Raw genomic sequence first — 72,089 nt, 5'->3', positions numbered from 1 at the left:
GTAGCTAAATCAAAAATAAATCATGACTAAATTACATAAAATAAAATAACAGTTGCTAAAATGCAAGAAAATAAAAAGTTAGTAGTTAAATAGGAAATAAATAATGACCAAAATGCAAAAATTAAAAACCATAGCATCAGATTCATAAATAGAATAAAGAGAGAACTAATTAGTAACTAAAATGAAACAAAACAAAAATCAGTGACTAATTTTAAATAAATAACAACAAAATAGGTGACTAAATTAAAATAAAATAAAAACTAATGATAAAATTGCAATAAATTAGAAACAAAAGGTTCAGTGACCTAAATATAAAAACACGACAAATATAGGGGGTCTGGAATGAGATTTTACCAAAAAATACAAAACATACATGTAAATGGGAAAATTATGAAAATGGTCCCTAACAGTGACTATTTTGCAAAAACATGGCAAAGTTTGGGGACCTAAAAAGTAAATATACTAAAGGTTACAAAGCACACACAAAAATGGGAAAATTATGAAAAGTGTCCCTACAAATGACCATTTTGTAAAAATACGAGATAGTTTGGGAACCTAAAATGCGATTTTCCCTAAAATTTGTTTATAAATACAAACTTTTTTTGTTTTTTATAATTTCATTTTATTCTTTTTTTAAAAAAAAGTGGAGAGAGAAGCTCTCCTCTCTCTAAAAGCCAATCGTCGTCGGTCATCTCTGGTGGCCGTTGGCAACCAAAATTTATGGGGAGGCTCATCTCGGGCTCCTCGTCGCAGATCTGGGCTCGTTTCGCAAGAAACAACCTCCATTGCAATGAAAATGGCCAATACCATTTGGCTTTCCCGGGCTCTAGCGACTCATCCGACATACCCATGTAAGTTTCGATCTAATACTCTTTTATTTTTTTTTGTATTTTTACTGTAAAATGGGTTGATTGGTTGATTATGTTTGAAATAAAAGAACTATTTATGTTATTCGATATATTTTAATATTATTCGAAATAAAAAACAGTTTGCTCTACTAAGATTTTATCCGAAAACAAAAACACGAGAAAAGAAAAAAAACACAGAGAAAAAAAGGCTATTCGAATATTTAGAAAAAAAAAGAAAAAACCTTGTTTATTGCTTCTGGGTCTATCAAGAATCGAGAGTCCTTATATTATTTTTTCATTCGGGTTTTATACCCATTTTTACAGAAAATGAAATGATGTTGTTTTGTTGCTTCCTTGTTGTTTGTTGCTGGAGTATAGAGTGTAGCTTGGCGTGGAGTGGGGCTGTCGAGATTGGGGCAAGGAGCGGTGGCCTTTGGCTGGGCAGAAAATGGTGGTATTCAGTTGGGGGAGAGGGGTGGCTAGTTAGACCCGGGTCGGGTCTTAGTTGGGCCCCGGGTCGGGTTTTGTTTAGGTTTTATGTTGTTAAAGAGTCTGGGTCTTATTTTGTAAGGGTTTGGGATTAGTCGGTTGCAAAATAAATAAGAAAAATGGTGATTACAGGATGAAATTAAAATGTTCAAAAATTTGAGGACTAATTTAGAATGATAATCATAGTTTAGGGATGAAATTAGAATATTTAAAATTTTAGGGGCTAATTTAAAATAAAGGTCATACTTTGAAGACAAGTGATTGAATTAACTCTAATAAATAATATAAAATTATATAATATATATAGCTAAATCATAAAAAAAAATTAAATGTGCGAAGTATACATGGATCACCATTTCAACAACTAAAAAAAATTAATGTTTTAATATGTATTCTTATTTTAAAAAATAGTTGTTGACACTCGTTTTTCATCCCATTCGATATTGTCGCTATTAGTATATTATTATTATTATTATTTTACTTTTCAGATCCAAGTACAACAACCCAAGTTGGGCCCAATTACAAAGGGTCATCTGACCCAAACTCGAAGCCCAACAAGTCTCCCAATCAGACTTGGCCCAAATGGGGTCCAAACCCGCTAGGTTTTCTTCATCTCATCTCCGGCAGCGTTGCTTAGTATCTAGTCGTTAGATCAGATAGAGATCCAATGGTCTATAAGCGTCCCTATTTAGGGTTTCCATAACCCTCATCAACCACCTCCGTTTCGACTAGTCCCCGACCACCGCCGCTACTGCCAATCTGAAGCCATGCAAGTGTCAGAAATCCCAGAATAGTCAACAAGCAACCACAAAATAGATCAACACAGAGAAACACCAAACTCACATGCCACTCAAAAATCATTTTTTGTAATGATTTTATATTAGAAAAAAAAAAGAAGCACCTGTAAAATCGAGCTTATATAACCCAAAACAAAAATGTAACAAGGGTCCTTCCCTCTGAGTTTTTCAGTGTCGAATAAAAGCAAAAAAAAAAAGAGAACTTTCGAAAGGTATTTTTTGCTGTGTTTTTTTGGGTGTTCGAATGAAAAAAATTAGCAAAACAAAACAAAGCTTTGCATGTAAAGAAAAAAACAGAAGGTAAAATAGTTTATCTGGGGGAGTTAGAATAGGAGGTGACGATTTTATCTTCGCGGCGGCCAGATCTCGCGAGGAGGTTGGAAGCCGAACGGTTGGGGTTGTTTTAGGTTCGACTAGGGTCATTTTTAGGGAGTTTTAGCTCTAGATATAGGCTTAGAGGGAGATATAGGCTTAGAGATAGATCGGGAGGTTTTGAGTGATTTGGGTCATTTTTGGGAAATCTGGCCACCGTGTACAGCGGTCAGAATGGTGGTCGAACTGCAGCTGAGGGCGGAGTAGGGCGACAGGAAAAAAGGATTTTTTTTAAAACTCGATTTCAAAATGAAATCAAAAAGGTTTTAATGCTATTTATAGGCAAATTTTAGGGAAATTATGTTTAGGTCCCTGAACTTTACCGTGTTTTTGCAAAGATGTCACTGAAGGGACCTGGTTTATTATTTTCCCATTTATATTCATGCTTTACAATTTTTGGTTTAATCACAATTTAGTCCCCTAGTTTAGTCCTATTTCTACATGTTAGTCCCTGTAGGGATTTTTTTTGTAATTTACCCTCTTTTATGCATGATTTATATTTTAGGGTTATTTTCAGTTTAGTCCTTGCATGTTTAGCATTTTTGCATTTCAATCTGTATAGTGACTGTTTAATTTTTTAAAAATATTTAGGGACTGATATTGTAATTTTACCTTTTTTATTCAAATGTTTATTTTAGGCAAAATAAATGGAATATTTATGAAATAGCCCCTGTATTTTTACATGTTGGTATTTCAAACCTGAATGTTTTTTTATTTATTTTAATTCATCCAAGTAGTTTTAATTTATTTTAATTTAGCCCCATGTTTTATTTATTTTTCATTCCTTGTAATTTTAGTATTTAATATTGTAAATGTTCATTTTAGTCCCTTGTATACTTTATTTTATCATAATTTTGGCATGATGGTTGATTATCTATGATTTAGTCCTATTTTAATTTTTATTTTTTTGTTGCATGTTGTTTGCATGTTAATTCATTTTAGTCCTAATTAATTTCGCATGATACCCTCATAAGCATCCCTTGTCTCTAATCAAAATAAATTGACTATGGGTAATACTCGATCATTTTAATATTGTCGTAAAGTGATTGTCTTAACGTATAAGAAATTTACTTTCGATAATTTTAAAATGAAAGTCTATCTCATTTAGTGACACGAATTAAATCGATTTCATTTTAAAATTCAGGGATCAGGAAAAAGATCATGTTCTTTTAATTAAATTCATCGAGAAAAATACTATTAGATCAAATCTAAGATTTCGTCTCGAGAGATTTAAATAATTTAACATCCTTATTCTCATTAAATATAGGTAAAGCAAATAATTAATTCCTTGTTTGTTACGCTTTTAATTCTCTTTATTTTGCATGTGATAAATTTTCAAAACAATAACATTCGAATCGACATTGAGAATAGTAATGTCTTTTCTTTTTGGTGTGAGTGATAAATGACTGCTTTAAGGTATTAGAGGTAATTTATTCTCGATCGGAAATCATTAGATATTATTTTTTTTCATTCGAATCACTGTGTAATTTTAAGGAGAAATAGTAATATCCATTCATTTCAATTAGGGTAATAAATTATTGTTTTAATGCACAAAAGGTCATTTATTCTTGATTGGAAATAATTAGATATTATCATTTTCACTCTTAAAATTATTTTGAAATTGATAGTGAAATTTAGAATGGAATTATAATATTTCTTTATTTATATTGGAGTAAGAATCGATTACTACAAGGTATGCGAGATCGATTCTTCTCGGTAGGAAGTAATTAAATATTATTATGTTTCATCCAAAAATTCAAAGAATGTTATGTGGAAAACATTTTCATGTTTCGATATAACAAATTAAGTATAAATGAATTTTAAGATTTTACAAATGATTTTCTAAGTATATTCGATTTAATTACTCGAATATCAAATTATTACTCCAAGTCTTCAAGATCAATTTCAAACCTTACTAAATGTGTAAAATTGTGTTTTATACTTAATATATTTTTGAAACAATTTTCACAAAGTATTTTGAACCAAAATCAAGCCTAAAATCAAATTTTCAAAGTGATGCACCGATGCACCAATCCATGCATCGATGCACCATGGAATAAATTGAACATCGAATGCATTTCATGCATCGATGCACATACTATGCATCGATGCACTCAGAGTTTTATGAAAACATCGAATGCATTTGATGCATCGATGCACCAGCCATGCATCGATGCACTCTGGCTATTTTGAAACATCGAATGCATTTCATGCATCGGTGCACTCTTAGTGCACCGATGCACTAAGGGTCCAATGGTCAAAATATTTGAATTTTACACTTGATGCATCGATGCACCTTGGGTATGCACTGACGCTCCCAATTGATTGTATTAATTGTTTTCACACTTAAACGGCTCTATTGACTCCACTAATCATCCCCAACGTTCAGAATCATTTGAAGGTGTATTTAAACAAGCTTAGAATCCATTGATCAACAACAAGAAAACACACGAAACAATAATCAAGAGAGAATAAAAAAGAAAGCATCAAACCTCAAGTTTGAGCATTTCAAGCCTATTTTTCATTCAGTATTCATTTTTCTTTCAAGAACACTACTTGCACTCAATTATATTCATTTTTGAGTGTTCTTTTCTCTGTTCTAGAATTGTGCAAACAATCTACCTTGTGAGGATTTCCTTGTAAGTTTGCAAATTTGTAATCTTCTCTTTAAGAAAGAGTGTTCTCAAGAATTGAGGTATATTCTTGAGGGTGTTGTAAGGTTATCTCTTTGGCCTCAAAAGAAAGAACAAATTAGTAAATTTGTTGGAAAATCCTTAGTGTGGATAGCTAAGGTAGTGGACGTAGACTTTGGTTGAGAAAGTCGAACCACTCTAAATCACTGTGCAAATCTTTTCAATTTTCTGCAAAAGCTTCCACCAAAATTTTAATTCCCAATTCACCCCCTCTTGGCCAATTCCATCGATCGATTAACTCAACAATTGGTATCAGAGCCTCACTCATTTGAAGGTTTAATTGCCTCTTGAGTCGATTCGGGAAGAGTTACATCGATTATCAAGTCATCAATGGCCTCTACTTCAAATGTCGACTCCGGTCTCGATTCGATGCCCGTCAACAAGCCTCATTTCTTCAATAGAGCTAACTATGCCTATTGGAAGAATATGATGATGTATTTCATTCAAGAAATTGACATGGGAGCATGGAATGTTGCAGAAGATAGATATATCAAGCCTCTCACCCATCCAAGATTGTGGAGTGAAGGAGAGACAAGAATGTTCCAGCTCAACTCCAAAGCCATCCATATCATATTTTGTGCTCTTGGACCAGCTGAATATGGAAGAGTTTTATCTTGTACAACTGCCAAAGAAATATGGGATAAACTACAAGTCACTCATGAAGGCATCGACGAGGTAAAAGAATCTAAAATTAGTCTTCTAACAGATAGCTATGAAAATTTCAGTATGAAACCAAATGAATATATCAAAGCTATGACGGATAGATTCTCAACGATTGTCAATGGTCTCAAATCATATGGAAAAATCATTCCAAATGAAAAGTTTGTGAGAAAGTTAGTTTACTCACTTCCAAAATCGTAGCAATCCAAGAAGACATCAATCATCGAGGCTAAGAGCCTAAAATCCTTAACTCTTGAAGAGCTAATTGGTTCCCTCCTCACTCATGAAATGATGCTTGAAGATGAGGTGGACCTTGATAAGATTGATGAGATACCAAAGGAGATGGAGAAGAAGAAAAACACTGGAGTTGCTCTTAAATCCACAAAAGATGAGAGTGATTCGGATGAAGATGACGATGATAAGGAAATAGAATTGTTTGCCAAACGGTTCAGAAAAATGATGAGACCTTACCGAGGAACAAAATTCAAATGAAATGGAGGTCTAAAAAATGAACCAAAAGAGAATGACCCTATCATTTTCTATGAATTCAAAAAGTCGAGGCATGCCAAGTATGATTGCCCACAATTGAAGAGAAAGGAATAAGCACAACGCTCATGTGGCTACATGGAGCGATGAAGAAGGTTCCGATGAAGAGGAACAAGAAGTAGCAAACTTGTGCTTGATGGCATTCGGGGAAGATTCTAAGGTAACCTCTAACTCATCCGAATTAGATGATTTATCTTATGATGAGTTATTAGAGAATATAATGGGTTGGCTTCGGATTATGAGAAATTGTTTTTAAAATATAAAAATGATGTGTCAAAATTGAAAAATGAAAATAAGCTCATATCCAAGACCAACAATGATTTTGAAAGTAAAATCAAAGATTTGCAAATCAAACTAGAAGAGTTTGAAAAGAAAATTTTGGATTTGCAAAATTTACTTTCAAAGGTCAATGATGATCATCAAAAGAAAATTGATGATCTTAAAACTTCTTTTGATAAAGTTAGAACAAAACGTTTTGAAAATGGAGAAAATTCAAAATCCAACTTTGTTAGAAAAAGTTTTAAAAACTAAAATCATAGAGGTCCCCAAAGAACCTCTAATGGAAAAATCGTCAGAAGTATATGGGTTCCTAAAGGACTCATTACTACTAAAGATAAGGATATCCTACAAAAATAGATACCTAAGGGGACTAGGATTTTGGAAACTAATAAATATGGACCCAAAAGAATTTGGGTACCAAAAATTAGAAATTAATCTATATTTGTAGGAAAAGGAGCATTGCTACAAGGCATGTGAAACAAATTCAAACTCATGATACCTTGATAGTGGATGCTCAAGACACATGACCGGGGACAAAAGCCGGTTCATAGAGCTTAACGCCAAAAATAGAGGAGAAGTGACTTTTGGTTATAATTCAAAAGGTCACATTAAAGGTATAGGTACAATAGGTAATACCTCTTCCATACAAATTAAAAATGTTTTATATGTGAATGGGTTAAAGCATAATCTTTTGAGTATTAGTCAATTATGTGATAAGGGATTCAATGTCATATTTGAAACTAATAGTTGTAAAGTCATTGACATTGCATCTAATCGGATTATGCTTGTTGGTCATAGAATAGGAAACATTTACATGGTGCATTTAGACTCTATTGATATGACTAATTTATGCCTAGTTGCTAAGGATGAGCATGATAGTTAGTTATGGCACAGGAGACTAAGACATGCCAGGATGAGCGTTTTGCAACGGCTAATTCAAGGTGATTTAGTTCGAGGTTGCCTAAACTAAAATTTGATAATGATAAAATTTGTGATGCTTATGCAAAAGGAAAACAGAAGCGAGTTTCTTTTAAATCCATTAATGATGTATCAACTAGTAGAGTATTACAATTGATCCACTTAGATCTTTTTGGGCCATCTAGAACTACTAGCTTGGGTGGAAAACAATATGCATTTGTCTTGGTAGATGACTATTCTAGATATACTTGGGTTCTATTCTTAAGTACTAAAGATGAAGCGTTAGAAAAATTTATCACGTTTTCAAAAGTAATCCAAAACGAAAAAGGTTACTCTATAATTAGTGTTAGGAGTGATCATGGAACTGATTGAAAATCTTGGATTTACTAAATTTTGTAATTCAAATGGCATTAGCCATAATTTTTCAGCACCTAGAACCCCTTAACAAAATGGAGTTGTTGAGAGGAAAAATCGAACTTTAGAAGAAATGGCTAGAACCATGCTTTGTGAAAATAATTTGCCAAAATATTTTTGGGCGAAGGCAACAAATACCGCTTGTTATGTTATTAATCGAGTAATGATTAGGCCTATTTTAAAGAAAACTCCATATGAACTTTTTAAGAAAAAAAGCCTAACATTAGCTATTTTCATCATTTTGGACGTAAATGTTTTGTTTTAAACAACGGTAAAGACAATCTAGGCAAATTTAATGCTAAAAGTGATTAAGGAATTTTTCTGGGATATTTCTTAAATTCTAAAGCTTATCGAGTATTTAATAAAAGAACTTTGGTTGTAGAAGAGTCTATACATGTTGTTTTCGATGATAATCTCCTTCCAAGGAAGGATTCTTATTTGAATGATGGTGTAGGTGTTATAAATACAAATGACATTGGACATGACGTTGCAGAACCATCATCAAAGGAAAAAATGAAAGATGAGGAAACTCAAGATCCTCTCGAGAATCCAACCATTGAAGAAAGGGAAGTATCTTTCCCAAGGGAATATAACTATGTCAAGGATGGTGAGATTATAGGTGATCCATCCAAAGGGGTAACAACTCGATCTTCTCTTAGAAATATTTGTAATTATGTTGCATTTATCTCATGCATAGAGCCTAAGAATATTAAAGAAGCATTAAATGATGAACATTGGATTATGGCTATGCAAGAAGAGTTAAATCAATTTGAGAGAAGTAAAGTATGGACATTAGTTGAAAGGCCTAGTAATAAATCTACTTTAGGTACTAGATGGGTATTTAGGAATAAGCTTGATGAAAGTGGTAATATAGTGAGAAACAATGCTAGACTTGTTGCTCAAGGGTATACTCAAGAAGAGGGCATAGACTATGATGAAACATACGCTCCCGTAGCTAGGATGGAAGCAATTAGAATGTTATTAGCATTTGCATGTAATCATGAATTTAAATTATACCAAATGGATGTTAAAAGTGCATTTTTAAATGGTTTTATAAAGGAAGAAGTGTATGTGGAACAACCTCCAGGTTTTGAAGATTTAAAATTTCCAAATCATGTTCTTAAATTGAAAAAGCGCTTTATAACAAGCTCCTAGAGCTTGGTATGAAAGATTATCAAACTTTTTAATTGACAAAGGTTTTTCAAAAGGGAAGGTTGACACTACATTGTTTTTAAAGAATAAAGGTAAAGATTTATTAGTAGTTCAAATTTATGTTGATGATATAATATTTGGTTCTACTAATGATGTTCTTTGCCAAGAATTTTCAATGCTAATGCAAAGTGAATTCGAGATGAGCATGATGGGGGAGCTCTCATTTTTCTTGGGACTCCAAATCAAGCAAAGAAAAGATGGCATCTTCATCAATCAAGCTAAGTACGTCAAAGACATGATCAAGAAGTTTGGACTGGAAAATGGGAAACCGCATGACACTCCAATGAGCTCATCAACAAAGCTTGACATAGATGAAGGAGGTAATGTGTGGATGTTAAATTATACAGGTCAATGATTGGTTCTTTGCTTTATCTAACTGTAAGTAGACCGGACATTATGTTTAGTGTTTGCTTATGTGCTAGATTTTAATCATGCCCTAAGGAATCACATTTACTAGCTGTTAAAAGGATCTTTAGATACCTTAAGGACACTCCTAGTTTAGAACTTTGGTATCCTAGAGACTTTAGCTTTAGCTTGTATGCCTTCTCTGATGGGGATTATGGAGGATGCAAATTAGATAGGAAAATCACCTCCGATACTTGCCAATTCCTTGGAAATATGTTGATTTCTTGGTTTTCAAAGAAACAAAATTGTGTGGCATTATCTACCACTGAAGCAGAATACATTTCAGCTAGTAGTTGTTGTGCACAAGTTTTATGGATGAAACAACAACTTTTTGATTATGGAATTGAAGTAGGTACCATTCCTATCAAGTGTGACAATACTAGTGCTATTTGTCTCACTAAAAATCCCATCCAACACTCTAGAACTAAGCATATTGAAATTAGACATCACTTCATTAGAGACCATGTCGCTAAGGAAGATATAGTTCTAGAATTCGTTGATACTTTGCACCAATTAGCGGATATCTTTACAAAGCCTTTAGACAAGGAAAATTTTTGGACACTTAGGAGAGAATTAGGTTTAACTGGCCTATCTTCACTTAGTGTTTAAAAATAATTTTAGTACTTTTAAAGAATAAATGAAAAATGCTTATAATAATAATTTTTTATTGCATTCTTTGCTATTAGTTAGGGGGAGTTTATGTTGCTTGATGAAAATTAATTTTATGTTCAAATGTAGTTTAAGGATTAATTTGATTGATTGAACATGATTAATTTTCAATATATGAGTTACTAATACCACTAGAGCCAATTAATTTAGCATTTTGAGTGTTTAAAACGGATTTTTAACATGCATCGATTCACCATGAAGGTGCACCGATGCACGCCTTGAATGTGCATCGATGCATAAGGCCATGCATCGATGCATCCATCGGGTTTTTGGATAAAAACCCTATTTCTTCCTCATTTTCTCAAAACTCTCTTAAAACCCTCTCTTGGACGCCGCTCCTCTCTCTCTCCTAACTATCAAAATTGCTCCAAATCCTTGGTTTTTGATCGGAATGTTTGAGATTTTCAACTCTTAATCCTACTCTTATCATCAAATCGTGCAAAACAACATCTCATTCTCATCAATCCGAAATTTTCAAGGTAATATTTCAAAAACCTCTATTTTATTGATTTTTGATCTTAGGACTAGTTTTAATTAGTTCCAGATGAACATTATATCGGACATTGATTGTTTTATGATTAGAAACTAGATTTTACAACTAATTTCATCAAAAACTCACAAATTTTCAATGAATTTTTGAATTTTGAAATAAAAAAAATGAAAATCTGAATTTAATTTTTAAATTTGATGTTTCTGATTTAATTATGTTGTTTTCATGAAAACTATACATATTATGATTTTACAAACATTATTTTCAAATAGTTTTCAAAAACCATGTCCATTAGGATTCGGTTTAGAGAACCTTGAATTATTGAGGACTCAATTGAGTTTTGGGATTGATTATATTGCATACATGTGTTTCAATTTGCAGGTTATATTCCTTTTTTCGATTCCTACACCATGTCTAATCCCAAACACCCTAGAACTTCATCGAGTCGTTCTCGTTCAAACCAACCTCCTAATCCCATTTCTCCTCCACCTAATAGCCTATTAGGATCTTGTTTTAATATTCTGAATGTCGTAGAGACGAATTGTACTCTAGGTACAGAAATTCTTTCCAATCATATAGAATCCGGGAAGAGCGTATTCCTTCTCTTCAAGCCATGATTGATATTTACTTCGAATACCTTTCGATTCTTAAAACTTGGAAGTTTGATAAATTTTTTCACCTCAAACCTATCTTCTATCAATAGTTAGTCTGCATCTTCTACTCCAATGCAGTATGCATTCAAAACCAAACTCAATATGGGACTATAGCCATTAGATCCTATCTTTTAGGCCAATATATTAATATAGACCCCGAGACTATAACTTTCCATTTTGGGTTAGATGATGATGGGTTATATAATGAGAATGAAAATATGGAATATCACTATGTTCCAAACTCTAGTGTTAGTACTCTGCGATCTCATCACGATCGTTTTCTTAATTTGATGACCTCTTGGTGGTTTAGACCATCCGGAGGTAGGTACTCCACTCTTCGTACTAGGGATTTTTGGTGGATGCATTGTATTAAGAATAAGATCAAAATAAATCTGCCCCACATTATAGTCAACTAGTGGACATCATAAACATTGTTCCTTCAAAACATGTCGAAACATTGATTTATGGATGTCTTCTTAGTAACCTTTTTATCAAACTTGGTCTAAACGTCTCTCTCGACAATCCTATCCCTCTCCAAAATCAAATCAGTCTCACCTCATTGAAGAAAGCGGATTGGAAACAAGACGAGGAAACCGGTCTTTGGGTTTTTCGACCTGGTAAGCAAACCCGGGAGCTAGTTCTTCACGAGCTGCTCCTAGTGTTGTATAAAAATATAATTTAAAATTTAATTGTTTAGATTTGCTGTTAAAAAATGAATTTGAAAAGATAAAATGTGAATTATAGATTATGTTGTAAATTAAAAATTTAAATTTAAATTATATTTACACTTATATATAAATCATATTAATTTAAACTATAAAAATCAAAAAATATTATTATATATGAATTATATCCATTACTAGAGTAAAAATATAAAAGATACAAGTAAATATATTTTATATAACTCATTATTAATATTTTAATATATAAATCATGAATTTTATTTATTTTTAAATAATTAAAATAATTTATTAAAAGTAATAAATTATTTTTAGGGGTGTTAGTATTGAATTATTAAAATAAAATATAATTACATAATTGAGTGTAGTTCATGCATTAGCAAGGTTAAAATTATAATTTGATTTCAAACGCAAAGTTGAAAATAAAAAAAATTAGAAATCCTAACTTTGTGGTTGGTTTGAAACCACTTTTCCATCGTAGTTTTTCCATTTTTTCCCGTTTGACATTGATTTTACAATCAAACGGACTTTTTAGCTATAAGTGTTTTTTGAAAGTATTACCAAACAAATCCTAAGTTTCTAACGTCACCACCAAAATATTGTGTTGAGACACTTTTTATTTATAGAACTTTCCTAAAATTTCAACCTTTCTCTTTCTGGTGATAGGAGTTATTTTCTATTATCGTTCGACTCTTATCAACCATCAATAAAAATAATATTTTTCTCTCATTTTTTTAGTTTTATTTTTCTTAAAACTGAGAAAAAATTAATTTTTTTTTATCTTTTTCTATTCTATAATCTTTATCATCTTATTATTTGAAAATTTGAGATAAATTATCTACTTTTTTCTTGGCCTCTCTACTATTTGAATTCGAAAAGAAATACTCTTAAATCCAATGAATCAAATAGAATTTCTTTGTATAAATAAATTGAAATGACATTAGACATGTAATAATTACATGATTAAAGTAAAAATAATTCATATTAGAGACCATTGTTTACAAAATTGTTTCGACTCGAATTATAATATCGATTACAACAATAACTAAAATACTTATAAAATCAATTCAATTTGATTTTTTACTAGTAATAGATAAATACAATATTAACATAGTTTAGCTTACTGAAATTATTTTTTATCCAGAGCAATATTCTGTTTATATCACAAGATTAAAATAATTATATTTTTCATGTATATCACTCTTGGGATAGGATTATTTTTATATTATAATCTACATTATCACATGAGTAAAAAATATAAGAAAAAAACTATATTTTTCTATAAGTTACGTGATTAATTGCGTCGAATCAATTCTAATAATTTTTTCTTATCAAATATTTATTGATATTATATTTTTAAATATTCGAACAATCCCATACTAATTAATCCAATTTGCAGTGGTAACTTTTGGGATTCGATCATCTGTAAAATGCTTGCATGTTTATGATCTATTTTCACAGAAAAGCTCTTGCTTGACGGTTCGGCTATTATCAAATTACTATATTTTCCCGTAAAATACAAATTTCGTGATTAAAAAAAGAAACGGAATAAGTTAAAAACGGAGCGTTCCGAGGATAGATATTGGGACCTCTCACTCAAAGCAAAGCAAGAATCATACTAGACCAAGTGCCCTAACACATCATTCTCATTTAAATAAATTTTTAACATTTATGAACTTCACACCATATATTGTTTTTATCACAATCCTTTTTAAAAAAAATAATTACTGACTTTAAATTTATTGTCGAGTAATTTAAATTAAGTTATGTAGAAAGTAATCTTTTTAATTTAATTAATTTTATTTACAATCGTCACAATTTGAACTCCAAATCCTACTTAAAAAAATTAAGTCTTTATCCCATTAATTTTTTTAATAAAACACTATTCCTTTCTTCTTTTTGGTAATTTGTCTTTCACCACCCGCGGTTTCAACTTCACGACGAAAGGAATCGTGCACACAAGCAGCATCCATCTCTAGATTGGATTTCAACTTCACGACGAAAGATATCAAACTCAAAGAAGGAGTGCCTGTCAACAAACTTCCCAGTTTCAGAGTCAATTTCAACTTCACAGCGAAGGATATTGGCCTCGAAACAACGCAACTTCACGACGGAGGGGCCATACACGATTTTAACTTCACAAAAAGATTGACCCAACTTGAAACAAAATTTTGTCTCTCTTGAGACAGTTTCCCTTGAAACAAAATCTTTGAATTTGTTTTCCTTGAAACAAATTTCATCTCCCTTGAGACAGTTTCTTTTAAAACAAATTTCGTTTCCCTTGAGACAGTTTCTTTTAAAACAAATTTTGTATCTCTTGAGACATTTTCTCTTAAAATTTTTCTCTCTTGAGACAGTTTCCCATGAAACAAAATCTTTGAATCTATTTCCCTTGAAACAAATTTTGCCTCTATTAAGAAAGTTTCCCTTGAAACAAAATCTTTTAATCTGTTTTCCTTTAAACAAATTTCGTCTCTCTCGAGACAGTTTCTCTTGAAACACAAAATCTTTGAATTTATTTCCCTTAAAATAAAATTTTGTTAACCTTGAGACCGTTTCTCATGAAACAACAAAATCTTTGAGATCGTTTCCCTTGAAACGAATTTTGTCTCTTTTGAGATAACTTCTCTTGAAGCATCATCTGAATCATGTCATTTAAATCAGAGGCAAATCAAATTTACAGCATAGCTCAAGGCAAGAAGGGTTATCTATCAAAACTGATGAGTTCGATTCTATTCAGCTCGATGCCGCATCAACCACGTGGTGGAGTCCAGGAACTACTTCCTAATACTCTGAGTTCGATTTCAACTTCGCGACGAAGGATTTCGTGCTTAGAATTTTCCAGTTTCAACTCAATCTCACAACGAGGGAGTCATTTTGGGATTCAATCCAAATTTACAAATCAGTCTTCATATCATATTTCAACTCTACGACAGAGGACATTCGATATGGACGAAATTTGTGTCTTATAATCTTTGCTCTATTTTCGTTACATGATAATAAGCAAAGAGGGGCAGCTGACGACACTTAATTTCGCCCACACAAATTATAACATATATATATATATATATATATATATATATATATATATATAATATATTATATATATATATATATATATATATATATATATATGTGTTTATTTACATTTTATTTCTTTTGTACAGGCCCAAGTACAATCTGTTGAAGCCCAAGATCTGCTGGAGTGCAGCCCACCACGCGGACCCAATACCTAGACCCAACACAATCAGCTAGGGTTCCCAAACCCTAGCAGCTTCTCACCAGCGATGCATGCTCCCTGCTCTTCTCTACGCCGCATGGAGTCAACCCCACGCCACCGGTTTTCACGGCATCAACAACAGCCCGAGTTCTCAGGCGCAAGGATCTCGCATGACTCATCCATCACCAACAAACAAGGGTATTAGAGTTCTATTAGGACTCAAAATAAGTCTAAAAATAGCATAGATTTATACTATAAATGTTGATGTAATCAAACCCATTAGGCATGAATTTTACGCACAAATATACTTGAAAATAACACATGAAACATACCAGAGGAAGACCGAACCACTCGGTGCATTTGTAACGTTTTTGAAGGAAATAAAAAGGTGGAAATTTTTACCTTATTGGCTTCATCATTCATGCATGCTTGCTTTTTCCGATTTGAGTACCTAAAACGCCAATGAAATAAGGGGGTCTTTCGAAACTTTTCGTTTTAGATCTAGCCCCGAGGCTCGGTTTGAACAAACTTGTTTTGGTTTTTTTAAGAAAGGAAGAAAAAAGGTTTCTAAAAATCAAAAATTAAATTTGCCACCGATGGCAGGCGAGGCGGCGCGATGGTCGATTTCTGGGTTCACATGAACCCCACGGCAGCGTTCATCCCAGATGATGAACATGTGAGAGGAAAACATGAACAAGGGGGGGCTCTCTCGGTTTTGGAAGAGGAAATGACAAATTAAGCCAAATCAATGGCTTTTATAGCGACCCGCTTTCCCGGAATAGGATCAGCGTGTCGACCCGCCCCGATCGCCTGACCAGCGTGTTTTCAAAACAAAATGGGGTAATTATTATTTGGCCCCCCGACTGTTTTTAAGCCTCCATTTTAGCCCTAAATCAGTTTTAATTCCCTATTTGTTTTGAAATTGGCCCCCTGATTCGTTTTTCTTTCGATTTGGCCCCATACGATTATTTTACTATTTTTATTTATTTATTCCTATTTATTTATTTATTACTTTAACCATTATTATTTTTTAAATGTTAATATTATTATTATTCCTTATATTTTTTTATTATTTTTTTATTTTTCTTATATATTACGTTTTATTACTATATATATTTTATCATCTATATTATATATATATATATATACGTATTTAATTATATTTTCTATTTTAATTTTCTATATCTCTTTATTTTTTAGTTTTCTATTTATTTATATTATATTACTATTTTTTATTATTGTTATTTTTATTTTTATTATTTTTTAATATTGTTTTTCGTATTTTTTCATTATTTTTTTCGTTTTTACTTCCTTTATTATTTATTTTCGTTTCTTCCCTATCTAATACATATTTTGACTTTTAAAGGGTACATTTTCAATCAATCAAAGGTAAGCAACTTGGATCGTATTTTTACCTTTAAATTTAAACTTACAATTTTCTTACTTAATGACAACTGGAAATTACGTAGTACCGAAAGGACAGTTCAAGTGTGCTAACCCTTCTTGACTGTAACCGATTCCCGAATCCAACATATCACTGGTAAGACGCAGATCAGGTAAGAAATAAGGTATCCGATCTATCCATTTGTTTTAAAATAAAAGATCGGTGGCGACTCTTAATTCATTTTCCTAAGTCGAAGCCCGATTCCGGCCCACCCGAAAGACGGTTCCAACACTAATGATTTGTTCATGGAATTTGTTACTTTTGACTGAGTTTTGGATTCTGAAATCATCGTTTTTACCAGGATGCTGCTAAGCCCCAGATGTGTAATTATAGATACCAGCTTGAGGAAGAAGTAAGATGATCCTATTTGTCTCTCTAAATATTCCCTTTCGATTTCGGAATCAGTTTATGCAGATTGCATGTTATGTTTTGGATTCATGTCTGTTTTTTAGTTATTTGAACTTAAATGATGTATTCTACATTGTTCTTTGATACATAAAAACTCCAGTCATTGTTGTGAAGTTCATTTTCCTTTTGACATTTCCGATTTCTTCGATTTGTGCTTGTCAGAGACGTGTATTAGGAAACATGGGATATGCAATGATTGGTGTATTCTCGAGCATTTTCCTTGGCTCTTTTTACTAACACCCGAGGCAAGATAATTTGATTTATTCCACGAGGAAGCCAAGAAGTATTAGCATCAAATTAGACTTGGTTGAGGAGAAGAAATACGATATATAGAGAATAACAGTAGTTCTAATCAATGGTTAAATGTGCCATGATCATGGCGTACATGTTTTGAAAATTTTATATCTCTTTTTCATGCAACATGCTGCCGCTTGGTACTACAGGTTAAAAAGTTGCAGCAGCAGTTGCAGGAAGAGACCCATTTGCACTTAGCTCTAGCAAGTGCCGTCGAACACTGTGGTTCGTCTTCTCTGGGAAAGCTTCCGGATAAGGTCAGTTTCCCTGTGTGGGATTTCTCTTCTATTTTTATGTTCTTCTCTTAATCTCCTAAATTCGGCTTTCAGGCACAGGAGCTTTTAGATAGCATGGCTGTTCTCGAGATTACTGTATCAAAGCTCGAGCAGGAATTTGTTTATTTACAATATCAACTTAGTCAGGAGAGGAACGAGCGACATCTTTCTGAGTACCATTTGAAGCATTTGCCGTGTCACTCAACATCACTTTTTGATACCTTTCTGGGTTACTTAACCGAACCAGTACTGTCACCTATATCCTATTATTTCTTTTATTCGACAGAGGTAAAGCAAGAGCCGACTAACAATCTATTTGTCTCAGATTGCCAGGATTTGCAATGAAGAGGAAGCAGAAGAAAACACGGATGATATGCTTTTGCCAGAGGCTTTAGTAGATAACAACTATATCGTGGAGAACCTTTGGAATCACCCCAATCAGCTATCGGAAGAAATGGTCCTGCGTTTGAGAGATATTTTCATTTTCTTAGCAGATTCATCCAAGCTCTCTTCTTCGTCAGCGTCTTCTGCTTCACCTCACTGCCCCCTTGCCCATTTTTTGGCATCTTCCTTGGACTATGTGAGCACCATTTTCCAATGGGTCTCAAGCCCAAACCCGACCCGGACAAAGACCCGACCCACCGACCGTTTCACCCAACCGAGGGCCACCCCTATCTGTACCAACCAAAAGAATAGTTACCCACGCGCTACCCTGCATTAGAAACAAAGAGAAATAAACAAAAGAGTAATCATTTCATTTCCGGTGTAATGGGTTTTAAAACCCAACAATTAATCTGTAATAAGGGTCTGAAAAATCCTTCAAAAAAAATACTATAACCATTTTTGTTCAAAGCAATAAACAGGGTTATTCCTTTTGATTTTATTTCGAATCGTTTTTGGATCTTATTTAGTTATTTTTTCCATTCGTGTTTACTGTTTCGTTCTTAATCTCGGTAAAAAAGAAAGTTTTTTTGTTTTTCTTTCTTCAGTTCCAAAAATAACAAGCAATATTTTTTTTAAATCGAATGAAGGAAAAACAGAGGCCTTTTTTAAAACGTGCATCGAATATGTTTTTATTTATTTTTTTATTTCAAATCCAATAATCCTAGCTAGCCAGCAAATAAAACGAAAAAAAAAGTAAAAAGGGGTAGAGAGATCATACCCAAGTCGTACACGTCGTCGGAATCCAGAGGGGAGTCAAAAGCGTGGCCTTCTCTTTCGGATTTAAGTTGGATTTCGGCGTTGTTAACCCCAAGTGTGGGCTTAGTTTGGTAGATATGGGCTTGGGGATTTTTTTTTGAATTTTTTAGGCGATTTGGTTTTCTGGCCACCATGTAAGGCGGCCGGCCGGATTTGGGCGAGAGAGAAGGGGATTCTCTCTCATTTTTTTCTTCTGAAAGTTGGTTTAAATAAAAAAAAAACATATGATTAATATATATAGGCAAAGTTCAGGGGTAAATTGTGTTTTAAACCCTTGTAACTTTTTCGTGTTTTTATAGTTCGATCCTTCGGGGACCAAAACTGATATTTTACCTTTTTAATGTGCATGTTTTAATTTTTTGATAAATTTACTATTTTATTCCCTCAAACTTTACTGTTTTTTTATATTTTGGTCACTGGACATTTCTTTTCTAATTTATTGTAATTTTTATTTCTGTTTTGTTTTATTTTAATTTAGTCACTGTTAGTTTCTAATTTAGCTACTGTTATTTTATTTTTTGCATTTTGGTCACTGTTTATTTCTGATTTAGTTACTAATTTTTATTTTTTGCATGTTAGTCGTTTCTATTTTATTTTATTTTGATTTAGCCCTTATATTTTGGTTTGTTTTAATTTAGTCCTATTGCATGTTTAGTTTATTATCTTTTAGTTTAGTAATTTTATATTTACGCAATTAAGTCCTCATATTTTAGGTTTATTTTATTTATTTTATGTTGTATTTTTTTTATTATTTATTTGTTGTTTTAATTATTTTATTTAAGTTTATTAATTGTTTTTATATATTATAGTTTTATTTCTAGATTTAGTTTTAAATTAGATTAATATTCAAATCAAACTTAGAAATTAGGACAATACTTTAGTTTAATTAGGGAGCAATTCAAGTCGAGTTTTCGCATTTATGCCCGATTACTCGAATCGATTGTTCGATTCTAAAATTAACTAATAATTAATATTTTCTAAAAGTTTTAGTGTAATAATTTAGGTAATAATTAGATTTTAATTAGCCCCTAACTTTAGAAATTATTAATTTAGGTCCTAACTTTTAAATCTTTTAGAACTCGGTATTTTAGACCTTGACCTTTTTAGTCCCTGAACTTAGATTAGACTCTTCATATTAACATAATTAAATAGGTTAAATAGAGCCTCCATTTTTAGCTAGATTTTGATTTAGTCTCTTTAATTTAGGGATAATTCGAAGTGGCTCTCGCTTAAAAGCTCGAGGGACCATTTCGGTTATTCGACTTAATAATCGATTAAAATAAAATAGGATTAATTTTAGGGTCTATGTTTTAGATTTAAGCCCCTAGGTTCTTTAATTTTCATAATTTGTCACCGTAAGTTAGAAAAAGTCTTAATTTATTTTTTGTATAATTAGGATAAATAAAATTTTGCTTGATCGCATAGTTTTTATAAATCTAAGGCACTATTCACTTATTAAGGAATTAATAGTATATCTCTAGCGATCATGCTCAGGGGTGACTACTGGTAATTCCCTAAATAAGTTGACATACATTTCAAAACCGCATCATATTTTCTAAAAATAAGACAATGTTCGGTTATTAGGCACAATAGCTTATCTCCCGCATTTACGCTCGGGGGAGAATGCTATCGGTCTCAATAAACGAATACTCTTTCAATCTCTGCATCCCTAATGATTTTTAAATTAAAAAAAGATCAAACTCAAAAATTTTTATTTTAAATATAGGGTTATCAACTAGATACCAATTTTTAGGCGCTTGTGGGGGTGCTAATCCTTCCCCACGCGTAACCGACTCTCGAATTGATTTCTAGATTTTTGTAGACCCCAAAACTCATTATTTTGATAAAAATAAAATATTTTATTAAAATCACCCGATTTTTATGGTGTTCCAATTGCACCTTAACTGGCGACTCCTCATATTTCGAAACGATTTTCAAAGAGAAAACCCCTAAGTCGGTATCGGCCTTTTCCCCTCTCAGGCGAAAAACAGTGTCGACAACTTGGCGACTCTGTTGAGGACTTTTATTTTTTAAACAAATTGATAGTCGAGCCACGAGTTGGTTACCCTATATTTATTAATTTGTAAATTACGAGTTCGATCTTATTTAATTTATAGTTCATTATGTTATTTCAAAAAGAAAAAACAGATTTCTCTCTGCTAATGCTTAAACATCGGTGAATATTTAGGAATGTTGCATATCATAGCTCTAAACCCGAGCTCTAACCCGATTTACCTATGTAGAGAGAAATGTCACACCTTACGAGGAGCATTGGACTTCCTTGTGTGGGTCTGATAAAGTATCTCTGGAAAGCACCCTAAGTTGCCTATCCGAATATCAGATTTGATGTACGCTTTTAGTGGTGTAATCCCTTAAGATGAAACCGATTCGCAAGTCTACAATGGGCCAGAATCGGGGGCAACCTTAGCAGGTTGTAAAGATGGCTTGGGAACCATTTGCTAGAACCCAGCCTCAGATAGAGAATTTAGTAAGCCTACCCCGCTAGAGCCATGTGGATAGCCTAGGAGAACTAGAACGCATGCGGTTAGGACTGTCAATTTTCTTTGTATGTTTTGCTTTTCAGTCTCAGTTGTGAGTCATATTTAATTATTTTTTCTAATATTATATTTCTTTGACTAATTATTTCAACTAACTTGATTCTTTCTGTCTTGTTTCTACTAACATTGGTTTCCTTTTGTCTGTTCTTATTGCATTTTTTCATAAACATGACATATCATTCAAAGGTATTGATCCCTAAAAAACTTATCATTTAGAAGGTTCTTGAAAAACAATGCCACAACAATGCCTTTCGCTGGGATCGGTAGAAATTCAAAGATGCTCTACGTAGATCGAGTAGCATCGAGAGGGAGTCTACCTACTAAGGAGATGATCAGACATCTGCCTGCTGAGGTAACAAGTTGGACTCGAGACAATTCGACGCCGAAGCCAACAGTTGAAGATCACGAACCACTCAAAAGACTTCTGAAAGTAGGAGACGAGGTAGAAGCTTTGAATATGATGCAGTACCCAGATGCTCGCAGGAGCTAGGCAACTTACAGATGGACCAGATCTTCACTTCCCCAGTGTACCGAGACATTGTCGGTTTTTCAAGAATTTTTCTAGGAACAGTTATTTTGAGATTAATTCCTTTTTGCATCTCGCATTTTGCACTCCCATTTTTACATCTTTGTATTTTCATGTGCATCTTCGCATAAATATATACACATTGTGCATTACATGGTATATATATTGTATCTCAACATGTGCACTAATCATGGATTCTGAGAGTAACTCACGGAGAGTTTTGTAATAAATTTTTTTAGATAAGATGAAGTCACACCTTTAGTACCAAAAAATAATTGAAAGCTATGGACGTGATGTTAGCTCCATCTGAAGATCAAGGCACCTAATTGAGAATTGTGGGGCACTTAAGCGCAAGATCCAGAACCTGATGTATTCATAGGCATAGATAATCGAAGAATGATAGAGGCAATGCATCTACCATTTGCACTGAGAGCATTGTTTCGTTTGAAATCGTTTTTGTTCTGTCTTTCATATTTGATTAATCTTTTAATGATTGAACTTATGCTACCTTCTAAGGTTGAATAATTAAACGAGTTTTAATCTTTAGTTCTTTGAATATCAAATGAATTACGAATTCTCTTAATTCTTCAAGAATTATAGATTTTTGACATATGGCAAGATTAGACCTTTCTTATCCTGTCTAAAACCCCAAAAATAAAATCTCTTAATTCTTTACCCTAAATAATTCATGGTCATTACCAAAGAACCAAAATTTGACATTCAATCTTTTTGAGACTTTGAAACATTACTTTTATCTTTTTCAAGACAAAAATCATACTCTTACCTTTCTTTGAGCCAATAAAGTCAAATTATCGTCTTCTTAGACGCGAAACCAACATTTTTACCAATAAAACCTAAAGACATTGAGTACAAGATGTTCACTTGAACGTAAACCTTCTTCTGAGAAGACAACGTGGGACATCTCGCATCAATTTTCTAAAATTGAGCTTGTACAATTGAGGCATGCTGGAAGCAATAAGTAGAAAAAATTAATTCAAAATAATTTTATCATGAATTAATTACATTGTTTTCATGTGAATAAAATGAATCCTGAAAATCAATCCCCCTGGGGATACCTCTTATGCAAGGACTTCTGTGTATGAATTGATGAATGGCTTTCTTTCTTTATCCCTTCGCAAAAGGAAAAAATATATCCTTGTGTCCCCTTTGAGCCTAAATTATGTTTTCTTCTTATTCAACCCTAACCAATGATCACCCTCCACACTGGGGGGCAAGGTTGAGGAAATTTGCTCGCATGAGTGACAACCATCAATCCAAATGAGATACCAAAATGTGAACCAAATGAAAAGTGCGAAGATCAAATCAAAGAAAAAAAACAGAAAAGCAAAGAAAAAAGAAAAGAGAAAAAGAAAAGAGAAAAAAACATAGAAAAAACAAAGAGAAAAAATAAAAAAAAAGCAAAGAAAAAGGCAAGAAGCACATGCAAAGAGTCCCTCGACTCAAATGACGCATCAAGCTTCAAACCATGAGATTGATCAAGCACAATCATTTCAGAATCAATTCACCAAAAGGTCATGGAGCATCCAGAGAAAATAACACTCATATGAGCAGATTCAAATCGAGTAAGACAAGATTGAATGCATCAGAATGAATTGATCCTTGGTTCGATAACCCTTAAACACTTATTTTGGGCCTTTTTATCAATTTCTTTCATAACCATGAACCATAGCCTACGTTATGTACCTTAAAAGTCCCTTTTAATCATACATAGATTTCTAAACAGAAGAGACTATCTTCAAATTTCATCCCGCGCATCAGGATTAATCTTTTAGTTACAAAAAAGGTATTCTAAAATATTTAATGCATGATAGAGAAAAAAATAACAAAGGGGGGTTCAAGACATAAACTCTGAATAACGTCTTGAAACTAAAGGAGAATTCGAGTTGAAAAACCGAAAAGGCGGCTCGAATATGAAGACGATGTAGTTGTTGTCCCTTGATAAGGCATCACACAACCCGAGTGTGATCATAAGAGCTGGGAGCCAGAAAAAACTTCCAATAGAGAAGCATACAAGTTACCACATCAGATCAGTGAACATTAAAGAAATAGGAATACCAAACTTTTGACCAAAAATAACAACCTGAGACATTTTATCCCCTCTTTACTTAACCATTTCTCAAAGATAGCAATAATCTTGATACTTGTCAAATAGCTACAATTTATTTAAGTATTAAAAGTGTAATTAATTCTTTGATATCCAATGAACTCTTGTTTTATGATTTGTCTCAATTGAAACCTAGAAAGGGGCAATATTTTCTCAAAATCTTTGATTAAACATTTTTCAAAACTTTTTGATATTTTCAGACTCTTGAAAACAAGACAATCTCTCTGGAGTGGATCTTGGTGGTTGACATGTGGCTCTCAGACACAAAGCTTATGCTTAAAATCAGTGTTGAAGCAAGAAATGATTAATGTTGGGGCATCTTTGGAGATTCAACATCTTGAAGTAAATGATCAAATCTTCTGAAGGCCTTTCCTCCACATACAGGAGCAAGAAGTCTATCGATCGCCTTTGAGATTATTTCTCTCGAAACAAAGGGTCGTCTCTCTTGAGATTAGTTTTCTTAAAAACAAATTTTATCTCACTTGAGATAGTTTTCGCTAAAAATAAATTTTGTCTCGCTTGAGACATTCTTATTTAATACAGATGATTTATCTCACTTGAGTTTGTTTTTCTTAGAACAAGATTTGTCTCTCTCGAGACGGTTTTTACTCGAAAGAAGACATTTCATTTAACTCAAGATTGTTTTAAATAAGATTTTATCTCTCTTGAGATAGTTTCCCTCGAAATAGAAGATTTTATCTCTCTTGAGATAGTTTCCCTCGAAACAGAAGATTTTATCTCGTTTGAGATAGTTTCCCTCGAAACAGAAGATTTTGTCTCGTTTGAAATAGTTTCCCTCGAAACAGAAGATTTTATCTCGTTTGAGATAGTTTCTTTTGAAACAGAAGATTTTATCTCGCTTGAGATAGTTTTATTCGAAACAGAGGATTTTGTCTCGCTTGAGATAGGTCTCTCGAAACAGAAGATTTTATCTCGCTTGAGATAGTTTCCCTAAAATAAAGATTTTATCTCGCTTGAGATAGTTTCCCTCGAAACAAAATTTTTTTATCTCGCTTGAGATAGTTTCCCTCAAAACAGAAGATTTTATCTTGGTTGACATAGTTTCTCTCGAAACAGAAGATTTTGTCTCGCTTGAGATAGTTTTCTTCAAAACAAAAGATTTTGTCTCACTTGAGATAGTGTCACTCAAAACAGAAGATTTTGTCTCGCTTGAATAGTTTCCCTCGAAACAAAAAATTTTGTCTCGCTTGAGATAGTTTCCCTCGAAACAAAAGATTTTATCTCGATTGAGATAGTTTCCCCGAAACAGAAGATTTTATCTCGCTTGAGATAGTTTCATTCGAAACATAATATTTTTATCTCGCTTGAGATAGTTTCAATCGAAACAAAATTTTTTATCTCGCTTGAGATTGTTTCGCTTGAAACAGAAGATTTTATCTCACTTGAGATTGTTTCGCTCGAAATAGAAGATTTTATCTCGCTTGAGATAGTTTCACTCGAAACAGAAGATTTTATCTCGCTTGAGATAGTTTCACTCAAAACAGAAGATTTATCTCACTTGAGATTATTTTTCTTAAAAGAAATTATGCATCACTTAAGTGATCAACATTTCCTTTGCTCGATTCACGACACTTCGAATTAGCGACGCCTCACTAATGGGACGAATATTTCTAGTAGAAAAATCATGATGAGATGAACTCGTAGCTTGAAGAACTGAAGATGGAGACTCAGCCAAGAGAACAAACCAAGATGACATCATTTGCAGCAAGGACTCGATGAATTTCATAGAACAAGAAGAATTGGCATTCCCTGTGAAGAATTTGCAGCGTGACAAGAAGACCAAGATGAAAAATGGCGCTATTTTATCTTTGTTTCATTCCCGTTTCACAACAATGAGCAAAGAGGGGCATATGTGAATACCATTTTCCAATGGGTCTCAAGCCCAAACCCATCTGGACCAAGACCCGACCCACCACCCATTTCACCCAACCAAGGGCCAACCCTCTCTGCACCAACCAGAGGAATAGTTACCCACGCACACTACCCTGCATCAGAAACAAAAAGAGAAAAACATGAGAATAATAATTTAATTTTCAGTGTAATGGGTATAAAACCCAACAATTAATATGTAACAAGGGTTCAAAAATCCTTCAAAAAACACTATAACGATTTTTGTTCAAAGCAATAAACAAACACTAAGGTGTATTCCTTTTGATTTTATTTCGAATCGGTTTTGGGTCTTATTTAGTTATTTTTTTCCATTTGTGTTTACTATTTCGTTCTTAATCTCGGTAAAAAGAAAGCTTTTTTCTTTCTTCAGTTCCGAAAATAACAAGTAATATTTTTTTTAAATTGAATGAAGGAAAAATATAGGCATTTTTTAAAACATGCATCGAATATGTTTTTATTTTTTTTATTATTTCGAACCCAATAATCCCAGCTAAACAGCAAATAAAATGAAAAAAAGTAAAAAGGAGTAGAGATATCATACCCAAGTCGTACACATCGCCAGAGTCCGGAGGGGAGCCGAAAAGTCGTAGCCTTCTCCTTCGGATTTAAGTCGGTTTTTGAAGTTGTTAGCCGCAGGTGAGGGCTTAGGTTGGTAGATCTAGGTTTGGGGATTTTTTTTTTAATTTTTGAGGTGATTTGGGTTTTTCGGCCACCGTGTAAGGCGACCGGATGGCGAGAATGGCGACGACAGTGAACCGGCCAGATTTTGGCAAGAAAGAAGGGGATTCTCTTCTTTTTTTCTGAAACTTGGTTCAAATGAAAAAAAAACATATGTTTAATATATATAGGCAAAGTTCATGGGTAAATTGCGTTTTAAACCCCGGTAACTTTGCGTGTTTTTGTAGTTTGGTCACTTCAGGGACCAAAACTGATGTTTTACCTTTTTGTTGTGCATGCTTTAATTTTTTGGTAAATTCACTATTTTAGTCCCTCAAACTTTTTTGTGTTTTTACATTTTGGTCACTGGACCTTTCATTTCTAATTTATTGCAATTTTTTATTTTTGTTTTGTTTTATTTTAATTTAGTCACTGTTAGTTTCTGATTTAACTACTATTATTTTAATTTTTACATTTTGGTCACTGTTTATTTCTGATTTTGTTACTAACTTTTTTTGCATGTTAGTCGTTTTTATTTTATTTCGATTTAGCCCTTTTATTTTGGTTTGTTTTAATTTAGTCCCTATTATATGTTTAGTTTATTATCTTTTAGTTTAGTAATTTTATATTTATGCAATTAGGTCCTCATATTTTAGGTTTACTTTATTTATTTTATTTTATGTTGTTTTTGTTTGTTTTTTTATTATTTATTTGTTGTTTTAATTATTTTATTTAAGTTTTTTAATTGTTTTTATATATTATAGCTTTATTTCTAGATTTAGTTTTAAATTAGATTAATATTCAAATCAAACTTAGAAATTAGGACGACACTTTAGTTTAATTTGGGAGCAATTCAAGTCGAGTTTTTGCATTATACGCCTGATTACTTGAATCTATTGTTCGATTCTAAAATTAATTAATACTTAATATTTTCTAAAAATTTTAGTGTAATAATTTAGGTAATAATTAGATTTTAATTAGCCCCCTAACTTTAGAAATTATTAATTTAGGTCCTAGCTTTTAAATCTTTTAGAACTCGATTTTTTAGACCTTGACCTTTTTAGTCCCTGAACTTAGATTAGACTCTTAATATTGACATAATTAAATAGGTTAAATAGAGCCTCCAATTTTAGCTAGATTTTGATTTAGTCTCTTTAATTTAGGGATAATTCGAAGTAGCTCTCGCTGAAAAGCTCGAGGGACCATTTTGGTTATTCAACTCAATAATCGATTAAAATAAAATAGGATTAATATTAGAGTCTACGTTTTTAGATTTAAGCCCCTAGGTTCTTTAATTTTCATAATTTGTCACCGTAAGTTAGAAAAAGCCTTAATTTATTTTTAGTATAATTGGGAAAAATAAAATTTTACTTGATCGCATAGTTTTTATAAATCTAATGCACTATTCACTTATTAAGGAATTAATAGTATATCTCCTGCGATCATGCTCAGAGGGTGACTACTGGTAATTCCCTAAATAAGTCGACATCCTTTTCAAAACCGCATCATGTTTTCTAAAAATAAGGCAATGTTCAATTATTAGGCACAATAACTGATCTCCCGTATTTAAGCTCCATAGCGAATGCTATCGGTCTCAATAAACGAATACCCTTTCAAACTCTGCATCCCTAATGATTTTTAAATTTAATAAAGATCAATCTCAAAATTTTCTATTTTAAATATAGCGTAATCAACTATGTACCAATTTGTGGCGCTTGTGGAGGTGCTAATCCTTTCCACGCCTAACCGACTCCCGAACCTGATTTCTGGATTTTCGCATACCCTAAAATTCTATATTTTGATAAAAATAAAATGTTTTATTAAAATCATTGGTTTTATGGTGTTCCAATCGCACCTTAACTGATTGGTGGTGACTCCTCATATCTCGAAACGATTTTCAAAGAGAAAACCGCCGAGTCGGTATCGGTCTTTTCCTCACCCGGGCAAAAAACGATGTCGACAGACTCGCCCATCGTAACTTCCTTAGTAAGCAGTCCCCTGGGAGGTGGTGCATACAATCCATACGAAGTCTCTGACAAAGTTGATTGGACATGTAACATTAGGGCATACACCAAAGCAGTTGAAGTCTCGTGGTTGTTTGTTATGAAGAAAGAACTTGAATATGCCGCTATGGCTCTAAAAAGATTTAGGTCAACTATTTATGTCATATTGTTAGACTCGTTTTTATATCCTTGTTGAAGAATCGGGTAAAGAAAAATGAAAGAACACAAGAATTTTAACGAGGTTCAACAATGTGCTTACGTCCTCGGTGTCTAGGCGGCGCTAGAAGTTTTATTCAATGTCACATAAGTTTAGGTTACATCTCTATCTATAATAGATAAACCTAGAAAATATCCTGCCCCTTTAGCGGTATATTTATGAGTCATACCTAATAAATCTCCACCTTGGCGAATATCCTGCCCCTTAGGAGATATTCAATGTGGGTTGGGTTACCTTACTTCTTTAACAACTCGAAACATTCAACAACTCCAAGCAATGCTTGAACTTGTCTGTCGTAATTGGCTTGGTGAACATATCAGCGGCATTCTCATCAATATTTCCTTCTTAAACAAAATCTCTCCAGATGCAACCAACTCTCTGATCTTGTGAAAACGTACATCAATATGCTTAGTTCTAGCACGATATACCTGATTCTTAGCCAAGTGAATAGTACTTTGATTGTCGTAAAGAAAATGAACTCCACCTTGCTGAACACCCAACTCCTTCACTAGACCAGTAAGCCATAAAGCTTCTTTTGCAGCTTCAACTGCTGCCATGTATTCAGCTTCAGTTGTAGATAGTGCCACAACATATTGAACAATAGACTTCCAACAAATAGGCCCTCCACCAAGAGTAAAGTCATACCCTGTCATAGATCTTCTATTATCCAAGTCACCTGTATAGTCTGAATCCATATATTCTACAACTAAAGGATTATCCCGTTGACTACCAAAGACAATTTCATGTCCCACAGTACCCTTTAAGTACCGAAAGATCCACTTGACTGCTTCCCAATGTTGCTTACCAAGTTTAGACATGTACTTACAAACTTGACTAACAACAGGAGCTAAATCAGGACAAGTACATACCATTGCATACATCAAGCAGCCAACAACATTAGAATACGAAACCTTTGTCATATCTTCAGCTTCCTTATCTGTCTTAGGGCACTGTTCTGATGAGAGCTTAAAGTGATTCGCCAATGGAGTGCTAACTGGTTTTGCGCTGCTCATCGCAAACCTTTCTAGCATCTTCTCAACATAACCCCATTGAGATAGCCACAGTTTCCTTGAGTCTCTGTCCCTGCAAATTTCTATTCCAAGAATTTTCTTTGCAGCACCTAAATCTTTCATATCAAATTCTTGACTCAATAAAGTTTTCAAACCGATAACATCATACATGTTCTTCTCAGCAATTAACATATCATCAACGTACAGTAACTGAAAAATAAAAGAACCATCATCAAGGCTCTTAACATAGACACAACAATCATACTCACATCGCTTGTACCCAATCTTGATCATATAGGAGTCAACCGTTTGTACCACTGTCTCGGAGACTGCTTCAACCCATATAAAGATTTATTCAATCTGCAAACTAAATGCTCGTTTCCAGGTTGAGTGAAACCTTCAGGTTATCGCATGTAGATATGCTCCTCTAAATCACCATGGAAAAAGGCAGTTTTTACATTCATCTGCTCTAAATGCAAATCTCAACTAGCCACCAATGCAAGTACTGTTCGGATTGAAGTGTACCTGACCACAGGAGAAAAAATTTCATCATAATCAACTCCTTTCTGCTGTGAAAAAACCTTTGCTACTAAACGAGCCTTGAACTTCTCCCCTTCTTTTTCTGTTACTGATGGTTTCTTCTTATACACCCATTTGCAACCAATCGGCTTCTTACCCTCAGGAAGGCGAACTAACTCCCATTACGATTGTGATTCAAAGACTCCATCTCCTAAACCATGACAGTCATCCACTTATCGTTATCCTGACTAGTAATTGCATCATGAAAAGTAATTGGATCATTATTGCTAATAGTAAGTGCAAAAGAGACCAAGTCTTCAAAACCCAATCTATTCGGAGGCTTTATATTAGTCGTCTCACCCTGTCTCTCGCGAGACTGTAATCCTACAAATCATTTGTAACGGAACCACCAGAAGTCGGTTGAGAAGTTTCTATTTTCTCAACTAGAAACTGCTCGAAATCCACCACTGTCGTGTCTTTCTTCTGCTGCAACATGGGTTGTTCATCAAAAACATCTCTACTGATCACAATTTTCTTCGCAACTGGATCCAGAACTTGAATCCTTTGATACCTTTCTTGTAACCCAGAAAAATACACTCCTTCGATTTTGCATCAAGTTTGGATCTCTCATCGTAGGTACATATACATAAGCAGGAAAACCAAAAATTCGTAAGTGATCAAAAGTAACATCATGACCAGTCCATACCTCTTCTACAACTTTCCCAGCCAATGATGCCCTTGGCGATCTATTGATAAGATAACACGCCATGTTAACAGCCTCAGTCCAGAAGTGTTTGAGAAGCCCCGCATTCAATCGCAAACATCTGGCTCTTTCATTCAACAACATGTTCATCCGTTCCGCAACACCATTCTATTGTGGTGTCTTCCATATGTAAAATGCCTCTTAATCCCATACTCCTTACAAAAGTGTAGAAATTGTGAATCTGTGTACTCCGTACCATTGTCAGACCGCAAACACTTGATTTTTTATCCTGTTTGGTTTTCTACCTCAACTTTCCACAACTTGAACTTCTCAAAAACATCAGACTTTTGTTTCAAAAGATACACCCAAACTTTCCGTGAAAAATCGTCAATAAAGGTAACATAATACCTAGATCCACCCAAAGGCGATGTCGTGGAAGGCCCCCAACATCAGAATGCACATAATCAAGAATCCCTTCAGTTGTGTGCTTCGCAGTCTTGAAACGACTTTAGTCTGTTTACCAAGAACACAATATTTGCAAAAGTCGAGCTTACAAATTTTAACACCATGGAACAGATTTCTTTTATGTAATTCAGCCATACCACGTTCACTAAGATGAGCAAGATGCATATGCCACAGTTTGGTCGTATCATCACAGGACTCAACAGAATGAACTCCACCTACAACAGTACTCCCTAACAATCTGTAAATATTCCCTGCAGTCATCTTTCCTTTCATCATAGTCAAAGCTCCTTTAACAATCCGAATGGTTTCCTTATCCTCATCAGCCTTAGGGATAAAACCATTCTTGTGCAAAGTGCCCAAAGAAATCAAATTCTTCTTCAAATCTGTGATATGCCGAACACCACTCAACGTCCGAACAGAGCCATCATACATCTTAATTCTGACCTCACCAATACCAACAATATTGCAACATCGATCATCACCAAAATAAACAGAACTAGAATTAACCGACCTGTATGTCGAAAACCATTCTCTATTGGTGTGATATGATAAGAACATCCAGAATCAAGAATCCAAACATCCGTCAATTGAGTCATTGAAATAGAGAGCATATCACCCTCACTGCAATCAGAATTGTCATCCTCGACCACATTCACAGGCTTGGATTACTTGTTGAGCAGTTGTCTATGGTGGATCCATCTCAAATGAGTTACAGTGAGAAACTAGCATTTTGGATTAACCTGTATAATGCTTTGATTATGCATGTAATGTGCTTCTACCTTTTCAATCTATGCATTCTACTTCCTCTCTCGAGCATATAAAAACGATATATACATACACTCTACCATACAATAACTCGGGATTTCAATAGATCAATGGATGCTACTTAGGTCTTAGTTGAATTAGAGTATGATTTTTTTTTCTGTCATCTCTATTTCTCAGGCATATTTAGCATATGGAGTTCCGAGAGATGAAATCAAACTAGCAAAAGGTTTACCGTCATAATTTTTCTTATCCGGTTATTCCCCTTCCCCCTAAATGCTGCTTTGGACTGGTGATAACGGTTCAGCATGATAATGTGCAGGCTGCCTACACCGTTGGAGGACTCTCAGTGAGTGTGGCTGACATAGAATGCACTGTTCTAAAGATGATCCGGCCACTTACCGACCACAAATTGTATGTATAATTGGTCCATTTATCAACTGTTGCTAACTCCTCCCAACTTTGTTTTTCTTTTATCCAAAAGAGGAGATTTGTTTCCCTTTTCTGGGGTTTTTTTTTTGGTATTGCTGTCTTCATTGACAGTATTCTCTGACATCTACAACTTCAAAATTATAATCGTTTTCAGGCTGTGGTTTTGGCGCTTAAGAAATTCAAGGCTTCTGTTGAACTGCAGAAGTATATGATTGATCGTCCCGAGCCTCTGCTTCATTTTGCTTTGAGTTATGAGTTGCATTCTTTACCTGCGGTAAGATCTCATCGTTCGCCCCTCATCCATTTTTTCTAGTATTCTCATTGTGAGTGTGTTACAAAATAACCAACAATGAAATCTCCTGTCAATACAAATACAATGGAGATTAGATTCTACTTTCAGACTTTTCCTGTTGCAGGTGAGGGTTTTCAGGCCTGAAAACACGAACGAGTTGCTAAACGATCAATGAAAGATTACATCCAGGCATCCGTTGGCATCAGTAACAAAGGGAAACTATTGGTGCCGAAATTGTTGCATTGCTCCACCAAAGGAACGGTGGAAGAGTCGGTTTTACCCGAATGGGTTTGTCAGTTCTTATCACCACAGCAAGCTTCCATGGTTAGGAGCTGTGAATCAGGTAATACGTGGAGGCTCCTAGGTGCTCCAGTCTTCTCCGTCCTACCGTTTGATTCGAGGTTCCGGTTTCTCTTCCTTTTGATGATAAGACCAGCCACCTTTCAAAATCTTAAGTTTTGGAAAACAGCATGCTTTTAATATCAGAAAGCAGAGCAGAGCAACGAATTCAATCCACATCACATTGTATAGCAGTAGTTGCTAATGGTAAAGATTTACTTAACTCATTTACCCAAATTTGAAAGTGAACTATTAAGTTTTAGGAGGCTGTTCTTTAGTTTCAAGGTTCATATAATTTAATGGGCATTTTCCACCCACGATCTGAAAGTTAAGAAAAAAACGTTGGGCATTTTTCACCCACGATCAGAAAGTTCAGAAAAAAACGGTTAAGCTCCAAATTTCGTTACTCAACTTTGGGCCACCTTTCTGTTTTGATCATTAAACTTCAAAAATACTAATTTGATCTTCGAATCTTTTAATTATATTTTTTTTATCAGTTTGCTTTTATTTATCCGGGCATTTGCTTTCTAAAAACTAGGAAAAAAACCCCGAAACTTTATTTTTCTTATAAAGGAAAATCCTAGTTTCAATTCCTCTTTGATTTCAACATTGATCGAAAATGTTTTTATCTAAATTCAAGGTTTAATTTTATAAGTTTTAAAAAGTTTTTTAACCTTCCAAATCCCACCATTTTTTTAAAAAAAGGAAAGATATATATTTTAATTTCAAGTTATCAAACGGCGAAGATTATAAATTAAGATTTTTTCTCTCTAGAATTTAGATTACATTTCAAGAGTTAAAAAAATTAAAAGAATCTAAATTAAAAGTGATGGATAATAATAAAATAAATTCGCCACTCTCTTGTGTGATTGAAAAAACTACTAAAAAATAACGGCACAAAACATTTGACGTGACAGAGATAATGGACAGCGGCATAGAACACTTACGGTAAAAAATCACCTTATGCAGATTTGTATACCATACATTTTCCTTTAGAATATAAACACTTTCCTACTTATAAAATAAATTGACATTAAAGGATATTTTTGGCTTGTAATTTTCTAAAAGAGACTATCAATTCTACAACAAAATTATTCATGCTGATAATAAAAGAGAAGCCATGGATAAGATAATGAACATTGTAAACAATTTTGAAAGCGTGAGAAAGAATTTCAAGAGTTCAATCTTTGCGAAAAAGAAAGAAAACAAAATGAGAAATATATAACCAATAGATGGCTTACACATTAGCATAAAGCTAATCATGTCACCATATTATTTCTAATTGAATGTCCGAGTAACCAGATTGAGTGATGAAATTTGTAGTTTCTCCTTAACAAAATGCAGAAATCAATAAGAGAAACACGTGAAATTCAAATATATTCAGTCCCTATAACACAAAAATTTCGCTATTTGTAAATGTTGCATGTAAAAAGGATCACTGAAGCAGCCTCCCCATATTCAATTCTATGCTACCTCGAAATTAATAAAGCAAATGCAAGAGGAAAACAATACCACTTTTAAACCATCTAATTTTACTCTTCACCCAGATAACAATAATACAACAATGGCTATGATCCAATGGAATTCGCAACTTCGCTGAAAATCATTCCTCAGAAAGCTGCTAAAAAACAGACATTTATAACTCGTCATGGTAGCAGAGCTTTCAACTGTATCCTGAAAAGATCACCGAGTGCTCCACGAACACCGATCTGAAGACAGAGATATAATCGCTTATGGAGACAAATTTAAAGGATAAGATGTTAATGCTTCGTTTATCTAATTCAACACGAAATAAAAATAAAAAAGGATGAAGCACACCATAATTCACCGGAATATGCTCAAATGATAACTGAACAAAATGATCATTAAATTTGTCGAATTGTTACAAAATGGTCATTAAATTTTATTTATATGTTATAAAATGATCATTAAATTTTATCAAACTTTTACACTTATTATAACATCATAATGATTATTTTATAACAGTTCGATAACTTTTGGTGTAATTTACTCAAATAAAGAAGATTTCTAGAAGATGTGTATGTTTTTATTGTTAAAGACATAGTTGATAGGCTTAAAGTTTTTCTGGGAATTTTTAGATGGGTTGCTAGGACGGCTAACTTAGAGGCTGATGCCTTAGCTAAAGCAGGAATAGGCTGAGTTCAGTGTTGTTGTTTAGGGTTGTTTTATGGTTTTCTGTTTCTGTAAGGGGTGTTTTTCTTTGTTGTATTTCTTATGTAATTTTCTTGTGATGAATAAAATCTTAAGGCACTCTTTTTCTCCTTCCGCTGATTAAGGAGTTTCCCTACAGGCTCCATTAAGCAAGAAGGGGGTTTTTAACGACTTATCAAAAAAAATCTAGAGTTCGTTGAAAGTTTAACCCAGCAAGGGGCAGCAGTGATGGCAAAGAGAAAATGTCACTAAACTTGAAGCAATACTTATAGGGTGAAGTACAGTAGAGGTCATTGAACTACGCTAAAATGATCATTTTGGTCATTGAACTTCCAAAGTTAAAAAAATTGGTCATTAAATTAATCGAACTTTTACACATGTTACAAGGTTGTAGTGACCATTTCTGTAACAGTTTAATAAATTTAATGACCATTTTGTAACTTTTGAAAGTTCAGTGATCAAAATGATAATTTGAACATAGTTCAATGACCTATGATGTCTTTACATATTCTCATATTGGATACAACCTTGCAACTGGAAATCTGTGAGATCTAAGGTACAGGCAAAGAGAAAGGGAGATTTTACCTGGTCACAGCAAACAAGTTTTGTAAGCAAAGGATAAAAATCCCTCAGGTGTCTCCTGAAAATCTTCTTGTTCATGTAGCACATGCCTCTAAGCACCTGCAAAGAGAGGAAACAAAGCGAGATTCTCAATAACCGCTGCTGCTAATAGAAGAATTATTTAACAAAACTAAATCACTTTTTACGTTTAATTCTTCTTTTTCCTGATATAGTACCTTAATAATGATTGGAGACCGCAATTCCAGAACTCGATGAATATCAACATTGCTAGTTTCCCCTGCTGTAGACTGGAGGTCAGCTGTAGACTGGAGGTCAGCTGCATCCCTGAGTATCTGTTCACAGAAAGACACCAGCCTCTCTTCTGATATTCCTTCCAATTTTGTTTCTTCAGTGTCGAGAGTCCCATTACGTTCTAGACGTTGCCCGTTATTGTCATTAAGTCCCGATGTTACTTTTTGCAAGACATCCAGATAAATGCAAGTTCCTGCTAGCTCCTGACGAAGAAGATTTGGAGGGGGCCTGCGACAATATTAAGTGGTTATAACCCAGGTTCTTTGACCGTAAGAGTAATAATTAACAGAATAAGCAAGAAGATTACAAAAAGATGAGGTTAGAAAACATTGATTTTCTTACCTTTCCGCAGGAATATGGTGCATGCGTGTTCTGAGATTAGAAAATGAATTATACGAAGCGGCAAACTCTAGTAAGGATAACACGATGTCCATTATGGAAATCTTCTGAGTTACTTTCAAATTATCCCAGTATTTTTTCTGTCAATTTAGACGCACTTTAATTGGTAAAAGAATTATAAAAATTATACCATAGATGCCACTTCCCAAAGTCTAAACATGCAAACCTGAATGCTATCAACAGCACCAAGAAGTAATATTTGAGTGATGCATTTTCCCCTAACAGTTGTCATCATTGGACTTTCCTCATCTTTAGCATCGGGCTCATCAGCATACTCAGGAACCTAGAGAAATGTAGGATCAACAAGAGAGGGGTAAGTGAACAAAGGAGAATGCATATAGATTCATAACACATTACATTCATACTTTTCCGGTTGATCCTTAAACAAAAACATCCGCAGCATTGAATTGACAAAACTAACTTCTTTATACGTATAAGAAAAAAATAGCATTAACCGGAACAAAAGTGATCTTGATGCAAGAAATACATTTCCTTATGTTTCCGAGAATAAGTGCAATAAATAATTAAGCAAACATTTTAAAGGCTAGTGCATAAACCAATAGAGAATAGCAGCAGATACTGAAGCTATCACAGACCAAGAAATTCTAAAGTGCAATGTTTCTTGAAAGAAGAAGAAAAACATAAATAGAACATCTCTTGTGATCGAAAAGATATATAAAAACTTCAAATACACAGAGAAAGGAATCGCTAACCACCAAACGGCACAACCAAAGACGACTTACTACCTTCAATGGTGAAGATGGTACTGGAGTCCCTGATGTAGGACTCTTCGGTTTTGAGGTAAAACTTCTAACAAATATGTTATCCATCATATTTCCCATGATTCTTTGACCTATTGTTTGATTTCGTTGGAGAGTCCCAGCTTCAGCAGACTTCTGAGCTCTACCTGATGGTGAAGGGAAACCTACAAGAACGACAATGTATAATTTGTCAGGTTTGCTAATGTACAAATTCAAATGTCCAGATTGGGCTGAATGAACAGTAGTATATGGACCAAGCTTTTGCTCATAATATGAAGGAAAACAAGACATCAGCATACAGTCAGACAATTAAACTTAGTAAAAAGTAAGATGATTCTGCAAAGTGCAACTAATTCTGGTATTTGAATGATATTAACAGATGAAGATACACATTCCCTGTTTGGTATGTTTTAAGGGGAAGATCCTCCGTGGCTCACCTTCAGATCCATCTGGAATAGATTGTAATTCTTGATTGTGATCTTGTGAAAGAGATGCATTAGTATTACTTGTGCCGCTCGGAGATGCAACTGGTGAAGTCCTCCCATTATCAGTAGAACCAAACTGAGAAATTTCACCATCTGTATGAACCTTTAAATCTCTTAAAATCGAGGGGTTCATTGGATTCTGTAGTCCCAATGTGTTGAGTAGCTCAAGCGGTTGTGTTGTGTACGATGCATCTCTGGAAATAACAATGAAGTAAACAAAATACAAGACTTCAAAATAAATAATTTAATTGTAAAAAAATTATGCATTCTCAAATCTGAAGATATACATACCTTATGCTCCTCAACAACATATCCCATTCACTCTCACTGAACTGGTGTCCACCAACCTCTATGAGATGAACCAACGCCCCAAGAGCAATTGAAACAACAGTCTGGTCTGACTTTTTAGCACAGTCCAACAGCAAACTCAAGAGTGTTGGCAGCATAAAAACATACTTCCTGTAGAAACAAAAAGACAAGAAAGTTCAAGCAACCAGTAATCATCAGGAAAGCTTGGCCCAAACACAAGATTATATAGACCATTGGAATTTTGATGATATATGTTTTCCCGTCACACAAGCCTAAACCCCACCCCCTGCATTTTATATCATGTGAATAATGATAATAATATTAATAGAACCACAAAACTCATCTACCTTGTAAAAAGTGTTGAAAAGGTTGCAGAGCAACTGAAGAGAATGAATGCTGCTTTCACGGAACAACACATCCCCAGAGGTAATTAAGCTGTCCTTTCCGGAATATCTCACATGATCAAACATGGGAAACAAGACACGATGGAAAATGCTCTCCCAAAATGATGTTGAGAATTTGCTACCTCTTTCATTCAGCAAATCAAACAAAACTTCAAGTGCACAACTCCTAACCTCTGGTCTTGAATCTGATGTCAGGTCAGACAAACCAGCCAGCATTGGGAACCAATAATGCTCAGTTACATCAAATGATGTGTCACCATCAGCATTAATTGGTTTAAGAGCCCCACCAGGTATACGTCCCTGTAATTGAAAACAAGGAGAAACACTTAACAAAGATGTCAATTAAAAAGAAAAGAACGCAGCAGAAGTAGCAAATTCACAAACATGGTTTTAAATAATCAATGAGATGAAACAGCTAATATTAACCTTGTTTTCTCCTGAGAAGAGAAAAAAGAGTTCGTAGAAAACTTCCAAGTTTAATAAAAAAAAATTAAAGCATACAATCATAAGAAAGACAATAGACAAAGTCTTCTTGGTAGAAGAGTTGGTAACCATGGCTAGTTTTAGACCATACTCTTTGACTATTTTAGTCTTACAATGGAAGATATCAAGAGGGAAGAACAACATGCTCAAGTTATAAAAGCTGAAGAATGAAAAACAAAACAAACCTCCGCCAGACGATCTTCACATATACGGAGAAGGGCCACAGCCTTCAAACTTATACGGTGGGAAGTTTTATTGTTGGCAAACCTAATAAGACAGTTGACACAGTCCATAAAACAGTCTCCAACAACTTGATCAAAGTGTTCCAGTATAACTGCAAAGAACCTGCTGTTAAATTCATTGGAAAAACGAAGATAAGGATCAGTCAGAAAAAAAGAAAAATGGCAGTTCCTTACCCTGTTCCACATTCTCAAATGCACTTTCCACAATTGATTCCAAATCATCATCTGCAGCAGCAGTGAAAATCATGAAAACACTTCGCCATCCAGATTTTATACTTCCAACCTTTGATTTTATCATCTGCAATAACATCATTGTAAGTCTCAGAGTCGCACAAGGCTCCCGCGTGAGAAAGAAAAACTGACAGGTTTAAAATTGAAATTATATTAACAAAAAAATGTAGACGATAGTGGTAAAAACATCACCCAGCAGGAGAGCTAGATGTTAAGAAAATCTAAGCATCCAGACATACCTGAACAATGCAGTCAACAATAAGGCTCCTTATAGTTCCACTTCGACTATTCCGCATGAGAACGACAAAAGGTTTAAGAATATCATTTTGAAAAGTAAAATTGGTCAATTCAGCACGCTCCAAATACTTCATACCAAGCTGCCTCAAAGAATCTATAGCATACATAGCAATTTTCTCATCAGCGTGGCTGCCAGCAGAAATGAAATGATCTGCAAGGACAGTCCATATTCTAGCCCAGACCTGGAAGGCATAACATTAAAAGTTTTAGAATATAAGAAATCATAAATTTTAGTAGGAAGAAAATCATTTTCGATATAGAAATCAATTTATAAACCATAATTAGATCGCACTAAGTCAACATTAACAGCTCATGTCTGGTTAACTTACATCCAAAACTAATTATTGTATAAAAGTGCTAATATGTGGTAAAAGAAAATCAAATTAATATAAAATGTTCTGTTAAGTAAATTAGAGTAATTTTCCATATAAATTTTAAATTTTAAAAAAAATTGCATTATTTGAACTTTTTACACAATTTTCTCCACAGTTACTCAAGAGAGCATGGCATGGCACAATGAGTCGTGCAATTTATGAACCTTTTTTCCTAGAAAAGAACTTTCAAGAAGGAATGAAAAGCTCTGAACTAAGAAACGATGCGTGGAATTCAAAGATGGTCGGATCATTTTAAGGAATCCTCTCTTGTTATTCCTACATGTTTCTCCTCAATATTTTGATAAGCCCGTTGAGATGACGCATATCTTACTCTACATAAGAAGTTTCAGAATATGACTAGCCATAAAATTTGATATGTAATTATAACAAAAAAAAAAAGAGAATGTTGCAGTAGTAAGTCTGAAGGAAATACCATACGTATACGAGCAATATTGTAATAACTGATCTCAACAAGCTTCTGCAAGCTGAAAACACGGGCTGGGGTTTGTCTTAGTTCTTCTGCTGATACACCACAGAGAGCAGTGAAGAACTCTACAACAGAATGACTAGGCAATTTTTCACTATTTATAAAAGCCTGTTCAGCAGGTTTCCCAGCCAATTCTTTCAGTGACTGCACAACAGCATCCCTGGAGATCTGATTTGATCCATGCATGACAGTTGCAGCAATAGCAGGAGTTGTCGTAATAAATTCAAGCCGAGAAACACATTCAAGAACAGCATTCCATGTGTCCTGAAGAGAGTCTGATTCGGAGTCGCATAAACCCAATAGTGTCCGTAATGCTTCCACATTTTTACTACGCATATCCCTTGGGGCATGCAAGAAAGTAAACCTAACATCCAAAAATCACAGACTAAGCATTGAAGCTAAAGTACTGCCCAAGGATTAAGATAATTACAATGATTGACATATGAATTGCATAATTACACAAAGTAATGATTGATGCATGGGCAGGACAACATAGAGGACAAGCTAAGACCAGAATAAATACAATGACAAGGTAAAACAAAAGCAATGGATAAAAATGGGAAGGATGGGGTAAAAAAAACCTTGGCAGATAATAGAAACAAAAAGAACTTTTCCAAGTAGAAAAAGATAGTTTTACCTGACCAAAGATGTTAAAAAGGCATAACGCATTGTATCCATTCCAAGCACATACGTGATATGTATCCCAGCTTTAAATCCTTCCATACAAAGAACAACCCTCGCCCTATTTTCACCTTCCTCCATTGTAACAGAGAAGGTAGCCAGCAGCGACCATCCTACAGCTTCAACCATGGGCTTCACAAGTTCAATCTTCTCTGCAGTGTAAAAAATTCTCTTTGCTCCTTTGTTTTTTATGATAGCCTGTGTCTGCTTAATTATTGCTTCACTTTCAGACTTGGCATCAACTGCTGATTTTGGTTTAGGTAGAGCCAGGTTAAGGATACTAACAAGACGACCTCTCTCTTCTCCCTCGGGCTTTTGCCTGACACCTTTCCCAATGCCACTTACATCATCTTTCATTTTTATCTCTTCTTTAACAATTGAATCATATATCTCTACCAGAAGTTCAGTAGGGGCAGTCTCTTCATGATCATTTGTTGCATTCATACGAATAAAGTCTGACTTTGACATTTTGGGCCAGACCAGGGGGTTATGGGCATCAGTGTTCAGCATTATAACTGCATATGCAAGAACATATGCAGTGTCTGCATTCTTGAAAAGACCTGGATTATCAGCACAATACCTGCCAAACACAAAATGAGACAACTAAGCATCATTGATCCTGCAGAAAGGCATGTAGTCAACAAGATAGGTGGACATCAAGAATTTAACTTAAAAAAATCTCACCAAAACTTGGTTTTTAAGGGCGCAAGGCGCACCGAGGCGCAAAAGGTCCCTAGAGCCTAGGCAAGGCACAGGCGCGAGCCTTTCGTATGCGAGGCACACTGTTTGTACTATATAATATAAATCAAACTAATACTTTGTAGTGCAAACACAACTACTCAAACTTAAATTTCTTAGAGAGAATAACATTTTTTTAATACTGAAATCCCTCTATGGTTCAATTAAAATTTTACTTATAATTATAGTTTAAGGAGTAAATTAGATATTAGTTTTTTTTTTTTTGTTAATATGCCACATCATCAATTTAATTGGGTAAATGAAAGAGTGACTATTTTGTAATTTATTGATAGCTATAATGGAAGAGTGACTATTTTGCTAAACCCAGCTCTCTTTTGCTAAACCTAGCTCTCTTTTTATGTTCTTTTCAAAATGCTGCTTCTCCTTCTATAATGTTAGCTTACAGCTGGATACATGCATCAATTTAATATAAAGATGTGAGCTGACCTCAGCTAATTCAATGCATTTAATCTTGTTAAATGCAGCACATCTATCCGTGCTTTATAGCTGTTAGCCTGGACATTATTCACTGTAAAGAATTCACTTGATTGTGCTATTTCAATATTGCTTTCATCTTCTTCTCTATTATTTCAATACCCCTATCTTTCTTTCCTTTCCTTTATCAAAAACTCCATCGAAAGAGATAAGCCCTATCCAGTGTACCAGCCACCACCAAAGGCGCAAAAGCGCTGCGCCCGGCGCCTAAAGCCCGTAGGCATGCGCCTCCGGTAAATCGCCTCGCCCAATACAAGTGGGTGCTACCTTCATCGCCCTGCTGCGCCTCGAGCCTAGGCGCGCCCGAGGCACGCCTTTTAAAACCAAGCACCAAAAATATAGTTCAATTGTTCATACAAAAGTAATGATTAACCAACAAAGGCATGTAACTCAGAAGTTTTTAAAGAAAAGGTTTGGCATGATGTGGTAGAGATTTTAATATTTGAGGATGATACTTGTATGACTTTTGACCAAAGCTAATGAAACAAACAACAGATGGAAGTGTGAATGATACTGTTGGAAGGTTGATTGTGGAAAGTGACTGCAAGTCGGCTGTGGAATGGATATTGAGCCCAACTTTGGCCCCTGTTTTTATCTTACCTTTAGTTAAGGAGATTTCATCACTCTTCTCGGATAGGGTGCACTCAGTTAGATGGATTCCAAGGGCGTGTAATGGGGAGGCTGATAGTTTAGCAAAGATGGGAATTGGTTGATTGTTAGGCATTATCAGTGGGATTTATTGTTTGAGTTTTAGGTTTTTGGTTGCTACTTGAGTGGTTAAATTAAGGAGCTGATTATCAGACTCTGTTAATCAAGGAGGAGGTTTGTGATGAGGTCTGTTATTCCTATCAAAAAAATGTACTCTTCTCCTCCTTTCAATGGCTGTCGTGAGGTACATTCATCACTAGTAAGGTACATTCAATGAGGTGAATTCCAAGAGCGTGCAATGGGGAGGCAGACAATCTAGCTAAGAGTGGGATAGGTTGATTGTTCGGAGTCAACTATGGTTTTCTATTCTACTGTGAAGGTTTTTATGGCAGGGGGTGTTTTTAAGTTTTATGTACTGTAAAGGCTTTTATGCTAGGGGATGTTTTTAAGTTTTATGTACTGTTATTGGTGTAATGGTTGTATCTTATGTAATTTTTCCATTAGTAATAAAATTAAAGGCACTCTTTTCCTCCTTCCGCTGATTAAGGAGCTTATTATCAAGCTCCTTAATCAAGAAGGGGGTTTTTTAACGAGGCCTTTCATTCCTATCAAAAAAAAATTGTCCAATAATGATTCACACTTCCAACAATAACCTTACCAGCGAAATTTTGGCATAAAACCTACCTGGAATGGCTAAAGAACCATCATTAAACTGAAGAACATTTAAGTTTGTTTATACAATTTAATAAAGTTAAGCTTATGTTTACATTTCAGAAAAAATGACTGCCTCATGCACACAGCATAGATACCCCCATACCTTTCTGCAAACTTTTCCATTATGCGATCTATCTTTTGAGCCTCCCCAGGAAGACGAAATCCTTTAAGAAATTCTCGTATTGCAGTATCAAACTTCATTCCTGCAAATGTCATTGAATCGACAAAAGCATGCATGACAGCAAGGGGAAACTCCTCATGTTGACCCAAATAATCACCGATCATTCCCTGCAACAAAACTAAGCATTAGACCGCTTCTCCAGCAATTAATCAAAAGTTGCATCATATAAGGATCCTACCTTGTCCAGGCTGGGAGTATTTCTTAGAAATTGAGCAACTGAGGCAGGATTAGTTTCCACCAATTTATTTGATATCAGGTACCTAATACCCTTCACTGGTTGCCTGTTGAACTGCCATATAATTGAAACAATCATTTAGAATCTAATTACAATCCAAGAAATTGGGGGTTGTTGAACTGCCATATATCCAAATTGCAAAAAACTACAATGCTCCTTGAGTGTAAAAACCAATCACTTACCTCAGAAATGGCAGCTTCCATGGTAGATTTATGAGCTTTAGTCTTCTCAAAGTTACTGGGAACATCATCCCTGCTTTTTAGCTCAACAGATTCTCCAGTCCGATCTTCTTCAGGAGACCGGCTACCTTCCCTCTTCCTTTCCAACTGTCTTCGAGATTTCTCCCAGTCAACCAGTGACTTCAGTACATTGACAAGGCACTGAAGAGTTAAAAGTACAACATTATCAAACAACGGTGGACATGGAAGCATAGAAATACAAACAAATAATAGTCTATATACTTGGCAAGCTGATTTAGTAGAGCCTGTTAAGAGATTAACCTACCTGGAGTGCAGAACCCTTAATTGATGTAGTCTGGTTGGCAGCAACAGGGTTTGTGTCAGAACTTTGTGCCCCTTGAGCTATTTTAGACAGAGTCATGACCTACAGTGTCATAAGACAAATGGTTCATTTATATAAGAAAAGCCAAGAAGAACATGTAAACATATAAATAAATGGCATGTAAATAGTAACTAAGTTCATACCATGCGTTCAAATAAGTTTGGTGCCTCTAGATCGCAGTCATAATTCACATAAACATCAACAAGCATCTGGGGATCTTTGCAAACTTTCTCAAGCATCCTAAAAACGTAAATAAATAAATGAAGATGAGATAATATTAAAGAAAATCACAAACTATGGGGGCAGATAATGAAAGCTGAACGTGAAAAACACACAGTTTAACTTAAATCAATTAGCCCTGGTAATTTCAACGTCCAATCAATTAGAAAGGGCACTGTACCGAAGAACACTCATTTTTTGGTTAATGGGGAAATCTGAACCATCCAATGACCGCAAAACAACCAAGGGGAAAAAGACACCAATTTCACCCTGAAAGAGATTAAAAAAACTCGGGCATTAAGCAGAACTGGTGTGTATCATAGCACTAACACCATGTTTGAAAGAACTAGCTCTAATGATCTGTCAATAAGTTAAATTGATAATCATACTTTAAGACTCTCTCGGAATCGCAACAAAAGCACAGCAAAATATCCCAGAAGCATACTGTCACAAAGAAATAAATAGTCAGGCAAATTATTGTAGCAGATTCTTCCCGCAAATCAGGAGAGTACATAAATGCAAGATAACCTGAAAAATGACGGGGGAATGTGAAACTGAAGCCCGCAACAAAGCATATGAGAGATATGCTTTCACTGAATCAATGAAATGGAAGTTCTTTGTAAATGAATGGTTAACCCCTTCCAATAAACCCTGAAATAGCATAGGCCAGCAAATATGGTAACAACATTAGTAATCATTCCGTTATTACCTTTAAAAAATAAACAAATTTGGGCATTTTAAAACAATTTTATGCTGAGATTATTTTAGGGCTACCAATGAAGTGATGAAGTCCATTCTACAATGTCAAAGCTACTCATCTATTCAAACTCGAATACAATGAGGATAAATAGATGCTTCCCCCAAAGAATGAAAATAGAAAATATATCCCCTCAACAGCAGAACAAAAAAATGACGCATTTATAAATATGAATCCACATAGTTGGGAAAACACTGAATTCTTTATTCAAAGCCTACAAATCAGTTTTATTTCAAAGCATAAAATAAATTCATAAAATTAACCTGCAGAAGTTCAAGAGAAAGAATGCGTGTCTTGGTTGTGACCTCATCAGTATCTTCCTTCATACCCATCTGCAAGATAAAACATTTCATGAAGGGAATGGAAGCAATGACTTCAAAATGGAAACAATAATTGATGATAAAAGAACCTACCTTGCAAAGAGTGCGGAACACTAGTAATGCATCACGTTTAGCAAGACTCATACTCTCAAGATCAATCCCTCTAAAAGAAAAGTTTCAAGAATCATGATATGAAAGCAACAACATACGGAAGGAAAGAAAACCAAAACTGAAATTTTGGGTAAAATATGTTTAGTACATACCTTGTGATTTTCTTACCATCCTCAACATGCACAACTTTGTCAAGAGCAGCCTCTAAACCCTATAAAACATTTAAGTGCCACTGTAAAAACCATAAACAAAATAAATAAAAACAAGCATTACCAAAGGAAACACCTAGAGAATGATATAAAAGCCTGGGTTCCCCAAGTCAAATTAATCAAAACAACTAATGGAAAATAAAAAGATGCACCTTAATATCAGCACCACCAGCAAGGTTCTGAAGTTCCTCAACAGATGCAAGTGTGGTATCCTTGACCTGATTAAGTGCATCCCCTAATGTCATTTCATCATCATTTTGATCATTTGAGGAAGCTTTTTCAGCTTTTGATGCAGAATTCTCGACTGAAGCAGCTTCAGTATGATCAGATGAACTAGATGAAGTAGAAACCTAGATTCCATTAAAAAAATACGATTATCTACTTTTGTCCTGATATAAAAGAGGAAAGAAAAGTAGTTAACGGTTAGATTTAAAAAACACATACTGGATCAGCCTCCATTCTCCTAAATACGATGCTAATCATCTGTGTCAACATTGCCTTTGATGTTGCTTGGTTTATCAGGCTCTTGCTGCGCATCCATGCCACAATTTATGAGAACTATTGAGTTGGACTATCACTATATTCAACAAATAGAAACAATACCTGTGAAGAGCAATATTGTAGCAGACTTTGATAACCCCGAGCAAAGGTTCACCATGAACTGCATTTTTAATAAGTAAATTGCAACACAACTCAATTCAGAAGCTATACAATAAAATAGATGAGAATACTACATGATCCTGGACAATTTACCTCGGAACTTTGCGGATGCTACAGCAGTCAGAAGTACCTTCAACACTTGCAGAATTGTACTGCAAATCATTTTCCGGAATTAAAAATGCATAACAAGTGGTATAGGCTAAAAAATAAGGTTAACAGACGCAAGGCCACACACCTGTCGGGTGAAGAATTATCAACACAATCGCAAACCATATTCAGAATGTCAGTAAACAGAGGTACATTTTTACCACCATCTAAACCAGGATCTCCCTCCAGATGATTGTAGGCAATTAGTTTCTGTGCTTAAGGAATTATAACAGATCATCAACTATGTAGAAAATGGAGGCATTAAAAATTCCAAAATCAAAGAACCAAATTAGGTAGCCTTTTAGAAGTATATAACAGGTATTTAGATCAAGAAAGAAAAAACTACATACATGAAGACAATCCAAAGCAGGTTCAAGGATCTTTAAGTTGTTTGTCTCAAACGCCAGTCGAAGAGGATTTAAAACAAGCTCCACCTCAGCCCCTTCCAAGGTGTATCCTGCATTTGCTAAGGCAGTTATTATAGTTCCACTGGCACCGGTTGGCTTACTACCATGCTCAGTATCCCCAGCATTTTCTGAAACTGTGCTTGATCCATCAGGTTCTGTTCCAGTTTTTTCAGCTAGATTTTCAGTTTCATGGGAACTACAAGACAAAAGGAAAAATTAAAGGCCATTGATAATTGTTAAACTACAGTCATGATAACATTACTGCAAGTAACATCAATTAATATCATATTTTACAAGGCCAGGTAGGATGCATTTGAAAGAAACTATGGTGATAGGAAAAACTTCAGTTGTTAACCTATGGATAGCACACAACTGTAAACTAATAGAACAAAGAAACATATATATCAAACGGCAATTTTGTAGGGTTTATATATGGGATAAAAAACTAGGTATGAATCAAGTTGGAACCAAAGAACGGAGTAGAAGGTTATAAGATTGTGATAAGATACAAACCTTCCATCTCCAGTAGGAGGCGCTGCTTGGTCTGGCTCACTGGATGAAGAATGCTGATTTGTTTGCTTAGGACTATCTGAAGAAATGCAAAAAGAAAAATTATCAAAATAATTAGATGAAAGCTATGACCAATCCACAGCAATTTAAACAAGAAATAACATGCAGAGATAAGTTCATAAATTGAAGAAAACTAGTGACCATATATTTACTTGATGTATGGAGACAGTGCATATTAGGAATTGAAGGGTCAAAATCTTTACTCTATCATCCTCTTTTTTTCCTCTTAATTACATACTTCCTATAGTTTCCAGGTGGAAAAGAAGAAAAGACTAACTCCTAGAACAAGCATTATAATATGAAAACAATCTCGCTAACAATATCCCTTCTAAATTCCATCATATATGAAACAGAAATCTCACTCATTTTCTCATTAAAATATGAAAGTAATAACTTAAATAAGACGATCATCATTCACTCCATAGAAAGTATAGCTTCTTAACCTAATGCCAAAAGAGATTATAGCATGAAAAACGCTACAATTACTATTAACTCCACTTTATATCCCTAAATACCATTTTAATTCACATTACAATTGATAATATAGTAGAATGCAAGGGAATATGAAGCAAAACTTAAATATCTAAACAACGGCTAATGCAGTAGAAAAATCAATAGAGGATAATCCGAACTTAAAACTTCTTTAACTCAGAAGGCCGGTTCAGACGCAAAGAATAAAAAATCAAACTAGAAAATAGAAAAAAAAACATATTAAAAACAAAGAAATTATAATCATAAACACAGTTCCAGATAAACGGTGAGGAAAAGAATTTCTAAGAAACAATCAAAGAAATGAAGATCGACAAAATAAAATCTAAAAAAGTAAAGATCTAACCTAGATAATTTTGAATAGCCTTTTGAAGATCGGGATGTTTTCTGCCAGCACACTCCTTGAGCATCGACTCGAAATCCCGGCTCACAAATCCACCTGCCGCCATTTCGATCTAAGCCGACGCTTCCGACACGATAGTCCCAGAGTTTCCTTCTCTTCCGCCTGCAACGAAAATATCAATGCCAAAATGAAGTGGTTAGCCATTATTTTATAGAAATTGGAGCAGATCGTTGAAGAACAGAGTTAGGATCTACAAGTGCATAAATACAAATAGAGAAACGGATATAAGAGAAACAAAGAATGAAGAATAAAAGTTACCGCGCTTTGTTCTGTGAGAGAATCAATTGGAGACGGAACTAGGAAATTTGTGAAGATCTGGATGAGCAGATCCGACGAGATCAGTTGAAATTGAATTGATGATGATATCTATCGAGATGACCGTGAGCGACTACTGGGCTTTTTAGTTGCGATGAGCCCAGTCGATGCTCGGTTTTGATTGGAATTTCGCGTCCAAAGCAGACACTAATGACGGGCAGATGATCCCAAGAATCTTTATTTTGATTAAATCACACCATGTCGTTCAACTGTTTTGAAATAATCATTTTAGTTATTAAAATTTTACAAATTATAAAACGATCCTTAAGTTCAACAAACAGTTAAACATCATTATTAAATTTATCAAACTATTATAAATTAATCATTAAAATTATCAAATTACTATAAACTAATCATTAAATTTATAAAATTTGTATCTATTTTTTATATTCAGTATTTGACCTAACTTATCTTCACCTTTTGCATTAATTTTATGTGTTCAATTAATTTATAAGCTAAAATTTAAGTATATGTTAAAACAATTATGTTTGCCAACATTGTTTTTTTTTTCTTTCTATAAAACGATATTATTTTGATTTTTGTTTCTTTAATTTGGGTGATTGTGTTAATCTTCATACATTTTTTCAATTACACCAATCATAGTAAATTTATTTCTGAGACAACGAATTAAACAACATGAAAATCATTAAACGATACTGTTCGATCAAACTTGAGCCGAGTATTTCTTATGGATACCTTTGTGATATCATTAAGCATAATGTTCCACAATCTCAAATTTTCAAAGCCGAAAACACTTGCACTACTTTTTATTGGCATGAAGGAGAAAAAGGCACCCAAATACAAAAGCAATGGTCTAAAGAAAACAGTTCACAACTTAAAATGTTAAAACATAGTGAAGCATTATATATAGCTGCATACCAAAACACAAGGGACACAAGCGATACGACACCGGCAGGGAAGACTTTTCCGACCTCTTGAAACGGGAACCCATCACTCCCAAAAGTGCAGCAGATATACCTTCAAACCAGATATCATTAATGTAAATAGAGTTAAACAAGGTGAAACTAAATCCTATTAAAGGCCTCGTGTCTATAATTAACATTCGAACGAGAAATTTAAAAGATTCACATCCTTATTCCCTATAAGTAAAGTTAACAATGTCAGCGACTAGAAGAACCTCATTTTTCTTGAGGTTCATATTGAACACAAGTGCATGCTATCTCGAGGTGGTTACGGTACTTTTTGTTAAGTGCTACCTTGGTAAATGAAACACAAACCATTGATGGAAAGAACCATAGAGGTGTCTTTCTTACAAGAATAAAACGGAACGACAATCTCTTCTTCCTCTCTCTCACCTTTCAACACTAAATAACAACAAAAGGGCAAATTGAAATTCAGCGTTTATGGCAAATTGGAATTCGCCGTTCATAACAAGCTCGAAACTAAGTGGCAAGCCCCATCTCTTCAAACCTCACCACTTGAGAGACAACCAGTCCACCGCGGAAAACAACTTTGGATCTCTCTTCCTTTCTTCCCCGAATAGAATCAAACATCATCCTCTTCCCCAAATAGCAACATAGACACAACACCAAAATGGCAACAACATAAAAAAGAGTGACGGACTTACCAAGCCCAACGGATGAGGCAAAAACTGGATTTGTGGGAAGCTGAGTATAAACATAATAGAGCACTGCGGCCGAAAATCCTCCCGCAGCAAGCGATTTCTGATTGCCACTCTTCATGTAGCCCATAGCACCACCCACTACACACACATTAACAAAAGCAATAAGAACTAGGGGTAAGAAAACTTGATTCGACTCGAAAAAACAAAATTTTTCAATCTTGATTCAATTCGACTCGACTTGACTTAACTTGAATCATTTATTTTATATACTTACTCCACTCAGAAATTAAAACTCAAATAAAGTTTTGAGTCATAAAATAAGACTCAAGTAATTCAAATAACTCAAATTTTTTAATAATTAATGAAATGATTTTCAAATTCTAATAGAGTACCTCAACTCTACACGAGGAATATATATCACATAAGAAAAAGTCCAAAATATATATATATATATATATATATGGTCATACTAATAGAAATATGTTTAAATTAGAATCAATTAATACGCTACATTATAAATATTTAGGGTTAAATATAAAAAGAAATTCGAAAAACTCGAATTTTATTACCTCGACTCAAATAAAAAAAACTGAGTTATAAAATAATGCTTCTTAACTCGATTAATTCACTTTTTTTTACTCCAGTGGATCGAATACTCGCCCATTATAATGACCCCTTGATCAAAATGAAACATCTGCACATTCCCGTCTCAAATATCATAGCAAATTTATCACCAAATTCTTTTCTTTTTTAACTACCAAGTTTAAATTTCAGCCTAGATTACCCAAAAATCAAACCAAATATCAGCACCACGAAACGAAGGAAGTCAAGGATTTTACCTCCAACAAGAGCAGCATATCCAAGAGACAAAGCCATCTTTCTCTCACCGCCGTCTTCCGGAAACTCCCCTTCTCCTTTACTCCCACTATCGTCTCCTCCGCCGCTGTTATCCCCACCGCCTCCGCCGCTTCTGTCGTCAAACTTGTCTCCTCCGCCGTTTCCCGTATCAAGTTCGATGTCGATCCCTCCTTTTTCGGAACCGACGGTGTTGGTAACGGCCGTGGGTGCTTTTGAGTCAGAAGATACCACGCCAGCCAAAGTCAACCTTTAGGAATGAAGCTGACGGTTGCTAAGCGTTGCAACTCTGGCGTGACCGGAGTTGTTAAAGAGCTGCAGCCTTTGAAATGGTCCAAGCTTTGGGTGAAGGTGAAGAAGAGATGACTGCGATACGCCTATAAACAAATAAGCCATTTCTCTTTTGCTTTCCAATTAACCTTTCCCGTCCTCGGCCTTTCCGGACGAGTTGATTTCAAGTCGGCCATTGTTAACCCATGAAATTAGACCAATGAGACTCAGGACCCAAAGGGAAGAACCAGGCTGGGTCGACAAGTTCAGGCCTGCTCCATTTGGTATTGTGGAATACGATATCCACGTTCTAAACCGGTCTAATTAAGGTTTTAGTACTTTTATTTCAGGGGTAAACTATATCATCAGTCACTAAATTTTAGATTATATATCAATTTTAGTATTAAAATTTCAATTACTTCAATTTTAAATTAGAGGTTAGTATATGTTTCTATTAAGGCACGATATTGTTACATTATTGACAACAGGATGATGCGGTAGTTGGTGTTGACATGAAAATAAAAAAAAAATATTTTTTAATTTAACTTCACCATCATCTCCATTAAAAATTAGTTTTTTTCACTCATTTTCAACATCACTAGAAACCTTCCTTAATGTATTATGTTGTTACCCTAACACTGATGAATTTATCTAAAAATTAACGATGGAGTGTTTTTAGGCAAGTTCTACCGTACGGCAATCTTAATATACGGTTAAGGAAAGACACTATCAATTTGTTATTATTTTTTTAACATATCCGATAAAAAATACCTAAAATATTATTATTTCTACCGAAATATTATTGGGCTCTTTGCCGAGCTTAATAATATATCTGATAAAACGCTACCTAAAACATTATTTTTTCTATCGACACTCATTTTCGTCCGGGGCTTATTTAGTATATATATTAATATTATATTTTATCTTTGTATTTTTAGTTTTTAGCGTTTTAATTAGGATAAAAGATATTATTTTAGGAATTATCTTTAGCTTGTTTTTAGGAATTTTACGACTATAAATAACCTCTTAGTGTGAGCCTAGAAAGAACACACACATCTAAGAATAAAATCTCCTTCTTCTCTCTAGCTTTCTCTTTATTTTTCGCATACTTCTTTATTTTCTTTTAAATTTCGTTTTCAACAATTATGCTAAGTATGACTTTGGTCATTCTTAGCTAATTTTCTTTTAAGCCGAATGTTCAATTCTAAACGTGAAAAGTAAGGGTTTGCTTATTGAAGCATATTCTACTTTCCGAGAACACACTTAGCAAAATTGTTTGCTAAGAGTAAACTAAGATTGAAATCAGTTTTTGTTGAACAACGTAATCCGAGTCGGTAGCGAAGAATTGTCCTTGTAAGTTGATGTGAATTTTGAAGTAAATATCTGTTTCGATGATCGGAGGAATTTGAGGTAAAGCTGAAGTGTGAGGCTACTTTTAATTTATTTGTTTAATTATTTTCTTTTATTTACTAATTATCTTTTATTTTAAAAATAACTTTTAAAAACTCATTTTTTTTTCTTTACTATTATTATTTATTATTTTATTATATTTCTCTTTTATTTATTATTATTTTATTCTATTTTGTTTTATTTTTATTTTCTCTTTTAATATTTTTATATTTTTATTTTCTAAAATTTAATATTTTCTTCATTTATTTTATTTTTTCTTTTAACATTTTTTATATAACATTTTTTAAATTTAATATTTCCTTATTTGATTTATTTTTTAAAAATTTAATTTTTATTCGATATTTCTTTTATTTTATAATCTAACGTTTTCAATTTTTTAGAGATAATTTCAATTGATCAAAGGTAAGTAATTTGAATCGAGTCTTTAAATTTTAATTTTCGCAATTAAGACAACCGACAAATTAAAATGTTACCGAAAGGGCATTTCAAGGGTGTTAATCATTCATTGACTGTAACTGACTCCCGAATCCGACATATTTATGGTAAAACGCAGATCAGGTAAGATGTTGTCTGATTAACCTAAATATTTTTTAAATGATCGGTGACGACTCTAACATGTTTTATTTAAGTCGAAGCCCAATTCCGGTGTCACCCGAAAGATGGCCGCGACAGCTTGGCGACTACGCTGGGGACAGTCAAGTGAGTCAGGCCAGAATTAATTTTCGATTTTCTTTTTAAACGAAAATAACAAGATTAAATTTTAATTTATTTATTCGATTCTTATTATTTATCTTTGACAATTTTTTAAAATAAATATTTGTACTGACGTTTTTTTTCAATGATTTCAGATTTTTTTAAAACTTTCATCTCTGACTATATACCTGAGCTCCAAACCCTTTATAAGTGGAGGTGAAAGCGACGCCTTCGTGGGAATTTATTCTCTGTATAGGCCTAGCAAATAACCTTCGGGATTCATATACCTTACGTTTTCGTGTGAATTTATTCTCCGTATAGATATAAGGGAATGTATCATCTCGAGTTTAACTTGGTCCACATGAGCTTGTAATAGGCTTAAGACTAAGGGTCTGGCAAGCCCAAGGGGGCATCAGCGAGGAAAACTCGGGTATCCTTCTTTAGAACTTAAACCGGGAGACTATAGGGAATTAGAGCCCACCCCAAGCCCATTTCAAAACCTAGACTGTCTTGAATTATTTTCTGCTTTACTTTTTATTCAAAGCATGCGAACTAGAAAGATATGTGGTAAGACTTGTTCAAAATTAACATGCGGGATAGAGATCATGTCTGGGCAGGAATAATAAGCATGTGGGGTAGATATCATGTAGGGTATGACTTTTTATTTTCATTATTATTTTATTTATTATTTTTATCTCACTAACTCTTTTTTTCCTTTTATTTTATTTTTTAACATTTACATCATTCAAAAGAGGTGTTGATCCACAAAAACATGTTCGATAAATGTAAATGGTTTGCATTAATGGACAAAGGGGGTTGTAATACAAGAGGTGAAAAACGCAGAGGTTCAACTATGGTCAGAAAAAACTCATAAGGAAAGGGAGACAGTCTGCAAAGCAACTATATGTCACATTCAATCAAGAAGACGTAGTGCCCACAATCGAAGAGTATACCACTCTGCTACATTGTGAAGGACTCAGAATGGACCGGGTTTACACCAAGCACAAATGGGTTGGCAAAGGTTGCAGGGGGTAGATGAGAAAAATGTTACTGACCTGAAGAGTCCCTTCAAAGACAACAATAACAAGATAAGCTGAAATTGGAGGCCATTGTTGACGAATTTCAGATAGTTCCTATCGATGGAGGGCTCCAATGGCGTTTCTGTTAGGGAACAATCTCAAGAAAGGGTGAAAGCTAGAAATGCAGTCATTTAAGCAGCTCAACATTTGCACGGTTTAGCCAAAAAAGCCGGAGCAGTTCGACAAGGTATTCAACCGGTGACAGGCGAATGCAAAAGACTAGTCAACCTGTTAGAAGTTGTTCGGGGTCTAGAGGACTTAGTCAGGATGTACCTTTAAAATGTTTTTGTCTCTTAAGAAATAACACTTTTGTCCCAATAAAGATTATTTATAATAACAGACGTGTTTTCGGATCAATGCCTCAAACATTTCATGCATCATGCATTTATCCATATTTTGCATTTATTATTTTTCTTCATTTATTTACATTCACTAACAGAAAATTTCTCATCAAAAAAACGAACAAACACCGAATATACCTCCACAAGCTTTGGACACACATTATCCTCACAACACCCGTACAAAGAAAAGACAAATGGAAGCCAAAATTGCACAACTTGAAGAGAACATGTTGAGGTTGCAAAAAGAGTTGGCAGAAAAAATAAGTCAAAATCAACAAAATACTTTGGATTCCATCACTAGGAACCAAGACTTATTGGTTAACTGGATTATTGCAAGGTTGTATGGCCTGAATCCAATGAATGCTCCTGGGGCTGGGGCATCTGAGGGGGTGAATGTACCACCTACTCTATTGTTGGTTATTTCACTTGGAATCTTACCTGAACTTCAAGGGAATTCATCTGCCGCAAAAGCACATGCCTTTGTAACCAACCCTCAAAATAATCTAGATTATTACCACATATCGAAGTTTGATGAGGAAGTCAAAGCAAAGGTGGTAGAAACAACCATTAAGCAAAAAAAGACAAAAAGGGTAGTCGAGTAAAAAACCTTCCATGAAGAAGAAAGAATGAAAGATCAACAACCTTAACGCTTTCAACACTAGCAAAAATATTACGATCTCTAAATCAAAACCAACTGCAGTTGTACCATTAGATGCTTCTAAACAAGATTCGAGGGAATCAAAGAGAAAAGGGAAATGAGCATTTCGATCCCATTCTCATGACATATAAGGAGCTTTATCAACAGCTTTTTGACACACATGTGGTGTCACCATATCCAAAGAAACCTCTAAATCCCCCATACCCCAGGTGATATGATGGAAATTCACACTGTGAATATCATGGCGGTGTTCCGGGGCATGCTATTGAAAACTGTCTCGCCTTTAAGAGGATTGTCCAAAGAATGCACAACAGGAACATGATTCATTTCAACAATACAGGATCACCCAAAGTGGCACAGAACACTCTGTCTAATCATCAAAAGCATGAAGAAAGTGTAATCACCAAGGAGAAGGGTAAGAAGGTTAAAACCAGAGTTTTCGAAGTGAAGTCACCTCTGGCCTGGGTTTGGAGGCAATTGATAAATGCGGGGTTTCTTGCGCCGCATCCTAGCACATCAGATTACAAAGGTAGCAGTCATTGCTGTTATCACAATGAGGATGGACATGATGTGCAAGATTGCTCAGAGTTTAAAGCTTTGATCCAGCTAAAGATGGACAGAAAAGAGCTAGAGTTTTACGAAGCGGATGTTTGTACAACTAGAGATGGATCTAAAAAGTGAATGTCGCAATCAAGGAACATCGAATCTTGGGATCATCATTATTACCACATAATTGTGTTACCTATGAAACAATGTCTTGTTTGAATTTATCTTTTATATGCTTGAGCCTTTATTTTAAAATAACATTTCTTTGAGTAATAAAGAATTGTTTGAAATTCAGTGAATATCAAGTATAATGAAATGCACATTTTGGGAAATGAGGTTATAACTTTTGACATATGCTGAGATCAAATTCCTTTTAAAAACAATATCCATATCTTTTACCCGAAAACGAAAAAGGCTATCTCACTCGTACAAGTATGGAAGTAGACAATATGGGGCATCTCCGATGCATGACATTGCAAAACCAGTTTAGTTTGCATGTCTATTAAGGACGTTCCGTGCCTTTATTTTAAATAACATTTCTTTGAGTAATAAAGAATTGTTGAAAATTCAGTGAATATCAAGTATAATGAAATGCACATTTGGGAAATGAGGTTATAACTTTTGACATATCTGAGATCAAATTCCTTTTAAAAACAATATCTATCTTTTACCCGAAAACGAAAAGGCTATCTCACTCGTACAAGTATGGAAGTAGACAATATGGGGCATCTCCGATGCATGACATTGCAAAACCAGTTTAGTTTGCATGTCTATTAAGGACGTTCCGTGACGATATACAATTTTCACGAATGAAATGGTGGAATAAACAAATTTGGCTTAGATCAGTTGCTTAGAAATTGAGCTCTAAAGATGAAATTTTCTAATTTTCACTAACACTCAAACTATATCATCAACGATCACATGCCAATACTTCTGATAAAATACAGCTGGGAACTCGTCCATACCTGAAGCTTTCAGCGGAGCCATGCCTTTGATCACATGCCAGACCTCCTCATCTCGGAAATGCGAGAGTAAGGACTCATTCATTTCATCCGTAACCTGTGGCTCAATCTCATTAAAGATGGGAGACGCAACACCTGGGTTTGAAGACTGAAACAACTCCTTAAAGTATCTGTTAGCAACCGAAATCAACTCTACAGGATCCGTTCTCTAGGTGCCAGAAGTATCAAACATCCCCGCTACTGTGTTATTCTTACTTTGATAAGTCGCGTAATTATGGAAAATGGGGTGTTCATGTCTCCATATCGAAGCCAATTAGCATGAGATCGTTGCTCTCATAATAATTCTTTTTTATCCGCTTCCATATTCAGGCCCAATTAACATCAATCAACTCCTACAAGGTATCCTCCTCATGATCAACTGTTGACAGCTCACGCAACCGAGTCTGTAAATATCGCTTACGTTCTGTAGTTGACCTCTTATTGCTTCAACTCCAAGACAATAACTTCTGACCAACAAGTTGAAGTTTTCCAGGAATGGACTCATCATGAATATCCCAATAAGACTTAACTATCTATTCCACCTCCTCATCATGGACCCAATTTGCATCAAATCGAAAAAATGCCTCCCGATTAGAATTTATGTGGAAAGAATATCGCTCAGTCTCTACGAGCACCGGACAATGGTTTGAGATTATATGAGATAAGTGAGAAACAGAATAACCAGGATGCATCGCCCACCAGCTAGGGTTCACATCTGCTCTATCGATTCGTTCAAGGATATTATTCCCCGGTAAGAACCGATGATCCCACGTATACCAATTCGCAGAGAAACCCAGATCACTAAGGTCACGGTCACTCAAAACGTCTTAGAAACCAGCCATGTTACATTCTGAACGAAGTTGCCCTCATCGCTTTTCAAATGAGTACGCAATCTCATTGAAGTCCCCGGCCACCAGCCACGACAAAGATTAGTCAGATCCCAGATGGTGTAAAAGATCCCAAGCGTCAGAACGACCACATTCCTCCGGACTCCCATAGAAACCTGTAAAGCGCCAAACCAACTCGACACTTTCTCTAATAATGACGTCAATATGAGACCGGGAATAACTTTGCAACTCAACAACCCAATCAGGCTTCCATCCTAACGATAATCCACCTCTCGAACCCTTCGCAACCACATCAATACCAAATAAAAAACCACATTTCATACGAACACACTCCATACGTTGCACATTCAGCTTTGTTTCAATAAGAAAAAAAGGTGGGGACTGCTACCTCTCAGAGAATTCCTGAGACGGTTAATCTCCCGTGGTGTCCCCAACTCACAGACATTCCAGCTAATGAGCTTCATTGTAGCCGGATACCCTGCCCTGCAGAGCCAATCGATAACTCAGAGACTTCACATGTGTTAACGGAATCAATGTTATATGAAAATGCCGAAACCTCACTAGCTAGTCGTTGCATTTTCTTGCCATCGGGAACACTAAGAGGATGACGTGGGCCACTCCCCCTTGTTGCGTTTCTACACGTAAAGGAAATTGAGAAACCGTCCCTTCCGATAACTTCCCATGCACACGTAACTGCCCAGAAGAGTCTACACCCGCCTTATTCTCCACTAAGGAGGATCCCATAACTGCTTCCCGTAACCACCAGCTCGGCACTGGTGGCCCTCGCCTGCTCAAAGCTCGGAGAGACAAGTCCCACCCGAAAACCACATCCTTCGGATCCATCGTTAACGGAAGGGGACAATACTTTAAAAAAGTAAGGTCAAAATAATTATTTAATCAAATTTTACATGTATTTTTTTTAATATTATGCCTTCTTAAACTATGTTATCAAGATATGTCACTACTCACTACTTCTTCGATAGATATAGATTATATTTATAAAAGAGAAAATCGCCTCAGTGACCAAAAATGCCTTATAATATACGATTTTAACCAATTTTTTCCAGATTTGCCAAAATGACCTACAAAATCGCAATGCGATCGCTAATTCGCAACGCGATCTCCATTATCGCAAATTCGCGCGTTGCGATTTCGCGTTGCGATGGTCTACAGTCGTTGCGATTTTCCCAATTCGCAATGCGAATAAGTAAATCGCAACGCGAATTGGGAAAATCGCAATGCGATACTGACTATCGCAATGCGATACTTACTATCGCAATGCGATAATACAAAATTGCAACGAGATACTGACTTTCGCAACGCGATTCTGACTTTCGCAACGCGATTTACATAGCGCCATTCGTATTAACGCGTATTTGTTTTTTCAAATTCCAAACACGAATTTTTTCTTAATAAATCGGAAACTGAACCGTCCACAGTAATCGCAACTCATAACCTCAAACCCAAAATCACAACACTCAGTCCCATCTCCATCTCTCACTCTACGGCGAAATTTCCGTCCCCATCGCCGGCGAAATCCCTCAACCATTCACAGTCAAAAATCCCTCACAATCATTCAGAAATGGAAAATCAACCTCCGAGGGTTAGTTTTTTTTATTTTTATTTTGAAATTTTTGCATTATTTAGGTTTTTCATATTGAGATTGATGATAAGTTTACTGGTAATTTCAATAATAGATTAACCATTTCACTTAGTTTTCTTATTAAATTCATTCGATTGCTGCCAATACTGTTAAACTGTTTAGCCTGTGAAGTTAGTATTTGTCTTTGTTTTGTCTTTTGGTTGAAGTAATGCAAGAAGAATAGTTTCGAGAATGAAAATCGCAACGCGGAAATAACTATCGCAACGAATCGCAACGCGAAATAAAAAACGCAACGCGAAACCAAAAATCGCATTGCGATTGCGTTGCGATTCTCTCATTTCGCGTTGCGATTCTCTCGTTGCGATTCTCATTATCTCGTTGCGATTTTCATTTCAACCAAAAGACAAAACAGTTTGCAAATTTTAGTTTCAAGAATAAACTACTATTTATGTTTATTGTTTTTGGTATATCTTACAGTAGTTTTTGGTATATCTAACTTGGTATGTTTATTGTTTTTGTAGAAATTTTTTTCGGCTTAATTGACATTAAGGAATAAAGTTAGCCTAGCCACTACAATTGCCTCGAAGCTTTCACCTGCACAAAGAAAATTGTTTGAGGAAACCTGCTTCGGGCCATGGCTGAGAGTACACATCCGGGTGGAGATGCTAATTTGACCCATTTGTGGCTTCGGACCATGACTAGAGATCTACCCGACAGTATACAACGTGGTGAGGAAGAGATATGGTTTCATTTTCCACCGGTATACTTTTTTTGGGCGAAGGAGTTCTTAATCACTGGTATACGATTCGGACACGATGATGTAGGCCGGTACACTCGTCATATCACCCCCATCATGGTTATCCAGGGTTTTTCCTGATGAGTCAATAGAGACCGAACTTACACGTCGACGACATGAAGAATTGTTTAATAAGAAAGATGGTTTTACTCGGAGAATGACGTCGATGTTGTCCGAGTATGCCTTCTACTACTTTTGTATGCTGGCTTTTTAGGCAGAGAGGCCAGACAACCTATTCCTCAAGAGCTAATATTATTGGTAGAGGACCTAAATGCATGGAATCTATTTCTATGGGGTTCGTATATATGGAAAGCTACCTGGACTAAGTTGTCGTCTGCCTTTGATGACCGCAAAAGTTTACGGGGCGATGGGTCAAAATACACTTTGTTAGGCTTTGTTTGGGCCTTTAAGGTAAGAATTTCTATATAATGTTTTCAAAATTATAATTAATTATTTAACAATTACTAATGTTGTTATTATATTGTTTGTAGATTTGGATATTCGAGGCCTTTCCCGCCATGAAGATATGCAATAAAAACTTCAAATGATTCCCAGGGCTATTTCATGGAAGAGGAAACGTCTGTTGGATTGGGACTTAATACCATATGCGACAATAAATAATAAGTTAACACAAATACTATCATATATAAAACAAGTTATTAATAGTAGACGTTTAACTTTGTTTGAGTTTTTATATTTTTAGGAGGCCAACATTCCATTAATGAGACTGACACCCACGGAGGCTGAGCTTGCCACTGATTGGTGGTAAGCTAGTCAGCGTTTTCTTGATGGCACGAATGATGAGCAGCCTCCACTTCCTCCACTTCGAGAGCCATCACCCACCCAGAGCCATCACCTGATCGACCCGACTATACCTCTACAACGAGAGCCATCACCTATCCCGTCACATCATCGCCTCTTCTCCACCATCACCTCATGATAGGCGACCGGCAAAGATGCCACGACTTCTATCTCCCTGTTCTCCACCTCCACGGGATGAGTCAAGGGAGTTAAGTGAGAGTCAATGCCTTGCGTGAGGAGATCGGTACTCTACGCGATAACGATGGTGCATGGCGTGTGGAGGTCAATGCCTTGTGTGAGGAGATCGTACTCTACGCGATAACGATGGTGCATGGCGTGTGGAGGGTGTCTACTTTACGTGAGGTTGCCACTCTAAGTGAGATGGTAGTATCGTTGCAGAATGAGGTTCATACTCTACGCAACGAGGTAAGTTTAAGATTTTCCATATTTAACTTGATGATAAATTTACTCGTAATTTCACTTAAATTAACCATTTCACTTAGATTGCTTAGTAAATTTATTCGGTTGCTGCCAATACTGCTAAACTGTTTATTAACACTGTGAAGTTAGTATTGTCTTTTTGTTTTGTCTTTTGGTTGAAGTAAATTATTCGGTTGCTGCCAATTCTGCTAAACTGTGTATTCTTTAACACTGTGAAATTAGTATTTGTCTTTGTTTTGTCTTTTGGTTGAAGTTTTAAAATATTTGTCTTTGTTTTCACTGTTTAAATATCATGTCCGTTTATTTACTGATATTGTATTTAATTATTTAGTGGACCGATAAGGTGGATGCTTTACGTCGGGTTTTTCTGCATGACAGAGTTCACGCATCAGACGGCGTGCACGTGCTATTAAGTCTCCGTATACCCCAATAGTGAAGACACCGCAAGAAGAAGCCCGACTCGCCTGTCATCCCTCAAGAGTCCACTCCTATCGTTGAAGAGGCCCCTATCATTCCTCGAGAGTCCCCTCCCACCATTCAAGAGGCCACTGTCATCCCTCAAGAGTCCACTCCTATCATTGAAGAGGCCCCTATCATTCCTCGAGAGTCCCCTCCCACCGTTCAAGAGGCCACTGTCATCGTTGAAGAGGTCCCTCCCACCATTCAAGAGCCCGATTCACATGGCGTCATATGTAGGATTCTTGAGAACCATCTGACGTGTCGGACATGATGGATTCAAGTTGGCTCTCGTATGAGTTACCGGCCAGTACCATACCGGTATCTGAAGTGGAGAGGGAACAACTACCGGACACAATTCTGGATAACACCCTTTGGGCTAAGACCACAGTTGATTTTTATCTACATGAGCGAAGCTAGGGGTGTTTCACTGACATATGCAAGCTCCATGATGATATCTATTTGTTACTTGATCGGTCTTGGTGGGGCGTATTATTAGGGGTCGAAGGCAATGGCTATTTCGATGGAGGGGTAAGTCTTATATTTTTCTTATATTTTAATTTGATTATTTTTTTGTAAATTTATGTAAGTTACTAATATGTCTTTTTTTGTAAAACAGCATATCGATGCGTGTGTGTCACGTCTTCTAATAATTAGGAAACTTAAGGAAAATAAAAGAAATACACGATATACAATTATGCCGACGTCTTTTAACGCTGTTCACTTGAAGAATCAACGAGATGAATCATTTGCGTTGGGCAATGGACAAGCTAAACTTTATCCTGCATGTGGGAGGTCGAATGGTTGGTGTTTATTTAGATTGAGTTTAAAGGTATCATAAATAAGTGCGCAAATGATGAATTATATTATTGCAGGTGTTTATCCCTGTTTTGGAACGTAACCATTGGCTTCTCGTCGAGCTTCAGATCCCATCCCTTAAGGCTATAGTATATGACAACATGATAAATTACATATCATTGGCTGATTTAAGAGATATTATTAAGGGATGGAGCTCTTATTTGGCTAAATTCTTGGATGCGATAAATTATTGGACTCGTTCTGGAAACAAGAAGCCAAAGAAGCTCAATATTACAGTTAGCAGAGACGAGACCGCACCACAACAAACGAAAGGACCCAGAGGGGATTGTTGTCCTCTCGTATGCTTGGCGTTGGACCGTTTGATCACAGGAAGTATAAAGTATCTACCTCCCACCGATATAGATAGAGCTGTAGGCTTGTGGTTTCGACATTATATGGCTAGATCGATATATACGAGACGCTGCCTACCTGCATCCGCGTTATAAAAATATCCATAAACAATTGGTATGTTTATAGGCTTGTGGTTTGAAAATGTTTGGTTAAGTACCTAGAATTCAATAATTTGCTGTTTGTAGGTTTTAGATGTGTAGAAAGTGTTGTTTGAGCAAATGTTTGGTTTATGCAGGTTAATCTCAGAAGTGAGCTGCGTGAAAATGATGTATGGCTGCAAAAGTTGATTCAATAGTAGAAGTGTTATTTTCTCTAATAATTATTGCTTATTTTTTGATTGTTTAATTGATTTGTAAAAGGTGATTTGTAAAAGTTGATTTGTTTAATTGATGTTAACATAATTCTTATTTGTGCTTGTTTAATTGATTGAAATGTAATGGTTGATTTTGTTGATTTCAATCTGCATTATGTTGAAGGCAAAAAGTACTATCGTAATGCGAAATGAGAATCGCAACGCGAAATGAAAATCGCAACGCGAAATTAAATTCGCGTTGCGATTTTCATTTCGCATTGCGATTCCCTCGTTGCGATTTTCATTTCGCATTGCGAAATTAGCGTTGCGATTTTCATTTCGCATTGCGATTCTCTCGTTGCAATTTTCATTTCGCATTGCGATAGTAATTTCCGCGTTGCGATAGACATTAAGATGATTGCCTATTAAGTGATAACAACTGAACAGATCATAGCAATTTTCAAACTCAAGTTACTAATACATGCCTAACTGAAAATGTTAAAAGTTCACACATAAAATCTACATAATACAACGTTTGCATTTAAAAATCACCTAAGTTAACAGTCCCAAAAGGTGAAGCCAGTTGTGATTGGGATTTTAAAGGTGATTGCGATTTTGTTGCCTTTTTCTTGACACCATATGAGCTTTGGATTTTGATGATGATCCATATTTTGGTAGAGGAAAAGATGATTGTGATGGCACTGGTGATCCACATGTCAACCTTGTATGACCACTTTCCTTGCACCGACTACATGTCGATCTCTTCTTCTCTTCACCCTTAGACGGTATACGATCGTGACTTTTTGGTCGGCCAGATAGCCTTCTGTCCATGGCTGGTGGCAAAACTATTTGTAAGTCATCTGGTATATCCCACTCAGAAGGATGTGGAATAGGGTAGACAATCTCGGCATAAGTCTGTCGATATACTTCTGTAGTGTAGCAATCCATAGCGTATATGCTTGAATCATCTTGGTTTAGATGAAGAGCAACTTTTATAACATGGCCACACGGATAACCAGATGTTTGCCATTTCATACAACTACACGTCCTTGCATTTAGATCGACAAGCCCATTTAAGTTATTATCCAGTAATTCAAACAAAGTGTTTGAACATGGTTCAACTCTCCATGACGTTGACTTCACAACACGTTTCGTTATCTTTTTTTCAGTCCATGGTGTAACACGATGTTCCAATGTTCCTGTAAATTTAAATAAATAATACTTAGTAAAATATGATAATTACGAATTCAAAGAAATAATACATGCATGGTTTCTTTTCTGTAGTACCACTGTTGAATAGAGGCTCGAAAAAACTCCATTAACATAGTAATGGGTAATTTCTGGGAATGACGACTTAGAGCGTTGATTGATTCTGCACTATTAGACGTCATGAAACCATATCTTGCTCCAAGTTGATATACTCTTGACCATCTTTCAAACCCGACATCTTCTAGTGTTGAGCACACTGAGGCAAAACACGTCTTAAACAGTTTATATGCTTATTGAAATCCACTTCCCGATAAGCCTTTACAGCCTTCCAGTATGTCCATTTGTGCTTTTTTTATACCAGCAGACCTTGATTTTAGATTTCTATACAAATGAACACCACAAAGTCCATGAAAAGCATCTGGGAAACACCTTCTAACAGCGTTGTCAATTAGTTTGCCCTATCGGATATGATTGTCAGATTGCTAATAGGACCTATGCAATCCCTAAGATGCCCCATAAACCATGTCCATGAATCAGAGGTTTCAGATTTGCCAACCCCGTAAGCTATTGGCAATATCCCATTGTTAGCATCCATGGCTACTGCTAATAATTTTACTCCAAGGTATCGACCTTTCAATGTGCTCCGTCAACTATAAACTGGGCTCATGCAAGTAATAAACGAACGAATCTACAAAATAATATACACAAGAATATAATCATTAAATGTGAAATGCATGTAACTAACAGAAATGAGTCAACAGAATTATATGATTTACTAACCGCAGCACCAATGGCGATAAACAACAACTCAAAGCATCCATCTCTATCTGTTTTGATATGAGTTACCGACCCAGGATTTTTCAGCTTTAAATTGTGACAATAAGCCGGCAGTTGGGCAAACGATGCTTCTGGCGACCCCCTCAACAATTCCAAGGCATAACATTTGGCTCTCCAAGCTTGAGATGATATACTCTTGAACCGAGCATTCATGTCAGTCATAATTTCATGTCCCCGATATACCCTGCCATTCAAAAACATTAACTCAGCCAGAAAACCACCCAAAACCTTTTTGTTTGCCTGTCTATGGTTAGGAAAAACTTGGGTTCTTGAACATGTATGTTATCAATAAAAGTCCTAACTTGAAACATTTCGCAATCTTTTATCCTCTTTGCAATCATACGCCACGTACAGTTTTTGTCAATCATACACCTTGTTTCGAAATGATCTTTGCTTGATTTGTTAACTTTTAGTTGATAGCCATCTTCCACACATTTCGTATACAAAGCTATCTTCAAGTCTTCCTTTGTATCAAAACAATCATCTTTCTTGATACGAATAACTTTTGTGTAACAATCAACTGCTTTCTTTGCCAACTCTTCTTCCGGTAGCTGAAGTAATTCTGGCATATTCCAGTTATACTCCCGTGGCATTTTCTTTTCTTCGGGGACTTTTTCTTCTTCATTTTCTTCTTCAGGATTATATGAATTACAGAATGGATGTTCAACATTCATTCACAGTCGTAACTTCCTCCTCATTATCATCAACAACATCTTCCTCAAGTGTTTCATCATCAAAATTCGGGTATTGACCAATATCAAAATCATTACACGCAGGGTCTGTTTCTTCTTCTGAAACATCATCAAAATCCGAGTATTGACCAATATCAAAGTCCAGGTATTGACCAAGATCAAATTTCGAATACTGACTAGTACTCACAATTTTTTCTCTTGGCTCATCATCGTCTAATTGGTCAATACGAAAACCGAAATTTGGTGCTGAAAGTTGATTTGGATTTGGATTAGAAAGGTTGTGGTTTTGAGACCCACTTAGTTGATTACTACCCGCTACTGACCCAACAATACTACTTCTAGGTTCAACAACATACAATGTAACATCATCACTTGAAATATTAATGTAAGCAATGAATCGTTCAACATCTACATTGTCGGTTAACAAATAAACTTTACCATTTCTCTGATAAGATAGCCTAAATCCACTTAGGGGCTCTAAATTCAATTTCTTTGAAACACGTAACATTAGAGTTTCATAAGTTAACTTCTTTAATGACAGTTTTAGTTGAAGATTCATGGGTAAAGGCATATATTGTAAAACACCATGAACATTCTCCCATGACCCTCCAAAACACAAATCTATCCAAACATGATCAACATTAGATGATTTCATGGTTGTAAATTAATTTACTAAACAAACGAGATGCGAAACTAAGACCTGTTGCCGGATGGGGAAGGATGTCGTTGGATATAGGAACGGATGTCGCCGGAGAGAGTGATAGATGGAGATGGAATGAGTTACGATTTAGGGATTTAGGTTATGAGTTGTTGCTGCTGCGTAGATATATACACAAAAAATTTGGCTTGCGAAACTAAAACCTGTTGCGAACTTTGAAACTCGCATTGCGATTCTGTATTATCTCGTTGCGAAAGGCAATCATTTGACCATCGCAATTCGAAATGCAAATTGCAACGACAGAATCGCAATGCGAAATGAAAAAGGAGTATATATGTTAACAAAACTTGCATTATGTGTATTTTATGTGTGCACTTTTAACATTTTCAGTTAGGCATGTATTAGTAACTTGAGTTTGAACACTATGATCTGTTCAGTTGTTATCACTTATTAGACATTCATTTGACTATCGCAACGCGACAATGGCTATCGCAACGCGAAAATAGCGATCGCAACGCGAAAATGGCTATCGCAACGCGAAATGGCTATCGCAACGACAAAATCGCAATGCGAAATGAAAATCGCATTGCGATTTTCTCGTTGCGATTTTCATTTCGCATTGCGATTTTCATTTCGCATTGCGATTCTCTTGTTGCGATAGTCAGTTTTGTGTTGCGATAGTCTGTTTTGCCTTCAACATAATACAGATTGAAAATCAACAAATCAACTATTACATTTCAACACAAATAAGAATTATGTACACATCAATTAAACAAATCAACATTTACAAATCATCTTTTACAAATCAATTAAACAATCAAAAAAATAATAAATTCTTTCTTCATCAATTATTGAATCAATGAATCAACAACTTTGTGACCCCGTACATCCATTTCACGCAGCTCACTTAAGGATTAACCTGCAGAAACCAAACATTTGCTCAAACAAGACTTCCTACACATCTAAAACCTACAACAGCAAATTATTGAATTCTAGGTACTTAACCAAACATTTTAAAACCAAAAGGAGTATATATGTTAAAAACTTGCATTTGACTTACCAATTAACAATGGACACTTTCATAACGCGGATGCAGGTAGGCAGCGTCTCGAATATATTGCTCTAGCCATATAATGCCGAAACCACAAGCCTACTGCAGTTCTATCTCTATCGGTGGGAGATAAAAACTCTGTGCTTCCCATCGTCAAACGCGCCAAGCAAAGGCATACGAGAGGACCACAATCCTCTCTGGCTCCCGGCGATTGCTGTGGCACGGTCTCGTCTCTGACAACTGTGACATTGAACTTCTTTGGCTTCTTGTGTCCAGAATGAGTCCAATAATTAATCCCATCCAAGAATTTAGCCAAATGAGAGCTCCATCCCTTGAAAATATCTCTCAAATCAGACAGTGATATGTAATTGATCATGCTGTCATACACTATTATCTTCAGGGATGGGAGCTGAAGTTGGACGAGAAGCCAGTGACGAGGTTCCAAAACAGGGATAACACCTGCAATCATAAGTAATAATTCATTTATTTGCACTTATTTATGAACACCTTTAAAAAATTTAAAATAAACACTAACCTTATCGACCTCCCACCATGCAGGATAAAGTTTAGCTTGTCCATTGCCCAACGAAAATGATTCATCTCGTTGATTCTTCAAGTGAACTGCGTGAAAAGCCGCCAGCATTATTGTATATAGCGAATTTTTTTTATTTTTCCTAAGCTTCCTTATTATTAGTAGACGTGACACCCACGCATCGATATGCTGTTTTACAAAAAATACATATATTAGTGAATTACATTAATTTTTAAACAAATTAATCAAAATCATATATAAGACAAATATAAGACTTACCTCCCCATCCAAATAGCCACTGTCTTCAACCCCTAATAGCACACCCCACCAAGACCGATCAAGCAACAAAAACATTTCATCGTTGAGTTTGCTGATGTCAGTGTAACACCCTTGGCTCCGCTCATGTAGATAAAAATCAACTGCGGTCTTAGCCCAAAGGGTATTATCCATAATTGTTTCCGGTAGTTGTCTCCTCTCCACTTCAGATACCGGAAGGGTACTAGCCGGTAACTCATACGAGAGCCAACTCTCATCCATCATGTCCGGAACCGGTGGGGGTTTCTCAATACTTCGATATATTACCCCATGTGAATCGGGCTCTGGAATGGTGGGAGGAACCTCTTCAACGATGACAGTGGCCTCTTGAATGGTGGGGGGGAATCTTGAGGGAGGATAGGGGCCTCTTGAACGATTGGAGGGGACTCTTGAGGGATGACCGGTGAGTCGGGCTTCTTCTTGCGGAGTCTTCGCACCATTGGGGTGAACGGAGACGTAATAGCACGTCCACGCCGTCTGATGCGTGAACTCCGTCGTGCAAGGAAAACCCGACGTAAAGCATCCACCTTATCGGGCCGCTAAAAAAATTAATACATAAATCAGTAAATAAACAGACATGATATTAAACAAAGACAAATATGTTTCAAACTAGCATTGTATTCACCCAAGTCATTATTCTATCATAGTTCACAAAATGCTCAGATAACATTCCAGAAGTAAGCACTTATATAAACATTTAAAAGGACAACATATATAACATTCCAGAAGAAGAATAGTTTACTTTCGCAACACGAAACTTAAAATCGCAACACGAAAATGACTATCGCAACGCGGAAATGGCTATCGCAATGCGAAATGAAAATCGCATTGCGATTTTCATTTCGCGTTGCAATTTTGTCGTTGCGATTTCATTTCGCATTGCGATTTTGTCGTTGCGATTTTCATTTCGCATTGCGATAGCCATTTCCGCGTTGCGATAGTCATTTTCGTGTTGCGAAAGTAAACTATTCTTCTTGTGCAAATTGAAACTTGAATGGATTGCATTACTTCAACCAAAAGACAAAAACAAAAACAAAACAAAAAACAAATACTAAAAACAGTTTAGCAGTATTAGCAGCAACCGAATGAATTACGAGTATGAAAAATCTTAAACTTACCTCGTTGCGTAGAGTATGAACCTCATTCTGCAATGATGCTACCATCTCACGTAGAGCGGCTACCTCACCGTGTAATGTAGACACCTCAACACACCATGCACCATCGTCTTTGCGTAAAGTACCGACCTCCTCATGCAAGGCATTGACCTCATCACGTAACTCCCCTAACTCATCCCGTTGAGGTGGAGGTGGAGAACAGGGAGATAAACGTCGTGGCATCTTTGCCGGTCGCCTATCTTGCGGTGATGGTGGAGAAGAGGCTCGATGATGTGACAGAATAGGTGATGGCTGTCGTTGTGGAGGTGTATAGCCGGGTCGATCAGATGATGGCTCTGGTGAGGTGATAGCTCTGGGCGAGGTGATGGCCCGAAGTGGAGGCTGCTCATCAACCGTTCCATCAAAAAAACGCTTACTAGCTTGCCACCAATCAGTGGCAAGCTCAGCTTCCGTGGGTGTCAGCCTCTGTGGAGTGTTGGCCTCCTAACAATATAAAAGCTCAAACAAAGTTAAACGTGTACTAGTAATAACTTGTTTATAAACATATGGTAGTATTTATGTTAACTTACATTATTTATTGTCGTATACCGTTGTAAATCTTCCCATTGCAAGGTCCGTTTCCTCTTCCAGGAAATAGCTCTGGGAATATTATTTGAAGTTTTTATTGCATATGTCTTCATGGCGGGAATGGCCTCAAATATCCAAATCTACAAACAATATAATAACAAACATTAGTAATTGTTAAATAATTACTTATAATTTTGGAAACATTATATAAAAATTCTTACCTTAAAGGCCCAAATAAAGCTTGTCAAAGTGTATTTGGAACCATCGCCATGCAAACTTTTTCGATCATCCAAGGCAGACGATAACTTATTCCATGTAGCTTTCCATAAATACAAGCCCCACGGAAACAGGTTCCACGCATTTAGGT

At 35.3% G+C, this 72,089-nt stretch overlaps 2 protein-coding genes, 1 long non-coding RNA gene and 1 pseudogene across 3 annotated transcripts; 2 read left to right on the top strand and 2 right to left on the bottom strand.

Moving 5' to 3' along the window:
- The first annotated feature begins 15,412 nt into the window (after window positions 1-15,412).
- Window positions 15,413-18,487, top strand: LOC120173560. The gene is made up of 6 exons (XM_039180683.1): window positions 15,413-15,543; window positions 15,949-16,021; window positions 17,091-17,141; window positions 17,641-17,748; window positions 17,821-18,012; window positions 18,092-18,487. The coding sequence occupies exons 1-6, from the start codon at window positions 15,413-15,415 to the stop codon at window positions 18,485-18,487; spliced, it is 951 nt and encodes a 316-aa protein (XP_039036614.1).
- Window positions 18,488-32,335: 13,848 nt separating this feature from the next.
- On the top strand, window positions 32,336-33,595 carry LOC120173552. The gene is made up of 5 exons (XR_005521077.1): window positions 32,336-32,424; window positions 32,603-32,651; window positions 32,730-32,836; window positions 33,009-33,128; window positions 33,271-33,595. It is a non-coding gene; the product is annotated as an uncharacterized LOC120173552 (long non-coding RNA).
- A 1,530-nt stretch (window positions 33,596-35,125) lies between these two features.
- LOC120173554 (brefeldin A-inhibited guanine nucleotide-exchange protein 5-like) lies at window positions 35,126-49,969 on the bottom strand. Its single transcript, XM_039180680.1, is given in 35 exon segments — window positions 35,126-35,194; window positions 36,243-36,338; window positions 36,455-36,758; window positions 36,873-37,009; window positions 37,096-37,212; window positions 37,676-37,854; window positions 38,128-38,369; window positions 38,467-38,630; window positions 38,832-39,188; window positions 39,557-39,705; window positions 39,788-39,911; window positions 40,084-40,323; window positions 40,949-41,366; window positions 41,640-42,263; window positions 44,382-44,566; window positions 44,638-44,748; window positions 44,877-45,074; window positions 45,199-45,297; window positions 45,399-45,495; window positions 45,656-45,744; window positions 45,864-45,902; window positions 45,904-45,918; window positions 46,003-46,125; window positions 46,495-46,563; window positions 46,645-46,714; window positions 46,815-46,873; window positions 47,024-47,221; window positions 47,316-47,400; window positions 47,475-47,532; window positions 47,625-47,683; window positions 47,767-47,888; window positions 48,029-48,281; window positions 48,599-48,674; window positions 49,491-49,649; window positions 49,806-49,969. Coding segments are annotated over 34 exon segments (5,322 nt in total). The 5' UTR covers window positions 49,594-49,649; window positions 49,806-49,969; the 3' UTR covers window positions 35,126-35,131.
- Window positions 49,970-50,598: 629 nt separating this feature from the next.
- LOC120173549 lies at window positions 50,599-52,736 on the bottom strand (annotated as a pseudogene).
- Window positions 52,737-72,089: the final 19,353 nt, after the last annotated feature.

This window comes from Hibiscus syriacus, unplaced genomic scaffold (genome assembly GCF_006381635.1).
Source record: "Hibiscus syriacus cultivar Baekdansim isolate YM2019G1 unplaced genomic scaffold, ASM638163v2 tig00111957_pilon, whole genome shotgun sequence".
Lineage (NCBI taxonomy): Eukaryota > Viridiplantae > Streptophyta > Magnoliopsida > Malvales > Malvaceae > Hibiscus > Hibiscus syriacus.
The sequence above is the reverse complement of the archived record's forward strand: the minus strand, read 5'-3'. Positions and strand labels throughout refer to the sequence as shown.

Excerpts from the sequence above, each read along its gene's own strand:
- LOC120173560 (XM_039180683.1), top strand. The coding sequence starts at position 15,413 with ATGCATGCTCCCTGCTCTTCTCTACGCCGCATGGAGTCAACCCCACGC. Across the intron at positions 15,544-15,948 it reads TCCATCACCAACAAACAAGG|GCGAGGCGGCGCGATGGTCG; the intron begins GTATTAGAGTTC and ends CACCGATGGCAG. Across the intron at positions 17,749-17,820 it reads TGGGAAAGCTTCCGGATAAG|GCACAGGAGCTTTTAGATAG; the intron begins GTCAGTTTCCCT and ends TTCGGCTTTCAG.